Source organism: Larus michahellis, chromosome 8, assembly GCF_964199755.1.
Source record: "Larus michahellis chromosome 8, bLarMic1.1, whole genome shotgun sequence".
In the NCBI taxonomy this organism is placed as follows: domain Eukaryota; kingdom Metazoa; phylum Chordata; class Aves; order Charadriiformes; family Laridae; genus Larus; species Larus michahellis.
Window position 1 is genome coordinate 47,355,499 of NC_133903.1, and position 71,602 is coordinate 47,427,100.

A 71,602-nucleotide genomic window follows, 5' to 3' on the forward strand; every position below is an offset into this window, starting at 1 on the left:
CGAAACATGCCACCGGGTCTAGCTCGACACAACAGGAGCAGATATGAGCAATATCCTAAAAATAATTGAAATCCACGGAGGGCTGTGTTGAATTGCTTTTTTTAAGTGCATCAGGTGAAGCCATAAAGGGATGGGACAACCCTGATTCAGGAAACGGTGCCGATGGATGGGGAGGCGCACACGCATTGAACAGGGGAAGGGAACAAGCCGGAGCCGCTCCCGAAAGTGTGTGTGGACAGGAGCCTGTCCCTGACTGCAGCATTTTGTCCAATCAAGACTGAATTGCAGGTTTTTTGGTGGGACTGTCCTGGGACTGTCTTCAGCAACAAGCTCCCTGCTCAGCCAGGAGCCTGTTAGATGCAGACAAGGGAAGAACAGCCCTGCAAGCCAAAGGAATCGGACTCCACATGATTTACATGGAGCATGAGGGGCACCAGAAGGGCAGCCAGCCCAGAAAATGAGATTAGAAACTATCATCCCCTGTTACACGCTGGGACGTGGCTACAGGGTGGCCCTCTGGCATCACTGGGGGAGGCAGCCGCGGTCTAGTGGTGAAAGCAGAAGGCTTTTGTCTCCTCAGATTGGAAAATCCTCCATCCTGAGGAGTGTCTGAGAATACATTTTGGTTTCTGCTGTCCTTTCTGCAGCCCTTTCCTGACCTGTGTGCAGTGCCTGACACCTTTAGAGACCACACAAACATCCTAACTGGCCACTGACGCATCTTGCTTTCCCCATGGCGTGGTCTGGAGATGTTTGTGAAGTCAATGTGGGAGCGGAAGTCTGGTGGACTGAGGTGGCAGAAGGGAAGAAACCCTTTCTCCAGCTGGCCAGGTCCTACAGAGTGTAGTGCCCGAGGTGGACCCACTCCTGTAATTAAGCTAGCAGCTCTGGGGCTGGTGGCACCTGCAAAGCATCACTCTGAAGTAGTTTTAAACATTGGTTCTTTTTGGAAGAAAGGAGAGGAGAGAAGAACCTGGAATGGGGATACAGAAGCCCTAATGCAGAGGCACCAACCTGCTTAAACTAATTTAGGGTTCAAGCAAGGCCAGTGTTGCATCTGAGCCAAGAAAATGCAAAATAGCCCATCTGCTCACCTAGGCGTGAGACCCGCTGGTAGCGGGTTGGGGTTTTAATGTTCTTCACCTGCACGACATGAACCAGTAGGAGGGGAAAAGAAGAACTAAAAGGAGTCCTCAGAAGAGGCAGAGCCCGGTGTACAATCTGCGCTGGCATGGAGATGGTTAATAAGATAATCTCCGGGCCCTCTAACACAAAGAGAAAGTGAGTTTTCTGATCCATAAAGGATCAGTCTGCAGGAAGCCCCATCAGACTCCTCAGCGTGAAATTACGCCACAGCAGGGGGGTACAGTCCTGCTACTGTACAACATTAAAGAGATGAATTAGGACTTGACATTCATGTGCTTAATATGCCTATTCCTGGCGTTATCCCGCAAGGACCAGTCACCGCCAAGGACTTACGGTCACCGGGTCTAGGAAGGTATTTAGAGTTGCTCATTTGCCTGCTTCCAGAGCCAGACTATCTGGCTTCCCCATCTAATCTCTCAGCATCAGGAGCAGGGGGGAGTGCAGCCCGGCTTTTCTATCTTGCAACAATCTGGTCCGGTGAATAAACACCGGGTGCACCCTTGTTGCTTGAATAAATCACGGCGATGCTCCGGACCGGTGTGTGTCGAACCGGGAAAAAACCACGACGCACAGAAAATGGTGACTCGGTCCTCAAGCGGCTGAGAAAGGAGGAAAGAGCCAACCCTGCAAGTATGTTTCTCGGATAGTTGCTGCTAACAAAAAAAAAAAAATATTTACTGGAAAGGAAAGCCTCAGGAGATCTATATTAGAAATTAATCGAAGGGGGTTAGCCTCCCCAGTGTTAAACTGGTTGGAGGTGTGCCTTGGGCAAACGTGGGCAACTCTGAGCCACTTTACTGAACGGGCTTTGCCAAGGAGCCAGAGCCTTTCCAAGCCCCAGGTCTGGGCTGTGTGAAAAATCCCGCCCGTTTGAACTCCGAGCCAAGGCAGAGTGCTTTTGGTTTGCTTTTTATCCATGAAATATTTTGTGGAGAACAGAATTTTAGAGGGAGGGGGAGAATCTACTCCAAATTCTGGAAGAAATAAAAAGGAAAATGTTGGCTACGAGGCTGAATAGTTCTGTTTTTGAGCTGATCATTTTCCAAGAGAAAATCCAATTTTTTTTTTCTTTTTTTTTTTTTTTTCAGAAAGTAGCTGTCCTGCAGGAAATTCCTGATTTCACGGGTGTGCCGCACTTCTGGCAGGAGCACTTGCGATCAAACTGATTGAAAAGCCATTTAATTGGACCTGTTTTAAGAACGAACTAAAATTTGGCGAGGTTAATGGGGGGAAGCATGGAGAGGCCCAGGAGAAATAAATGAGAAGCAGAGTCCTCCCAGGAGCTGATTTTGCAATGGTCTGGCATGGAGAAAGGGCGAGGGCCTCCCCGGCACGAGGACATCCTTGTGGCTGCGATCACATTGCGCGGCACACGGGCGCTTTGCAGTCCACAAATCCTGCTCCTCCGACTCTCCTCTTCAACCATTTTCCCTAGGAAAAGGGGATTGGGAATACGGCGGGATCCTGGGACTCATTCAGACATGGAAGTGGTGTTCAGCTTGAACACGCTGAGCGTGAACATGCAGAATCAGTCCTGAGCCTGGCCATACGAAAGCATCACTTGTGTTGGACACAGTGGGTGTCCAAATTTGTGATCCATTTCTACAGCACTTGGAATACGGACACATTCTTGCCTGCCTCGCTTGAGAAGGGGTATAGCAGAGAGGTCACTAGGCAAATTCATGGAATAAAAGGTGAATTGCGACTCTCAAACACAAAGCTGCGGTGTCAGTATGGGGACTGTACCACCCTGCCCCTTTTCTAGCTTCTTCTGCTCTCTGTCAAGCTCATGGTAACTCATTGGGGTGGAGATGAAGACTTCTACAGGCTATTTTTTTCCTTAGGCACAGACTTAGTGGGGAATATTTTTCTACTTAAATGTAAATCAGAGCTAACATTGCCATGGGTGAAATCAAATAACAATTTATACCCAGATATTTTTACTCTTTTCCATGTGATGAAAGTTTTGGTGCTGGGCTCATACATCCCGACATCAAGCCAGGCGTGGAGTTGCTTCTGGGACATATAGAGCAGTCTCTGGTGCCACCAGATAAACAACAAATGGAGTCAAGGATTGAGGTGGGTGGATACCCCATCTCTATGGACAGGATGTGGTCTCCCCAGTGGTTTTCTCTGCCAAAAGGTACCGTCTAGGTGAGTGACGTGTGGTCACCACACCATCTCACAAATCTTCAACAAACTAGTCTTCGAGTCCAAATAAACACTTTCAGGGTGAAACAAGAAAGGAGCCTTGGATTCTGAAAACTGCCCAATGTTTTGGCTGTCTGTCCCATTGTCCAGACAAGGCAGACACAAAGTGTTTCCAAACCCATTCCGTTGATTTAAAATAAATCCCAAGAAAAACATCCTTAAGTAAACCAATGTGTGGAGGCTGATGGAGCACTTCACACCTGAATGATAAATCCCCATTCTCCAAGCGAGTGACAATTTTTTAGTGTGCTTGGCTTTTGTCTCCTATGAAATTAGAAGTCTCCTGCTGAGGGTTGGGTTTCATGTCTGGGTCACAGTTTCTTCAGAAAGGAATTTTCATTATGGTCTTGGAAACACTTAAGCCTCCCTGTGCAACTGATCTAGCTGCGCTTTTCATAACCAGCAGGACCATGGATGCCATCAGCAATCAAGGGTGAAATCTCAAGCAACCCGAGAAGGAGGTACGAGCCTTAGGATGAGACAGGATCTCATAGCAAGATTAGCATGGACTGTGAGGGTAATTAACCACAGTAACTGTTTGCTGAGGGTGAGGTGGGGGGTAACTCCTTGTTGGCAGATTTTAGACTGGAGGATGGATTCCCTGTTTCAAGGGGGAGTTAATTCACCAAAGTCCTTTGGCTTGTGATGTGCAGGGTGACGGACTAGATTATGAAGCTGGAACAGAGGTTTGGGGATCAGTCTAGCAATAGCTGAGTCCTCAGGCCACACAAAGTGTGAGAAGTAAGCAACTATTCCCAACGTATCAAATGATGCGGGAGAGAGAGTGTATCCCAAAGAGATATGAGACCTAGGAACTTCTCACAGGGCATAAAACCCCAGATCAGCAAAATTCAAAGAATATGTTTCTAAGCCTGGGGCTTGCCCTGTTTTCTGAGGATGTAGCAAAGGGACTAGTCAACAGCCCTTTATGCAGTTAAAGCAGGCGTGTATCTGAAATTCCCTTTGCTTTTATTTCTCCAGCTTACACAACATCAATAGTCTTAATTTTTCTTTATGGATGCTGTTTTCCAGTTATTCTCATTATTTTGCTCTGGACTCCCTCCAGCTAATACACATCTTTCTTGAAGTGGTGCTCAAAACCAGACATGTTTTTCCTTCTCAGGTCTAACCAGAGATGATTAGAGAGAAGATGCATCCCCACGTCCTGTGGGCTCTATCAGGGTTGTCCATGGTTGTAAAAGTGGGTAAGCTCATGGGTATCGTATGGCTTAAATCAAGCACTTAGACCAAAAATATGTGATAACAATTGTGTAGGCTGAAAAATGGCACACTCTTTTGTGATTTTTCCCTCTTGTTGAATGTGATGAAAACGTGGAATGTGTCTGCTGCCCCCATGCAGCTTTCTTGGCATAGGCGAGATGCCAAAACCACAAAATGAGTTAAAAGAAAGCAAAGTAACTGTTGTAAGGTGGAGCTGTTCATCCTGTGCTATATTCAAAGGTTTTCTGCATTGAATAAAAAAAGTTTTCACATATAATTGCAAGAGAAAAGAGCTGTAAAGACTCTACCATAGCTCATACCCTGCTAACGGGTGATGATCCATTGCATCCAGCTGGGCTCTGGAGGTTTGATGTAAATCTGATGAGCTGTGAATCCAGACCATCAATGAACGTACAAGGATATTCAGCCTCTTTTGACAAACAAGAAAACCAGAACCAAGAATGTGAAGCCTTTTCTCCAAACCACATGTAATGGGGCAGAGGAGGCAACAGCAGCGAGACAGGCATCTTTGACTTGCTCAAGGTCAAGGCTGCCCTGTTTCTTTACTGAAAGTTAATCCTTTAGTGTGGGTGGTGTGAACTCTTTTTTTTAGGTCTCTATTCTTTTATAGCTGATCAGATTTTTACCTCTGGGAAGCTGCTATACAGTCTCACAGTGCTCTTCTTGTAACAGCTTTTTTTTTCAGAATAAAACTGCTTTTTAAATATTTGGCAACTGAGAAGCATGCTTGGGTGGTGCTGGAACATCTCTGGGCTCTTCAGACCCACCTCCTGCCTGGAGCAAGGCTGATGCCATCGCCAGGTCAGGTTGGCCATGGCTGTGTCTTGCCATGCTCTGAAATCCTCCGAGGATGGAGATCGTCCACCTCTGGTGTCCTGCCCTAGGGCTGTACCACCGTCACAGTCAGGAATTCCTGATGTTCAGTCCAAATCTCCCAAGCTGCAAGTGGTGGCTTTTGTCCCTTGTCATGCCATCCTCTTACAGAAGAAGAGTTTGGCTCCGTTGTCTTTGTATCCTTCTTGAAGCAGTTGTCTTCTGCAGCTGCTAGAAGGAAAGTGCTGATGGAGCTAGTGTGAAGGCAACTATAAAGAAGAGGCAGCATGAAAGATGGAGATCCTGGGAGACTTAGTCAGGTGATGCTTTTGCAGTGCTGGGAATAACAGCTTTGTGAATTATCTGCATTCTCTTGAACGACCCAAATTGTCTGTGCCTTGTTGTAAGGCAGTTCCTCTTTAATCACAGTATTTAGACGAATAATTGGGGTTGGAAAGGGTCTTTGGAGGACATCTGGTCCATGCCTCGCCTTGGTCATGCTAGACAGCATCGGAGGCTGGGGTTGGCAGGAGCCTATCCTTTTTCATCAACTCTACAGCAAGCAGAAAGCAAGGCCGTGGTTCCTAGAGGACTGAAGTGAGGCAGGATGGAGAAACCGGCATTGTCCCCAGAGTCCCACCATTTCCTTGGCCCTGGAGGTGTAGCACATGGTGCTGTTTTAATTACAATACAGAGGAGACTCACAGTTGTGGGGTCTGTGTGACAAATATAAATGCTTCTCATATGCTCCGATGGAGGCTCCTTCCATGCAGGATTTGGTAACTTCTGTCGGGAAGCTCTTTGGGGCAAGCAATGGGACTTACATGTCTCTGAATGCTGAAGGCTCCTGTTTCTGATGGGAGCTCCCAAATTATGTTCACTCATTTCATTTCTTCAGCAGACTTCTTACGTGCTGCTGGGCAGGTCCCTCGGTGTCTCCTCGCTTTCTGCTTCCTACCAGGAAAGTGTCCTCTCCTTCTCCCACCTCCAGCGTCTCCATTTAGGTCATGCATCTCTCTGAGGAAAGGGTTGTTTTTCCACACCATGGCTATGTATGTACGGCGCTTTGCAGCACCGGGCTCCCACCCTCCTGAGGAAAAAAAAAAAACAAAAAACCAACCCTCAAGCAGGATAAAAAATAAATGCTAAAAATAGCACGCTGCTGAGCAGGTTTGTGGGGCCGCTCTGCGGAGAGCCAGCCCTAAGGAATGCAGCCAGAAAAAGGACGCGGGGCAAGGGGAGAGAGACGGCCCTTTCCTCCGGCCCCCACCTGCCCCTCTTCCCCCCACTGTGTGAACCTACTGTAGATTTCTTGAATTTCCCTTTGATGTTTATCTCCCCCCAGTAATTCTATTTGGGGGATTTGCTAAAGCGACGGTTAGAAGAATACAGCCTGGAATAGGGCGGCCGAAGGGCGAAAGAATGTTAGAAACAGGATTAAGATCATATTCTACAAGCGGTTGTCAGACGCTGAATAGGGCTAAAGTTTCTTATCGGGCCGGGGTGCCAGAATGCCTTTGGATTCTTCTCCCCTCTTTCCCTCCCCTCCGCACAGGGCTTTCATGGCCCTGAATGGGGAGGTGGGCTCTTGCGAGCTTCGCCCCACGGCGCAGGGGCTGGGAGAGGGGGGTCAGGGGATTGCTGCGGGTGTCATGGGCAAGCCTGCTCGCTTTGGGGAAAATAAATAAAAATAATAATAATAATTATTATTATTATTAATAATTATAAAAAAAAAGGCAACAGTGGTTAATACTGAAGTGACCGGAGGATTTTAAGGTGCAAACCTCCATATCAGGGGGGAGAGTGTTTTCATTTGAAAGTCCCAAGCTCGGTTTCGTGATTTTTTTATGTTATTCTTTCGCGTGGGATTTCATGGCTTTCACCGGGAATTTTGGTTGTTGCATTTTTTTTCTTTTTCTCCTTCTTTTTTTTAGGTGGGATCGGCATCCTGGTGGGAACTTTATTGGAAATATTTGGGGCTCGCTTCTGCATGTTGCAGATGATAGGAAACAGAAGTTCCAGAAAAGCAGAAGAATTTGGAAAGCGGGAGGAAAAAAAAAAAAAAAAAGAAAGTGTATTTTGAAAACCAACAGAGGCGAAAATAATTGTGAAAGAGAAGTTTTGGAAACTCTTGAAGCAAAAATACAAACACATTGAGCTTGCCTGTGCAATGGAATCAAGGAGTATTAAATTCCCCTGTGTGGCCATTTCAGAAAGCTAAGGGCACGTGGGCTTTTGATGCTTCCACTCCTAAGATGCTTTTGTCTTTTTTACAGGTTAGCACCTTATAATAGAGAAGATTTTGAAGGGACAAGTGTCCTCACCCTTCCCAACCTGAGACACAACAGATGGACCCGTGTGAGTCCTCTCTAACGTGTCTGTTCCAGTAGAAAAGAAGTGTTTCTGGTAAGATACTCAGATTCATTTAGGGAAATCTGGGTTTCGTTTGACTAATATATTTAGACTATGCGGGTGTGGAATGTTTTTCACTTGTTCTGCACAAAGCAAACAGAAACCTTGCCATGATTTCTGGTTTGTGTTGGAAATGGAAGTCTTGCAGGTAATATCATTCCTGGGCTGATCGAAACAACTGGGGAAAGGAACAAATTAGCTTTCTGGATCGTGACTGCATCTAGCTATTCTGTAACAAGGCATCGCATTTTTCTGCTTTTGCCTGTTTTAAAGCGTCAAGAAAACTTTCTCAAGAGACCCGTTGACTAACAAATGCTCAGCCAGAGAAACAGAAATCCAGCAAGAGGAACTGTTTCCCCGGAGCGTGCAATATTTGGAGGGTGAGGGGGATGAAAGCCAAAGGTGTTAAACCCCAGCTCCCGGAGCCCTGTGAATACGAAAGCACCTTGGCTTTTAAATGAGCTTCTTCCTTGTGGTTTACAGAAATTTGACAGCTGGATACTGAAGTCAAGGAGTCCTTTATCTACATGACAAAATCCCATTAATTATTTTAGGGACTTGAGAGTAACGTTCTTGATGGTCATGTCTGGCAATACTGCGAAACTTGAGTGAAACAGGGAGTGAACGACATTACCGTGTCCGAAAGCAATGAGGTTCGGGAAAGTTAAATAGCTCACACAAAATCATGTAAAATAAATTAGATTTTTAAAATTCCTCCGTTTTTCATAGTCCTTAACAAATAATTCTTTCAAGTCAAACTACGAGGCTACATTCTGTGGTTCTTATTGATTTCAAATAGAACTTTGCCGAAATAAAATGTGCCCGCTTTTTTTTTGACTCTTTAAATCCATCATTCCTTGCTATTACTCCCAGACTTGGCCACGCCACTCCCTGCTACGATCAGCCCTTGTTGCGTGAGGGCAATCTGCTTGCATGTCATAAGAGCTTCTGCCCCAAGGAGCTGACAAACTGCTGTATTTTCTCACTTAAAACTCACACTTCCAATAATCCTCAGTCACTTAAAGTACTGGAATATGAGAAATCACTCCTTGTGCAAGGTGAATGCAAAGAAGCAGGGTTACGGGAGCAGAAGGGAGCGTTTCAAGGCCTATTTGGGCAAAAGATGCTCCGTAGTCAACGTCCACTTGTATCACTCACATATTCCTTCTCCCTTTCAGCTCCTGGGTCAGTGTTTTTTTATGTAACTCAAGGGTTTATACAAATGAAAACACGATGAATAGATTATGCTGGTTAAAGATGGTGTTAGTAGCTTCCTTTCACATTTGGGGAACTCATAGCGCCTTCAAAGCCATGTCAAGGAATAGCAGTAACTCCCTCAAGGTGAGCTAGGGTATAGGAACCACCTTAATGCTCCTTCCCCAGCAAACTGCTTCCCAAGGACATGCTCGAGACCAGGGACCCTGATCCTTCCCTCCATTTTGCATTCGTCCATGGTCGTACCAGCTTCTCCTGAACGCTCACTGCCAAGTGTAACCAGAGACGTTGGGGGCAGCTCTCCAAGGCATTTTCCAGGAAAGCAACACAAATTTTGGAAGCCAACTGAATGCAAAGCAGGACTAGATCCGGCTCCTTAATACTTGTAATCCCAATGTTGCAGCAATGCCTCCACCTTGTGCAAGGGCAGCTTCATGTCCAGTCCCACCCTGTGACTCAGGCAGACAAAGCGATATCAGGTATTTATTCTATAACATTTTATAATCTGTGTAATCTGGTTGGCCATTTTCATCTCACGTCTCATCAAGGGTGAGGCATCATAAAACAAGGGGCGGTACCTTTGAAAGAGGAGAAACCTTTTCAAGACTTAATGGGAGATGAGGAGTTAGCCCAAACCCATGAAACAGAAGATCAGTGAGAAATTTGCTTCTACCTCATAAATTTAGGATGCAACTGTCTGCCCTTAGCTCCTGGTTGGTTTGGCACTGACCATATAGTGCAAAGCGCTCTTCATCGCATCACTCACAGAAACCTCAAGACTCATCCAAGCAGAAACACAAATATTGAATTTCTTTCCCCGTGACGCTGGCCTGTACCATGGCCATCCTGGCTAAGGCTGATGAGCTCGGCGGTGGCCACCAGCGGCAGCAAACAGCTCGCCGGCCCCGGGTGACAGTCAGGGTGACAGCTGGGAGCCTGCGAGGGGGACAGGCGACTCTAAACACATGCTTAAACACGGCGCTATTTGCCCAATAATCAGTAACATCGAGAGGGTGACATTAAACAAAATAATAAATTGTGTGCTGGGCTTCAAATTGGATCCCTTTTTTATTTGATTTTGCTAGGATTTATTCCATTTGACAAACCATGCTGTTTAGAATACAATAGTGGCATAATCACAGCCCGGGGCCCTCATTCTTCAAGATAATGGGATACTTATTCATCTAAGGCAGGTACAAGTCTGTCCTTGGCTTTCATTTTACAAGATTACTTGTATTTCTGTCTCGTTTGCAATAGGTGATATCCGTCAGAAAGCAATTTTCACCCAATTTGGGGTTCTTAATATTTTGTCTTTAAACTCCTTTGTCGCTGATTTTTCCTTCCCCCCACCGCTTGGCACACATTTGGCAAGCAACCTGCGGACAAGCCGCTTTCTCCCCCCCACCCCCCTTTTAAACAAATAAATAAATAAAAAGCATCCCCGGCCCTGTTTACATAGCTCGACAATTTATTAGTTAAGCGTGACAGCACAGGAATTTTTCAATGTACAAGACATCCTGGCTGGTGTGTGGGTTCCACTTCTTTCTCAAGAAAAAGAGGATTTTTTTCTCGCTTTTGTTCGGCCTGACAGTCTGAAAGTTCAGCAGAGATGGGAGCCCCTCGTCCCCCCAGAGACGTGCCAAAAAGCGGTGTTTTAAAGGCCGACTGGAAGAAGCGAGATGAGGTCCCGATTCAGGTTTTGAGGGCTTAACTTCAACATTTTTTTTCCAGTAAAGGTGAATGAAAAGTGGGTTTGGGGTTGTTTTTTTTTTTCTTTTTGGCAGGAGAGCAGTGATTTTTTCAAGGACTGTTGGGAAATGGAAAGAAAAAAAAAAATTTGTCCACTAGCAAGGTTCTGCGCAGTCCTAAAATGAAACATTTGGGTTTTTTCAGTTAGAAATGAAGTGAAATGAGGAAAACTATGTGACAATCTGTTTGGACCTAAAAAGTGTTTAGGTACAATTCTATCTCTTTGGGATATCAGCCCTTCCAGATTGAGCTCTTCTCCCTGCTTTCCCATTTCTCCTTGCTTACCTCGGCAGCCCCCTGTGCTGCTTTTGGGTACCCCAGGTTAATTTGTCCTTATATTTCGATTCTGAAAATGCAAAAGTTCCATCTCGATTGATGTTCTTCTTTTCTTTCCCCTCTTCCCCCTCGTTGTTTCTCAAAGCCGCGGGAACGGGGGCCGACGTGAAACCTGCTCCCAGCCCCGACTCTCCTGCTGAGACCTGATGGGGACGTGACACATTCCTGCAGGTAACATTGCCCTGCAAAACGTCCTGGGAGGTGGAGGGACTTCAAAACGCAGGTGGAAGCAAAGCAAACAAACAAAATTGGGGAAATGGAGCTGAAATCAAAAGCACATCTCTCGTCTCTCTTTGCTTAAGCCGGTTAGAGGAGCTCCGTGCAAAGAGGAATTACTTTGAAGCAACTCAGACACCTTTCTTTTCTCCGTGGGTGTCTCTGAAGGCAAAACTAATTCACTTCTTCTGCTCCATCAGGTCTCCCCTCCATTGTTCCCCACTAATGTAATTTTTTTTTTGTCTCTTACTTCAGAAACATTCCTGCCTGAGTAATCGTCTCCAGCACGGAGAGCAAGGAGAGGAAATTAAGATGTTATTGAGAGTTTGAGAGATATCTCATGTTTCAGAGTGGATCAGAAGGCCTTTTTTTTTTTTTTCCTTTAAGGTGCCTGTTGTGGGCAGGTGAGTCAAACACAACGGATGGCTCAGCTGCGGGGAGAGGGCTGGGCTGGAGCGGGGCCGGTTTTCAGGAAGCTGTGACGCTTCTCGCTTCTCTTGACACAGCAACAAATATATCCTTAATTCCACACGTGGGTCCGTCTACAGCCCATAATCTCTCGGGGAAGAGTTTCATCTTTGGTGGTCTCCACAGGGCAATCGCGAGAAGTTTTTACTAGATGGTTCCCAATTTTACGTGGAGAAGGGAGAAGGCCAGACTACGGAAGGTGTCTGATGTTTGGGGTTTCTTTTGGTGACCTGAAGCAAAACTGAAGCTGACACATAACTTCTGATTGTGTTTTTTTTGCCTCACCAGCCACAAGCTGAAGGGAGCTGAGCCGCTTCCACCAGGCGAGTGATTTATCTTGTTATAGGAAAGTTCATTTTTTAACTGAAGAACAACAAGACCGTACACATGAAAATCCATCACCAAAGGTTTTTTTCCAGGATAACACAGTGGATTTCAGGTTTTCCCATGTGTTTCCCAGGGCAGCTGTGGAGACCCGCATGGAGATTTTAAGCTGCCTTCAAAACTGCTTTGTTATTCTCTGCTCCTTTTCATGATGTCCTTGGAGAGATGGTCTCCTGTCCACCACGACCACCCTGACCATGGCCACCAAGCAGCTGAGATGGGCCACTTGTGGTGCTCGTGACCTATTAATTGAGTCCTTGAGAAAGAAATAATGGGGAAATTGGCATAAATATTGCACTTGGGATTAAACTGTGCTTGCAGCTTCCTTTGCAGTAAGGGGTGCTGTAAAGTTTACTGTGTGAAAATGATAGCTCCAAAGTCAGTCTGGGAACAGCAGGTGCCTCACCTGAGCCTCCTGCTGGTGGTGTCACCCCATGGGCCACCCCATGGGCATCTTTTCATATGGAAGAGCTCCAGTCAGATCCCATCCCCATGACCAATACCATGTAACATCTAGTTTCCCAATGTCCTGTGGAAAGGACCTCCCTCAGCTAATGACGGATTCTGTAAACGGGACCTCCTTAATTTGCTTTGCATGTGATGGAGTGACCTTGGGTTTGTCCATTCAGCGCTCCAGTTCTCCCCAGCGCAAGAGGAACAACCCCACGGTTTGGGGGGCTTTGCAAACTGCGTGTGAGCTGTGCTGGGAGCTGGACACCCGCAGAGGGTGGAAAACAGACCTGCATAGACAGTGTCACCAACACACAGCACTTTATGTCAGCTTATATCGTTTTATGCTGGCTGCTATAAACCTACCCAGATTTCTCAGTCGTGTCCCAGAGTGGTCCAGTCATTGTGTGATGTGTTTTTCCACTACGATGCCCATAAAAATCGTAAGGAGGAAGTTCGATCTCCAAGGAGATGAAAAATCCCACCAACATCGTCTTTCATTGGACCTTTCACCGTGTTTCTTGAAATAATCTCACACCCCTGTTTATCAGTTCGCCCATGTGTTTTCTCGTGGATACGGTGCAATCCAACACTCTGATAGTTTGCTCTACTAATGCAGAGAGAATGTGTTTGAAAGAAAGCCAAGCCGAAGGAGACCCGTACCTTGCTGGTGGGCTGGATGTGCTTTTTGCCTCTGTCTTGTGAGTGAATCAACTTTGCTTTAGGATCCTGCCTTCCCTGCCCAGCACTTGTTGGGAAGGTGATTTGCAAAACCCTGCGGAGCGGACGCTGCTGAAAGCTGGAAGGTCTGCGGGCACGGCCTCCGTTCTGGTGGTTTAAAAAGCAAAGTTGAGAAATGGACTTGGCTTGTCCCAGTGCTGCCCTGCTCCCAGTGGGAAAACAACGCCGGGGTGCAGGTTTGTGGAAAAGAAGCGGTATTTGGGCTGCAAGGGCGCGATACGGACACCCTGCTCCCAGTCCTGCAACACGGAGGTGAGACTGGGCCTAATCGCAGGTCTCGGCTAAACTGCCCGGGTGAGTCCTTGGTGAATCGGGGCTCGGAGAAAACTATTTCACTGACATCTGTTTGATTTCCGTGGAAGTCAGGCAGCTAAACACCTTCCAGGCCCTGGGTCTAATCTGGAAAGCCTAGTGTAGGTGAGGTGCAGTCCTACCGCTCTGGCGCTTGGGCACTATCCTGCCACTACAGGAATGAAAATATTTGCTTCCATCAACTCCATCAACTGTGAAAGTCAAAGGATTGCCCGCAATCTGACGGTGGGGAGGCTGGGCTTCACCCCACGCTCGCCTGGGGATGCTGGAACCAACCCTACCTGGTGGTGGGAGAGACCAGAGGAACGGAGCCGAAGAATTTCCCTGGCAAAAAGCCAGCCTTCATCAAAAAAAAAGGGGCTACGACTCCTGAAGGCACCAAGTAAAATGTAGGCGAAAGCCTCAAGTGATACATGGGCAAAATAACGCCTAAGTCGCTTAAGCGTTATTAATATTTGCTTTGTCAAAGGCGAGATAGGTTTCTCCGACGTGTGCCTTGCAGCAGGTTAAAATAAAAGACCAGCGTGGTCCCTTCTGGACTTCCAGCTCCTGAAAACAGCCCCAGCCCCAGTGTGTAATAGGATCTTCGCTGCTATTCCGGGGCTTGAATAACATTATGGTGACTTTGCATAGATTTTTGCCCTTAATGCAAATAGGGAAATGATTTTCTAGTCAGGTGAGATAAGGCTGAAACAGGATAGATAGAGTTGGGCTTGTTAATGAAATACAAAGAAGTAGCCTTTAGCTCCGTAAACTATTCTTAAAAATAACGCAACGTTAAAAAAAAAAAAAAAGAAAAGAGTTTATTTGGCTAACAGCGATGTGAGAGAGCCTTGATGCAAATCTTTGTAATGAGTGCATTTCGATGAGCATTTGAAAAATATATACGTATTTATTTGCATTGATATGTTTATATGGCTTTACATATCAACTTAGTCAGGAAAAATTGAATAAAATGTCTCAGGTCTGGGAAATGAGAAGAGATTATGAAAAGCAGATTTAATATAGCACCGTTTTTTGATGTTTGTGGCACATTTCATCATATTGCCAGAGACACCCAATTACACAGCTTGCAGAGTAATCAGCAAATGGGGAATCCAAAGGAGAATATTAGCTGTGGTCTTTTTTTTCCCCTTCCTCCTCCTTCTTCTTTAGCAAATATTATGTTATGCTTTATGGAAATGGATCAAAATGCCACATGTGCAGTTAATACCAAGCTCTGGAGCTCTTTCAAATCTTATTTTTCCCCTCACATTGTATTTTTCTGGAACAAACCTCCCGATAACTTTAGGACATGGTTTTTAAGGCCAAAACATCACCTTGAACTTCCTGCAAGTTTGGGTTCCAGCTTTAGCGGGTGGCTGACTTTACCTCACTGACCTTGCACGGTGGGGCAAAATCAGGTCTTGTTGTTAATTGCAGATAACGACGTGCGAGGACACGATCGTAGCTCATCCGTTCATTTCCCTCTTGGTGGAGGCAGGAATTGACCGAGCTATTTGGTGGCCTTGAAGGTCACAGACTTCTCCTCATCCACAGGGTTTTTAATATTCAAAGCAAACCTGTAACTGCAGTGAAAAAGGAAATCTAGTGATTAATATCCCCCTTGTTGTGGAAAAAAATAGCAATGGTTGCAATCTAGGACAATTGTGGCCGGCTGATATTTTGGGTGCCTGTGACAAAATGGTCCTCGAAGGCACTGGTGGAACCAGATCAAAAAACATTAGAACTAAAAATACTGTAGGCCAGGGGTGTTTCCAGGCTCAGCCCCTATTCCCACTGTTCCTGGCTGTCTGCCTGGTTTAAGAGAAAGTCACTTTGCTTGAGAATGTCAGAAAATTTACTAATCATTGTTACAAATGCACTTGTTTTTCCTTCCCGATGACTTTTTCCCTACTATCTTTTTTCCTCTACAATATTTCCACACCTGGGAAAAGAAACTAAGAATTAAGTCAGATTGGTGGGGGATGACGTCCTCAACTTGAATAATTTGATTTTTTTTCAAGAGCTTTATCATCAGACGACTTCAGGAAAATCTCAATAAATTCAGAATTTATTTTTTTTTTTCCATCAGCTTCCTCAGGCATCAGATTAGGCCTGTAGCCAAGATGGAAAGCCCTTGACATTGTTATCAACTTGTTGCCCAAAACAGAAGTTTCACCATTCAGGTGATGTTCAAACTAACCCTGAAGGAGCAGCAATGTAGAGGTACAAGCTTTGTAAAAGCTTCTCTGCCATCTTCTTGAGCACAGCCCACCTTGGCTAGACCTAGAAAAGGGGACAAGTCTTCCATCAAAAGAACAGAAACACCCCCAAAATTGCACGAAAGCCCAAATTATTCGAGAATGGTCAAAGTTGTCCTGCACCGCTGTCTTCAAAGACAAGCGCTCTGGTCAGGTCTTTCTCATGACCACCTCATCAGGCATGAATTTGTCTCCTGGCCTGTGCTGGAAGATGATGAAAGAGCAGAGGCCTCGTGCTTGACTTGCACGAGGTGCTGGAGCAATTGCTTCAGTGTCTTGCAGCCAAAGGGGGCATTTCACCTGCCACCCCACCTGGAGACAGTGACCCCAACAGCAAGAAGATGATATTCTGCAGCATTTTGTGCAGACCTTTCCGTGTGGTCCCGGCATCCCCTGGCTCACAGGCAGCGGCACTTGCCACCATGGGCAGGGACATGGTGGTGCTGTGAAGCCAGGTGGGGGAGCACGATGTGGACACCGTTACTTGACCCACACTCCATGTCCGTGTCCTCGCAGCCCACCAGCGGCACGACTCAGGTACCAAACAGATCGGCCTGCTTGCATTGGCACCCCTGCTGATCCGCTTGGGTAGCTGTTAATGAAGGAGTCGCAAAATAACTTCTCCTTGATTTTTCTTTTTTTCTTTTTTATTAGCGGAGTATGAAAACAGGCAATAATTTTACAGAAAGCAGGACTGGCACAATCGGTACATAGCATCATGCTGCAGCTCTTCGGAAATGAATATAAACTCTTTTTTTTTTTTCTTCTTTTACCTACCAGAATAAATAAATATGATACACATTTGAGTTCCTCGATAGTGAATTCTAAAGCACAAGGTCTTACACTACAGCTCAATTTTACAGCGATCTGTACAGTATATTACTTTGATTTCCTTTTTGTTCTCCTTTAAAAGCCTTTGTTCCTTTGCAAGATAGGTTTGACACACAAACACGGTTACACTTCGGAGCTAACTGTACGCCTTGGGTCAGAAGCTGGGGAAAAAAAAAAATAAATTGATCGCCTCCTGGCATGAGAAAATAAACCAAAAAGTTATTTTCCATTGCACAGACACATCTAAACTTCTCCGGTATGAGATGGCCCTGCTCGGTTACTAGGGTAGTTAGAAAAGGCTTTGGCCATTTGTAGGGCACCAGGTGCACTATTTAGCTTGCTAGGGGTTTAATCTCTGTCTTTCTCAGACAGCTTTCACCGAGGGCTTTTAGCTTGGAGCCCAGAATATAAAAAAAAAATAATAAATTGTATGTTTCTGTTAGTACATGACAAATCTTATATTCTTTTACTAATTAATTCTGGGGCTAATTCCACTATGGCATCACAGCAGTTCCGAGCAGCGGCTGGGTCTTACTTTATGAGTGTTGGCATTAACGAGAGGCACCCGTAGACAGAAGAGGTGACATTAGCACCTCAGATTTTGCGTCTCTTCCCCGGGCAGGGAAAGCAGGGACCGACATGGGCGCTGCTCTCTGTGCAGCCGGGAACAAAACGTGTCCCCAAAGTCCATGGAAAACAGAGGATGTTGATCATTACCGGGCTGTTTTGTAACACGGTGGGAAAGTTGCGCCCACACGCATCGGAGTGGGGGATTTTCTTGTTTGTTTGTTTGATCTTGCTTTGCTGGGAATTTGATTGTTGGTTGGAGTTTTTTTGTTGTTTGTTTGTTTATTGCACCGACCTTTTCTTATCCCTCCGCTCCAGATTTGGACCGAGAGCGGACCTGCTCAGACAAACAGCTTTTTTTTTTCTTTTTTTGCCACTCGATAGAAAACACAGGAGATGTATTGTGTTGCTCTAGAACAGATCATAAAAAATCAGCAAGGGGCACATGGAGGGGTAAGGAGGGAGGAAAAAGAAAAATCAACACAGCTTGTAAAAAACAGCAGGAAATTCTGTAATTTACTTTTTTTTCAAGCTTAATTGAGTTATGTTTCATAGCTACTGTAATTAAACTAATAGACTATGTTGGATTTGAATATGCATTTCCTTTCTACAGCGGGTTATTTAATCCTTTATGTATGAACTCTTCAGAAGCGTCCTCAAGTTGCTCAAAATTGTCGTGTCAATGGAAGAACCACCCATGGCACGTGGGGACAGAAAGGGCTCCAGTTCCCTCCTCCGTGTCCACCCACTTTGGCGTTTCTTCAGCAAAGATGAGCATCTCTTTGGCTGGCTGCGGTGCCAACAGAAACCTAGAGCTGGTTAAAATTCTTCACATGGTGAAATACCTGAATGAGAGATGGGACGTGGAGGGATCCGCTTGTTGATGGTTATTTTCGTGTTTGGCAGCGGGGTTTTTTTTGTGTTTCCTACACAGCAAATGATGAGTTTTGGTGGAGGAAATGTAGGCAAAACTTCTCCCTCTCTTTATTCCCCTGTTCACCATGAAGGATATTTCCTCTTGTTTGCTAAAAAATAAAAAAAATAAGAAAAAAGGAAAAAAAGAGGTTCCCTTTCTGCCTCCCAGCGTCATTACTGCATCTTTTCTCACCGTTAGTATTTAGCATTTCTCCTGCACTGTCTAAACACCTCCTTTATTTTATTAAAACCTATCAGACTTCTCTTGCTGAGTAGAAGAAATTTAACTGCAAACCCTTACCCTGAATATGGTGACCTGTTTTCTCCTGGTCCCTGATCCTGCAAGGACCGTAGCTAAAACCTTTAAAAATTCGGTAAGCAGGGTTTGGAGCCGTAGCTGGTTCACCAAGGAGCGGCAGCGTAAGCAAAGCCATAGGAAGGGGAAAAGACCAGCGCAGGAGATCTCCAGATATATAACCTGTTTCAAAACAGGAATTGGGGAGATTTTTTTTTTCCAGTCTCTCCATCACTTTTTAAAGGACCGGGCGTATCCTTTTCTCAGCCTTTGTGCCACACTGTGCGTTTATTTGGCATTCCTTTCACGCGTTAAAAAATCAACTTGATCATTTCCATTACGAAACACAAAATGTTGCTTCTCGTATTGCGTTTATCTCCCTGCGGCTGAAACTGCACCAGGGATGCTCTGCCCCGGCACCAGGTTGGTGCAGCATCCAAAGAAGATAGATACATTTCCCTGCCCCCCCCCCCAATAATTTTTCATCTGCCTGACAGGGGAGGATCTCTGGGATACACTCCATGCATTTTGGGCCTGTGGTGGAAGAAACTGTGTTATATCCACCTGCAATGTCTGTTAAAATGCATCAGATCTCTGCCTGGCCAGCGAGTGAGGGGAGGGGAACCTCAGTCCATTTTGTTTCTGAGAGTCCATTAATAACCTCATTTTCCTAAATCGCTGGGGCTGGTGGAAGGAAAGGGAACAAAGAGACCTCGCCGTCTCCATCACAAATCAGCGGGGATCTGCAGGAGTTCTTCCCACCTGAAAAAATGTTCAGGTTTGTAAAGTTCAAAGAGGCACGATGCAGAACCACTCCCTTCGGTTTTCCCACTACATACCCGGGCTTGAATTGGATGGGGAGTTTCTTCCTGTGTTTTTTGAATTCTTTTATTTTCTTTTCGTCAGAAAAAGACCAAAATCCCCGAGGCATTAAAACAATTTGCAGAGTCATTTTTGACAGATAATTCATTATTAAACTTTGGCAAGCCGGGAGCCTAAATTCTTGCTTTTTTGCATTTCCAAAACAATTTTGGCTTTATGTGCTGGCTTACACCCATTGTGGATGTTTAATTTCGACCATAAGAAGATAAAACCCAAACTTGGCATAGAATACTTCAGGGGCTCATCTGTATTTAGGGCAATATTTTTTTTTCCTTTTGTTTATTTTTAAATTTTAGGTATTTTCATCCTGATTCAGAATGGGAGAAGTAATCTCCATGGAATAAACATTCTCATGCCCTGGTCCAGGACCAGCTACACCTCGGTCAGCCGCTGCACCACGCAGAGACAGACAAGGACGGCACTGAACAGAAATCCCTAGGGACTGATGGAGATCCAGACGTCTCCTCTCCCGGTTTGCTTTCTGGGCTGTGCTGGCCTCGTCCCGATGTCCATGGTTTTAACAGCGTGCCAGATGCTCCATCTGGGAAGTTCCCAGTAGCCGCTCCAAGCCTGCTGTGGGGATGTCAGTGATACCACGGGGGGTGAAGGTGGTCAGGCACCAGGGTCGGTTGAGACGCGTAAAAGCGGTGAATATTAAAATGAACTTTTGCACCGAGGCACAGGGAAGAGTTTCCCTCCATGACTCGGTGGGGAAGGTCTCTCCTTCCAGAAGATCACAGCAAATCTAGTGCTGGATCAAGCGAGCTTATCTCCTGCGCTCCCTGTCCCCACCTTGCAGAAGCAGGGCATAAATCCAGGTGTTTTGACTTTCCTGTGGCAGACGCTGTGGCACCCATCATGATCTACGATAAGGCTGTATCTGCCCTCACGGGAGCCGATGTCACGCTTTCCGGCCCCGTGGTACCCAGGCAGAGGAGAGATGCCCGTCTCACCTGGGATGGCACAGGTGTGACTACAACCCTCTATTCACTGCCTGAAACACCCGCCGACATGCGTTGCAGTTTCACGGGCATCTTTTATTACTTAAAGTAGAGCTGAAGTCCAGATCTGATCTCACTGCCGATTACCACCCTTGCTTGCTTCATCAGCTCAGTCTAGACTGGCACCAGGGAACAACATCAGAGGGGGTGTTAATTAAATTTGCAGTTACTCTGCTGTGGCGAAGCAACTCCACAGCCTACAGATGTGCTGAGGTTAGCAGGAGGCAGAAAAAATAAAGGTGAATATAGCTTTTTGAGGAAGGGGGAGGAGAAAAATTAAAGCTTTGTTCTGGTATGCCTGGTTTGGGTGACAAACTACAAAAAAAGAAAGCTGGGACTTTCAAAGGATCTTTTTGGAGACAGTAAATGCACTTTGGTGGTTTTAATTTAATCAGACTCCTTTGAAAGCGGCAGCCAAAAATCTACTTCCTATGAATACATTTGGTTTTGGCAAAGTGGAGAATTCTGCCGGTCACGAGGGCTGATTTGACAAAGTCAGGAAAACTAAAGCAAGAGAGAAAACCCTAGAACTGAAGCGTTTGGCACAAAAAGAATATTTAAGGAAGATGCTGCATTTCCCTTGGAAGCTGGTACAGTTGATGAACTGCCCTCTCCGGAGGTCTGCTCTTGCTACAACTTTATGAGGGATAAAACATCATTTCCCACCAAACTTGGCTGTTCTTCCACTTGAAGGGGTGAGAGGCTTTTTTGAGAGTTGAAAACGCTCTTTCTCCCCTATGTTTGAAGAGGTAATTTGACCCCTGGCTTCTGCCCTGGTGTGAAGCAAGGTGGGAGTGAGAGGGGCCGTAGGCGATGGGTCTACACTTGATGGTGTAGATGGTTACATCTGTATGATGTTACATGTAACCATACAATGATGGTTACATCAAGTATGGACCAGCCGATCATCCGCAGAGAATTAGCACAGCTCTGCCCAGTGACACCCTTGGCATTCAAACCTAGAACCTGCCACAGAATCAGTAGGGATTTTTTGGTCCTAGGCAATATTAGAGACTAGATCTGGATATCACCCCTCCCTAATGCTCAGGACAACGGGGGGTGGGGGGGCGGTTCAAAGGGTTTATTTGGTTTGGCAAAAAAAACTCTGGCAATTTGTGTTGGCAGAAACATTGCTTCTCGACAAGGAAAACCACCCCAGGTTGAATGATGGGCCGTTCCAATGAAACAAGGCTGAAACTGTTCACTGAAATGATTTTGAAGCTGGTGAATTTTGGTTACTTGCAAACACTGCATTTTTGGCAAGTTTATCTACTTCCCCGCAGCTCCAGAGACTATAAAGAGAATATAAAGCCCCTGCTTATCACCTGCTTTGCCTCCAGCATCGCAGCATTTTTCACTTGTTACATTTTCACTTGCTAACCAGTTTCTGAAGCCGCAGGGCTTGAGGGTAGAATTTAGTGATCAGAGCGTTTTTCTAAACACAGTTTACATTAATCAAGTTTTTGTCGAAGAACCATATAATTCATGGTGTATGAACACAGCAGGAGTTCATACAAAGTTTTTATTATTCCCTATTGTCAAAGTCGAACCAAAATGCTCTCCAAAAAGAAACCCCCGGAATTTGTAAATAGAGGAGTTTACACTTCACTGAAGATCAAAGAGGAAACAATCTGGATCGAAAATAATCCTGTGAATTTGGCTTTCATTTTTCTCCCCAGCCAGCAGCATTTGGCCAATATTTTGTCCTCTCGCTTTGAACAAGTGCTATTAACAAGTAAACAAAAAATTCTTGCCTTATAGGAAGTGCTTAAACAGGAAATTCACCTTCACATCATTTCCCGGATGTTATAAAATTGGCTTTAGCAGAGAAGGGAGAAGCGGAGCGGTGAAGTGCACGATCGTTTTTCTTCGTCATAAACACCTGTAGGACGCTGACCCAAGAAGAGCAACTAGCTACGAGGTGAGGTCGGGAGGATGGCTGATTTGTAACTTTGATACTAGCTACTAAAATTGAGAAGGAAAGGGGAATAAAAGCAAAAGAGGTCACAGTTCTGTAACACTGACAGTAACACACGGGTGATGGGTGCTGTCAACATTATAAACTATATACAAGACAAAGCAGGACTTTTCCCAAAGAACGCAACAACAACAAAAAAGGTGTATATAACAGTTGGCACATTGTCGCGGGGGTGAGGAAAGGAGGCTTCTCCTGAACGTTACAGGCTTAACTCATGGCAGTCCAGAGGACAGTTCATCTGTCTAAACACACATCCTCTCCCCCTTCCTCCTTAAATATTTAGCGAAGACCAAGCCAGTAGCAATGTCTGGCGCAATCGCGGTGCTAATAAGACGTTAATAAATGCAAAGTTTTCCCTGAAAGGGAGCACCTTACTCCGGGAAGAGATGAGGGTGGGTGGAGGTTCAAGGAGTGACATGTCTAGTGCCAACCTCTGGCGCATCTTCTCATGGGCAATGGTAGCTCATCTGGCAGTCAGTTGGGTAGGGTGTCAAGCCCAAGGGATGCTGCGTGCTGCTTTGCCCGGAGCCTGAGGTTCTCAATACTCGTCGTTTTACTGTTCAGGCTTGGAAGGGAGCTGGAGGCCTGCAGGATGGGTGAGGACCAGACCTGCTGAGCGTGGGAGAGCGACTGGTAGTACGACTGACAGTGCAGGGAGCTCAGTGGCGCCATGTTGACGTTCATGCCCAAGTAGGGCATGGCAGACGGTGTCCCCATTTCAAAGGAGGAGTAATGGACCAAGTTGTTGGTGGCCGCCATGTGCTGGCGGAATTGCTCCTGCAGGCGGAAGAGGCTCAGGGGCGAGGAGGAGTAGGAGTGAGTCTGAGCCAGGCCACTGCTGGATGAAGGTGTCACAGTTGCGCTGATAGGGGACTCTGCAGCAGGAGACAGAGGGGACAGGGGTTATTTCTACAGGCTAGACGTAGGTACTCATCTGCACCCCAGAAGGGTTCAGACTGCAGCATGGGCTTCTCTCTTGCATCAGGAGGGTGAAAGAGAGGGGTTGTGTTAGCTCAGGAGGGCTAAACACACGTCTGTTCCATACTTAGCATCTTAATTCCTAGAAATGGGGCTGATCTCTTTGCTATGGCTTTCCTGCTGCTGCTGGGCACTGTTCTCCCCAAGCTCTAACCCAAGCAGAAGGTCTTTGCTCTTTCTGTGCTCCTGCTACAATAGACATTGTGTCCTCTGTGGGTCCTGTTTAGTGCTGGGGACAAGAAGACAAGTCTGGGCAGCCTGCCTGCAAGTGCCTGTGCCATTGGGAATAAGGGACTATACCCAACCGCCAACGCCCCCCTTAGTAATCCAGGTCCTGAGACCAACCCCCATCAAGATGTTGCTCCTCACCTGCTTTTGGGCTTGCTCTCTTGCAGTTCAAAGCCTTGCTGTCCACACCAGGGCTCTTGTCCACTTTAGCCTCATCCAAGGTGCTCTTAAACTCCTCCTCTCGGTCAGTCTGGTCCTCAGGTGCAGACTCGCTGGCCGACTGCTCCGACAGGGTTAGGTTGAGATCCGTGCCCACCTCGCTTGGGAGGCTCTGGACCTTCTCGGTGTCCGGGGTGGTGGCCTGGGTCTCCAGCATGGGTGGCTCCGTCTTTCCCTCGCTGTGACTCCCTTCACAGTCCTTCTGCTTCTGCAGCTGCTCCTTCTGCAGGCTACGCTGCTTCTTCCGGAATTTGGCCCTCCGGTTCTTGAACCAAACCTTCAATGCCACAAACAGCAAGGAGGAAAACTGGTGAAAATCCTGCTTAGTGCCAAACTCAGCATCATTCAGCCTGGGATCTTCAGGGGAACCCCAACAAATGAGGTACTGCATGCCCGCTGTGGCCAAATGTCATTGCGCTTTGTTGGATCTTAGAGCTCTACCTGTTTTCAGTGCCTCTACAAATAGCACAACAAATACATTTGTTAAAAATTCCAGCCTTTATGTTGATTCTTTTAGCCACTCCTCCACTTTAGGGTTTGGGAGTTGTTTGGGTTTTTATTTCTAAGTTGGTCAGGTAGTTGCGTCCAAACAAAACGTCTTATATCTGAGTCTGATGACATTACATTGGCCTACAGTACAGTGCTCCGTTAGTTTCTAAAGCCATTTGGTTATAAGTGTACCAAAACTATGGCAGCAACACTCAAAATAAGTCATTACAGGCATAGGCTATTATCCGGGAACTGAGTTTAGGGAAGGAGAGAATCCATATTTTTTTAACAAATCTTGTTACTGTTGTTTCATTAGTTAAACGAGGAAACAAAAATTTTGAGGATCAAAATGTCTTGACATTTCTATAAAAGAACTATTTTTTTTCTACTACTTATCCACTTCACATTGAAGAACTTGTTGTTTAGTCTTTTGAAGCCCAGCAATGCAACAACCTCCCCACCAACAGGCTTATGAAGCACTTTGTGATAGTTGAAACTCAAAACAAACAAACAAAAAAACAAAACAAACCAAAACAAACCCAAAAAACAAAACCAAACCTTGGCCTGAGATGTTACAAATACTGACACTGGTGGAAAAGAGCAGCTGGAATTACTTGGGTTTCTGCTCTTCTAAGAAAGCCAGAAAAGCCTTGCAAATAAATAAGTAAGTAGTCTTCTGTTGACGTTTCTAAAATTTCCCCCAAAGAAATGTGAAAGAACAAATGAAAACCAGTGTACACTTCAGACAATCCTAAATTTAAAAAATGTGCGTGTGGATTAAGAATTTCTTCAGCAGATGTGTGACTTTGGACGATTTTATCTTCCCCTCCGACCCCCGGCCTGTGCCTTTGACAACTTTACTGCCCCAAAATCTTTGGTTACACTGGAAGAATCTTGCAAGGTCAAGGGAGCTGTCAACTCTCTGGGAACCCCGCTATGTTCTTTTAAACATCCCCACTCACAAACCCACAAAATATCAATACCTGGACTCTGGCTTCAGGCAGGTTTGTGCACATAGCCAGCCGCTCTCTCATCACCACATCTGGGTAGTGTGTCTTCTGGAAGGTCTTCTCCAGCGCCTCCAGCTGTTGGGCGGTGAAGGCCGTGCGACTTCGCCTTTGTTTGCGGTGCTGGGATCCATAACGTGCCTCCAAAATGATGTCTTGAAATGTACAGCCGTTGGAAGACAAGAAAAGTGGCCAATTTAATTATTGGAATTTGTATGCTGACAGTTGAATAAAGCCCTTGCTAACACCAGACAAACCTACAAAGCATTTTTTTCGTGGCTCTAGATCTAATAAAACACTTACACACATTTTGCTGGTTAACTGAGGTGTCTGAGGAGATAAAACCTCTGACTAGAAAGCCTGTTCTGGAGAGGGAACCCCTTTCTGTGACAACGGTGGAAAATGTTGAGGCTCCAATACTAAATTTGGTTGAAATAAGCCAACCTGCTCCAACATCGGTGGGGCAGGACCCACAGATGCCCAGACCCTACCGTGGCGTAAGCCTCTTCCATTAAGAAGCACAATTTAAAACAACGTGAGGAGATTCACTGCTGTAACCAGGAGTGGAGCCCGACATTATGTGTCATGTTCTCCTTGAAGCTGGGGGCAGAGATTCCGTAGGCTTCAACACCGCCATGATGCGCTTTGCCAATCGGAGGGAAGGGTCCATGGAGCTCGAACACAGCTGCCTCTAGCTCATTTTGTTGGCTGCAACTGCATTAGAAGACATGCATCTGCCCAGAAACCAGGCTGAGCTGTCTCTTCTTTAGCGTCTCGTATGTAGCTCACCGTAGACTTCAAGGCATGATATTGGAGAGCTGCTCTGGGCTTCAGTTCAGGAAAGCACTTAAGCTCATGTGCTTATGTGTGTTTAGCTTGAAAGCACGTGCTTTACTGAATGTGGACACTCTCCAGCATCTAGGGTGGAAACGCCAGCCAGGAACCGAGCCCAGCCCCACTGATTGCAAGCCCAGAGCTCATGTGCTGAGCTCTGTTCAGTAGAGGAGCTACTCAGATGGTCTGACTTCACAAACTGTGCTTGCAAAATTGATGGCAGAGAAGAAATTCAGACGGGGGAAAAGCTTGGGCTCACAGTAAAGGGCTTAGTATTTTACCAGAGGTGTTATTATTGCACAACAGTTAGTGGGAGCAGAAAGATCTTAAATCAATGAAAATAAGTTACTTTAAAATGAAAAAAAAAAAAAGGAAAGAAAAAAAACCAAAACCCACTCTTTATTATGCAAGTTGGGACATGCTGTGCTACAGAGTTGGAATGAAATAGTCTGGCGAGAGGTTTGCTCTCAAAGAGGAAATGCAGCAAGAGCAGTGTCTGGTATTATTTTTAATTCAGTTAAGAATGTGACTTCCAGTAGAAGGGAGGAATGAACACATGAGAAAACAACCTAACAGGGAGAAAAGTCAGCATTATCAGTGCGCGGAGCCAGATGAAGGCTCTTGCTGCTGTTTATTTGTGCTTTTGTCATGAGCATCGTGGCATGAATCTAAACAATAAAACAAAACCTGCTGTCAGACCAGCCCCAGAACCACACAGCCAGGTTCCAAATATGTCGGCTAACGAGCGTAGCAAATCAGCTTTGCACCACCGAAACATTCCTCTTCCAAACTTCCAGCTGTTTCATTCTGGGTCAGCATTCGCAGCGCCTTTCTGGGCGTTGCCAAAGCCGCGCGGTTTTGGCAACCTGGAAAAGACGTGATCAGGGCTAAAGGTCTTCAGCCAAATACAATATAGTGATGGTTGCGTACAAGAGACCTTTGTATTCAAGGTATCAGAGCTCTTGGGGGACTTAAAACCCTGGCTCCTGCTTTGGAAGCAAAGAGACTGTCCTTGAAGCATTCAGACACAGCTCACAACGCAGCCAGGCAAGGAGAAGGGATGTTCCAGGACAAAAGATTGAAGCTACCCTGAAATGTTTTACAAAGCTAACATTTGTGTTTCAAGTACAAGGAATCAGGAGAAAGGAGACTGGTTAAACACCCTACCTGCAGGCTGGAATATTCCCGAATTTCTAGAGTAGAGGTTAGACCTACCAGCTCCCTGGAGGTGGCAGCTCATGCATTAAGTTTGGCCACTCCGACGAGAGGAAACCAGCAATTATTTTAATGTTTTAACTATGTTTTCAGGCTTTGTGCAAGAAGGAGAATACAAATTGCAGGTGAGGCGTTGCAGTTACAATCAGAAACCTCTGTTTTCTGACTTAAGGTCATTTGCTTTTGTGCTGCTTTATTCTGACTGTCCCTGGAAGGCAAATGAGATCTATAACCCTGCACTGAAAGATATTCAGAAGTAACGGAATGTGAAGCAACTGCAAAGGAACCAGCTCGTAGCTATGTAATGCCTACCCCGCCAATGATAATCAGACAAGGGGACCGTGGGATTTAATTTGGAAAGTCTTCCAGGCGGGTTATTAATTTTAAAGATAAGAGGTCAGAAAACCAATTGAATCTCCCGGTCAAGAATATGAGAATAGCTCTTTTTATTCTATTTTTTTATCTCCCTCTGCTTTTACCCTAGTTAGGGTCAAAGACATTAAGTCCTCCACGATCTACTGTAAAAAATACAGGCTATCACAAAAATCTTTCAAGAGAGCCCTTCATCTAGGAAAGGGGGACCTTGAAACCCAAGGTCTGCAAGGCACATTGTGGGGTTCAGGATCATCTGCTCCCATCTGACCACCTACATGCTGGAAGGATGACGGAAGGAGGGGATGGATGACCAGGACAAGGAAAGTGCTCACCTGCCATCTCTCTACAGCCCGGCAGTAGAGCCAGGATTAGAGTCCAGGTCTCCTCAATCCCACTTTGGTTCCCTTTTGATGAGGACAACTCCGAGCTCTGCCCTACAGCCCCGCAGAGATCCCACAGGCCACAGTGAGTGGTCTGAGGAACCATGTTAAGGAGGTCACTACTAGCAGCTGGATAAGGGAATATTGCTGGCATGAAGATTTGAGAGTCAGATGTGGTTCACCGATCCAAAGAGTCCAAGACCTTTGCCACCATGCCTTCGTGGACTACCTACCTAGGAGGACCATCCTGAAACTTCTGCATCCTTATTTTGGCTTAAGCCTATGACTCAAATTTAGCCCACAAAAGTTGTCTGGGTAGATGATTTTTTCCACCTACTCTAGGCTGGAAGGAGTCACTCTACATTTTTTTTCCTTTAGTATCAGACAACTAGAAAGCTATCTTAAAGCAGATGTGTACTTTTCAGACAGTCCAGGAAGATCGTTCCACTCTGGGAAGGTCTTTAGAATCACATCTACGGTAACCTTTTGCTTTAGCTTCAGTATACTGGTTGTCAGGTCTGCTCTACCACGCTGCATCCAAGCCCTAACCGAAATGGTGATGTTGCAGCTGTTGACCATTTGCGTTGCCTTTGACAATCACCGCCAGATCTGGGTGTTTTGTGGTAGGCTGAAACATAGAGTGGATATATTTGCCCTACAATACCAAATATTCTCAGGTCTCCATCAACGCTTTTTGACAATTTCCCCTACCAAATCATAAAATACTATCTGGACTTTGTACTTCCTTCCAATGAAAGTATCGATGTAGTGCTGTTACACTCATGGCTGAACATAGAAAAACAGATCAGATGCCCTGGAGATGCAGCTCCTGTCCCACTGTCCCACCATCAACAATCTGCGTAAATAACACTCTCTGGGCAAAGTCACATGTGAATTTCTTTAAGTCTAAAAAAGATCTACAAAATACAAAAGCAACAGAGAGGGAGCCAGCAGGACCTGCAAGAAAGCGTCACTCAAGACAAAGTCTAGGATCCCCAGGAAGAAATAGGTCAAGGTGAGACCCAAAGAAGATCCAAATGAAGATTGTTTTTCAGAGAGAAAGAGTGTTTGGTTGGACAAGTAATTGAAAATAGTTGCAAGAAGGGGCACCATGTAAGAACCAGCTGTGGCCTCGGATGGCAGGAGATGGCTGTTAGGGGATGCAAGTCCTGGGCCCCTCAGTGGGGGAATCCAATCTGCTGCATGCTTATATCCATTGTGCTGTTATTTACTAACAAGAAAGTAAAATTTTCTGTAATTTTTTGCTCAACTTGTTCAAACATATTTCAGAGTATTTTTGATTCTCTCTCTTCAATCCCATATAGGGGGGGGGCTGCATCCCTTCTCACCCCCGGGCTCCCCAGTGGTTGGAGGCCAGTCTGCAGCAAGGTGCAGTGGTCCACTGGCGGCGAACACTGGAGGGCATGTGTCACCTGCAAAGCTTGCCCACATTGGCCAGTATCCAGGAGCACACCCTGCCAGTTGGCTTTGTCACACTCCAACTCCCGAAGAGGAGTTTCACTCATCACAAGCAACAACTTTTGGGGTATTTTTCCCAGGGAACGGCAAAAGCCATGAGTTGTTCTTACCAGCCAGTCTCTCTGCCAGGGTGAGGGCATGCACCGAGGGCCTGTAGTCGGGGGCGTGCTGGGCTTGCTGAGCTGCTTGCTGGTGGAGGTTGTACATGGCGCTGAGTGAATTCATGGCGTGGAGGGAGTAACCGTTCACTCCATAGTGCTGCATGGTGACATAAACCTGAAAAACAGCCGCCGGAGGAGAGAGGTGCTTAGGAACTTGCTATTCCAGCATCCCGGGGTCTCAGCTTTGGAAATGCTGAGCTCAAACTTAAACCGCCGCATGCAAGGCTCACTTCCAACCTCCAACAGGTTCTGGGACAGGAATCAAAATACCTCCTGTAGACTTAAAACACCAGCGACACCAGTCTGGCTTCCAAGCTTAGAGACCGGCATCTGGCTATATCCCACTCATGATATGCTGAACAAAAGATGGGAAAGGATTTTTCCTCGTCTAATGGGAGTTGTCCCTGCCCTTGGCAGCGGGGTTGGAACTAGATGATCTTTAAGGTCCCTTCCAACTCTAACCATTCTATGATTCTTACATACCATAATAAAATTGATCATATTAGTGTGACTTTTAATCACCTAGCTCTATCCCAGGACCAGCTGGGGCTTTGTCCCTGTCATTGCCTATGGTGGGCTGTTCTGAAATCCCATTTCTATAATGCCAATGTTTTTATCTGAACCCACTCATGCGTAATTTGTTTCCATTCATTTTTCTTAAGTTTCTTCTTAACAAAACACAAATGATACAGAAAAAAAAGAAAAAAGCATGTGGTGTAAAAGAAAATAAATTTGTAGCATAATAGGAACAAAAATGTTACGGCTAAAGAGGGAATTAAGGTTTCCAATAAATACTGACGTTTCATAGCTCAATAGGAAGGAAATTATTTCAAAAAAACTAATGGCTTTTTTTCTACTGTGGGCTCTGCATGAAACTTCAAGCTGTTTTTCCTTACAGACCATCTGTAAAACTGAGTTAAGATTGATCTCAAAAACTGAGCGATGCTTCGTCCACCCCTGTTATAAATGGCTGGGGGCCTCCAGGATGCCATTGCTGTAGTTTGTAAGACATCGGGAAGGAGGTTGTGAAACATTTGCCACAAAAGAAAATTTGTAAGACACCGTTTACATCAGCAAGTCACCATCTGGAAAGTCAGTGCAATGAATGAACATTCAGAGAAGGAGATCCAGCTGGACTAACTTAAGGAAAGCAGAGAGGTTGTTATCTAGGCAACCTCTTAGAAAACAGTTTGGTCACTGGAGGGAGGTGGTTCAACTCCCATGATTTTAGGAGAAACCTAACGCATTGAACAGCCAAAATTTGGATGAACGGTTATCTGTTGTTTCTTTCTGTACCTTTTTCTGTACTGAAAGACCTTCATTTTTGCCCTTAGAGGATTTATACCATGGAGGACAGACTCTGGGTGAAGAGGGAGGGATGGAAATGAGTTGGTCCCACTGCCCCTCCTGCTCTGAATTCCCATTCTCTCACAAACCACCTTGATGTAGGAAGCACAAACGTGGAGCGACCTTGTTTAAGATCCAGGAGCCAGGCTGTAGTTCCTGGGAAAACCAGCTGCATTTTGTACTCTAGGGTCTGGCAGTCACCTGGGGCACCTTGGGTCTTCACCCTCGCAAGCATCTCTCCATCACGGTGCCCAAGAACGGAGGAGGGAAGCCACGCAGCTGGAGTTTGGTCAAACACTGCCAGCTCAGGGATGGTCCTCATTGCTCTGGGTTTTTTTGACTGAGGGATTTAGTGTCATGTGTGTGAGTGCTGCCTTTGGGATTGACTTCTCAAAGAGGCTGCAGTAATCAGAAACCAATAATTTGGGAATCTATCACTCAGCCTCATTCCTGTTTCCCCGAGTCCCTTCTGGTCTTCCACCACATCATTTCAGTGCCAAGAACACCGGTGGAGGGCGACAGATCCAGGTGTGATTACACCACGGAGATCTGATACACACCCTCATGCCACCTTCATCTGCTTTGTGTTTCCTTCCCTGATCGCCCACTCCCTATTCACTCCCCAATTCTTCAGTCTTAGACTCTAAAAAAGACTGGTGCACCTACACAGAATCATAGTGGGATCCAATCCCCCCCATCTCAAGTGGGAAGGGACCCACATCCCACCTTGCTCTGCACAATGCCAGCCACATCCTTATAGCCCACGAAGGATGCTACTGGTCATATCTTTTCCTACTGCGTCCAGTATAGAATCATAGAACTGCCTAGGTTGGAAGGGACCTTTCAGATCATAAGAGTATAAGAAAAAAACCCCACTACCTCTTACTTCCAAGTACAGAGAGACAATTTTTGTATGACTAGCTGATTTATTGAAAAATGCATTTAAGGGTGCCTGAGACATATTTTGTAGCTAGTTCTGGAAAGCAGGGGAAAACCAGATCTGCTTTGTTTTATGGTATCCAGGCAATTACTTTTGAATTCATTGTCAAAATGCTTTATTTCAAAATTCACTCTAGTGTTTATAAAAGCAAAGACAACCCCAAAACAAAACAATAACCTTCATCTACACCTTATTAGGGTTTTATTCACTCTAACAGGAGAGAAAGCCAACGCTACTCTAAGCTGAACCGCTGTGAAAATGGGTATTTTTGGTTCAGATGCTGACCTAAACACAAGAATGCTATATAGCTCTGCTCTAATCGAGCTTAGGGAAGACATAAGTGATGAAAAAATCATTTGCTGGTTCTCTGATGAGGGTGAGTGACTTCACTTGCCAACAGATTTTTGGCATTTGCATTTTCCCCACGATGGGTTTGCAGCAAAATTCCAGCAGGGATGTTGCTTTGCAGGACCGCACAGCTTTGCTGCTGGTGGCACATGCGAAGGGACAGGAGCGTGTCCCGGTGACGTGTGCCATTGGTGTGGTCGCGGGGGACATCTCCCATCACCTGTGGAGGACCTGCAGGTCCCCAACCCAGACATTACCCTGGACGGTTCTGGCAGCCTCTGTGACGCATCCTCACCCCATCCTTGGCGCGGTTCTTTTCCGAAGAGCGTCATCCCACCCCAGCCTGCGGCACAGCAGCGCTCAGCACGCACCGCGCCGGCTCGGCGGGTGGCAGTGCTCAGCCCGTCCCCACCATCGGTGAGACTGCTGCGGCCGGACGGAGAGCCGTTCGCTGCTTCGCTTTCACAGTCCAAGAGCAGGACTGGCTGTTCTGGCCAACGCAGGCAGCAAAACAGAGGTTTGCAACTTCATTTTGCCTCCTCCCTTCCCACCCCCTAACTTGGGAACCGGCTGGCCGGTTCCACCAGCTTTGGCCAGCAGGGTGGAGGTCTCAAAGCTTATTAAGGTCCTGCGTGTTTTGTGAAACCCATTTGAAGACACAGAACCTATTAACAGCCCTGTGCTGCTGCCAGACCTCCGTCCTTAATAGATGCCGGAGAATCCACATCGGGGCTCAGCCTTGCCAGGAGATATGCGGGAGGCCACGTGTCTTTGACTCCCAACTCACAGAAACGCCTGTTTCTTTTCTGATCCCCCTTGCATGATGTCGGTTGTGCACCGAACTGGCACATTAAGGGAAAAAAGAAGAGGGAGAGGAGGGGAATTTTCCCATGCCATACAGTCTTCCGAGGACACTGCCAATGATGTTGTGTCTGGAGCCCAGCATTTCCACTGAAACACTTGCTCCAGGAAGATTTCAGTTGATTTGATTGTTAAAAGATGCTTTTGTGTGTACACGTGTGCCTGAGCAAACTCTTCCGGGTGGCCTAGAAGAAAGCGCAGCAAATAAAAAAAATAAGGAAAATAAAAAGCAGGGGACTTCATGGTGGACTAAGGACAGTATGTCACTAAGGACATACCCACCACAGCTTCAGTGATAGCTGCCTGGCACGCTGCGGTGCAGACAACAGGCAGAACTTCCTACTCACTTGTGCAGCAAATGTATCATCCCAGATTCAGTATAAAAAAATGAGGGAAAAGGAGGTATCTTGCATTTACTGAGCGAGACTGTTCAGCCTAATAAGCAAAGTTAACTGAGACTGCAAACGGCTCCTGTTTAACTGTCAGCTCCAAGCACACTCCAACCCCGATAAATTAAATATTTAAAAGACATCATGCAGCAATTTTTTTTAATGGAGAAAGCCATTCATCAAGCCACCGCTGTGTTTCACAAGCTGTCGAATAGTGCTTACACTGGTTAAAATAATCTTTATATTTCATTAAGCAACCAAATAAGCTGATCCCTTCCCACTGGCTGTATAGATGGTTTTAATTTTCAAAATCTGCAAATGCATCTTTTATGTCTCTGGGTGGCTGAAGGGCCTCAGGAGCCGCCGCAGCCGGGAGGAGGAGGAGAGCAAAGTTTGAGCTCCTGCTTTGTGTCGATACAGCTGGGAGGGTACCGCAGGGTCCATCCCAAAAGAAAGGGGATGCCTCACCCTCATTTGGTGCATCAGAGATGGTTGAAGAGTTGGGAGTGGTGGAGAAAGGAGCTGGGAGATGAGGAAAGGTGCAGGAAAACAATAGGTGGGAGGAAAATCTCTCTACAGGGTGAGGTGAGCCTGGGTTTGCCCCTGCTGAGAGCTCGTGGGCTGACCCAGCGGCATTTGCTGACGGGGGGATGGATGCCTCCGAGCAGGGCCTGGGGCCAGTGCCTCCTGGGGCAGGTGGTTTCCTTCTTCACGGGCCCTCAGAGCCACATCAGTGACTCTCCCGACACCAAAATACTTGTTCTCTCCCAGCTCCCCATGTTCCGCAGCACCAGGTCTCCATGCCATGCCCTGCGCCGGACCCTTCTGCCTTTGCAATCCCGGCACTACCGCCTCAGTCCCAAAAACTCTCCTATGGCTTTTACCTCTCACTTAAGTTTCCATGGAAGTCTCATGGATGCTGTACCCATTTTTCTTCCCAGGGCTGCAGGGGCTGCGTCCTGCCGGGATCCAGCCTCCCAGAGAAGACCAGGGGTTCCCCTTAGCTTTGACGATGAGAAACCCAGGTTTCTCCATCCTCTGCATTACTTAGAGGCCAGGCAATGTAGGTCTCTGCCCGCCTCGGACTAATCCAGAGAGCAAATCACTCTTTATTCAGTTGCTGCTGTTCAATCCAATGCAAAACAATTTGCACATTTACCAGCCGGGAACAGGAATCCCGTTATCCCGGAGCAGAGCTGCATTTCTCCAGCCGCAACGTGGCTCCCATCTGCCCCTTCCCAACACTGGCCTCGAAACCCTCAGGTTCCCATAAAGTCGTATAACACAAGAGTGGTACAATTTATTGTGCACCACTTAAGAGCGTAGCATAGAGGGGAAATTTGGCCCTGGGCTTAAATATTATCGACCTTGGCTTCTCAACTTTTTTAAAAGGCTTTAAGTTTCCCTATTTAACTGGTAACTAATTTTGTATCCAGGCACATAATTCTGTCCTGAGACAAGATATGAAGAGGAGAGAAACACTCATTTCCTCGCCAGGTGAAAACTCCTGTTCCTAGTGGCTTGTGTTTGTGCATGGGTGGAACTAAAGCAGATCTGGGAACAAAAAAAATGTCATTTAAAAATGAGATATCGAAGTTTTCTGCGAAGTGCCTTGTAACAAAACATCCACATTTTCCCTTCTTTCAAGCAAAAAAAAAAACCAAACAAACCAAAAGCACAAAACCCAGCATAGAGCTGTATTAACTGCACCCAACAATTTGGGATTGTGGACGTTTTCTGCTTGCTCCTCTCCTCATTTCACCCCCTGATTCCCCCCCATCAAAACCTCTTCAGTCTGTATCTGACTTCACCTGCCAGCCACACACAAGGCCTTTAACAAAAACACAGAACTGACAAAACTCATTAAGGGAGAAACATATCGATCCCTGCAAGCCCGCAAACTCCAATGTCACTTGTGCCGGCCACAGAGCTCGTGTCACCGCTGGTGAGCTTGTCCCCGCACAGAGCTGTCCTGAATAAGGACATCCACGGCAGCTCTCCATGCCGACGCTGCTCTGGAGGAAAGGAATTTTAAACCAAGACAGTAGTTTTGCTCAAGTATGTTATTCTGGAGTAACAAATTCCGCTTCCCCCCACCAAATCTCAACTGAGTTGAGATGAAGGATTTTTCTTCAATAGCTTATTCTGGCCTATTTTCCCATGTAAAAGTAAAACGACGCCTTGGACACGACATTTGCCCTTCTCAAGCAAATGCCGTCGGGTGAGGTGAGTTTGAGGCTGGATGTGGGACTTGAAACTTTGCCAGGGCTTTGGACCATTTTCTCTTTTCCCTTCAGCTGGTCCCCCTCCAAATACTGAGTCATCCCAAACCTGACCTAAACAAGATGCTTGGGTACCGTCAAGAAGAATGGGGCAATAAAACCTAGGAGTTAAAAATACTAAATTTTTCCTAGAGAAGTCAAGAAGAGGATACCAGAGCCTGTTTTTGACAGGTGGGCGCTGTGCGGTGTTACGTTATCATTTCATTAAATCTGTGCAGAAATCGGTAGGGTTGGTGATGGGGCAGGGGGGGAGTGTATAAGGCCTTCTTTATGTGGGAAATAAGCTCAAAGTTCCATCTGGACTTTGGCAACTCATTGGCACAAGTGAATTTCAACACCACAGTTCATTAGTGACGCGAGATTCGCCTAGAGATGCATTCGAAGTTTGGAAGAGCTCGGCACCGTCTGGGGTCTGCGCCCCAATGTAAGGCACAGCTTGAATGTGGGAAAAGCATCGGGGAAAAAGAAATCACGAAAGAAAAATCTGGTGCTCGGGGTCCTGCAGGTGACAGAAAAAAAAATAAAAAAAAAAAAATAGGAGCATCCCTATTCAGGTAAAAAGTCCAGCAGTCGTCCTCCAGCCCGAGTGCCTGCTCGGGCGCTACAAATCGCTACTCGTCTTTATGCAAAGCACAGGGACGCGCTGTTCGTCACTAACGGGGAATAACAGCAAACGGTTTGTGCTAACAACCTCCCCCCTTATCGCTGCTGGCAATAAACAGCATCCAAAATAAAACCACGACAAAATATTCCCCCTCCTCCTCACTCCTGGAGTCGTTCTGCTTCCTGATTTTATGCTTGGAGTCCTTGTTCAGAAACTCTTTAAATCAGCAAGATAAATAATGAATCTCTGTCTCTGCTTATCTGACAGTCTAGGAAAACGGGCTCACTCTATACAAAGACATCGGTTTTATATATATTTGGTGCTAAATGAATTACATACCTGGGGGGTTCTGAATAAATGATCCTTGCACGAGGTTTTCTTCAATCTTTTTTTTTTTTTTATATTCCTAAATCTTTAAGATATATAAAGGTCCGAAATCACGTAGAATAATAACCAGCACGTTATAAATCAGTTTTGTTCCTCACGTGAGATTGCTGAATGTCTAAGGAAACAATCTCACCTTTGTAGTGGATGAAATATAAATAATTTGAAACACTGCAATACATCATATTTTCTCATTGAAACGTCAAAGTCCGAGAGCACCATGCGCCATAAAAACAGGCTTCCAAAGGACTTCTCTTATAACTGAAATAAAGGAATGGAGAAGAGCTCTCAAAAAAAAAAAAAAAAAAAAAATCACGATTCCCCATTTCTGATCTTCCTGTGATATTTTTACAGTAATATTTTTACACCTGTGTAAATCCCTGGACCTAAATGCAGTTAATTTTGTAGTGCAGAGTGAGATCTCAATTAGACCTGGTCTAGTTGAAGACTTCGCAACCCACTGAAAGCAAAACCTGACGGATTACACCAATTCTGGCAGCTCACGTTCAGCTACTACTGCTGACCTTGGTATACATGGAAAAAGATCTAGCAGGTTTGCTAGCAGATGAAATTTGGAAATATTTCCAGTTAGGGGCAGCGTCACGGGTTTTTGGGTCGACCTTGTCGAATAATTGCCTCTGTCGGGGCTGTGCTGCTGAAGAGCACAGCAACTGTACTCGTAACGCTCATTTATCTGGAGCAGAAGCACAATGGGATGCGAGAGGGTTTGCGAGTTTTATAAAACGAACCTCGGAGCATCCCCCTGAGACGGGGAAGTTTTATTGTAGGGCTCTACAAACCCAGACACCGAGTAGCGAGCGGCTGAGGGAACAGGCCCTGGCTGACAGAGGTAACTCACATCAGTTGCTGTGATTTTTATTTAAGGCTTTTGTGAAATCATCGTTTCCCCCGCTTCTCCCCGCTTTAAAGCCCCAAATAACAGAACTGAGTGATTGATTAGACAGTTCCCGGCAAAAGACTTTCCGGCACCTCTGTTTGCGGAGGCATGCTTCAAAGGGCAGGGTCGCGAGGTCCGGAATAAAATAAAATAAAATAAAGACACCCTCAAAGCCTCTGCTTTTGAGCCAGGAGTAAGTTTTAAGGCTCGGAGCACAGCGATTTGCAGTGCAGAGCCAGGACTGGGATCACTAAACATCACTGTGGGGCTAAATCTCTTGCTTGCCATAATTTAGAGATGACCATCAGTGCGTACAGATGAAATCAGTATAAATGCACCTCCCTTTTCCCCTTTGGAGCAGCGCACAATCCTCAGTCAAAACTCTTGTAATCTATATAGAAGCAGAAACATTTTCCTGGGTAAATAAGCAAAGCTCCTAAAACGAACATCACTCTCCCTCTACATTCAGGATCTCATTCTGCTTCCAGCTCAGTCAACAGCAAAAAAAAAGAAAAAAAAGAATCACGCATTTTAGATTTCTTATGATTAATATCGCAACGGAAACTGAAGCCTGCAGCCCAGATGGACCATGCAGAGCTTGGGTACCTCCAGCCCCGGCTCTGCCGGCGTTGCTGCCGTATGGTCCCCGTTCCTGGATGCGGAATGCAGCCCCATCCTGCTGCAGCCAGGTGCTCCCGTGCCCGCGCTGCCCGTCTGCTCTCACGTCCCGAGACCATCTCTGCCTCCCGACTGCCCCGACTTCGGGGCTCGGAGTAACCCTGAAAGCGCTGTGCAATCAAACTACTGAATCCACAAATGGCTTAAAGTGTTTAAATTGGATGTTTATATGTACTTTCCCCCCCCTCATCCCTTCCAAAACAAGCATGTTTCTGGCTCGGTTGTATTTCTGCGCGGTTTCTCTGGCCCAGCCCTTCCTCTCACTTTTGCGAAAATGGCTCTGCTTGAGAAGCAACCTTCCGTTTGCCTTAACGCTGGCAAAGGGAAATTTCCAAACTGGACGATGGGAGAGGTCCCAACTTCCCAAACTCTGCCCTTCGGGGCTGCTGGCAGCACGAGGGGCGGCTCACCGCTCGCGCTCTGCCCCCAAACCAGTTTTGCCTCCAGCGTATTTGACTGCGGATCGCTTGCATGAGCAAACTGACCAGCTTGAAGGCAGCTCCTTGGGGCTGCTGCTGGGGGTTGGGGAATTTCCAGTGTCCCTGGAAGATAGAGCAACATCCTGGAGGATTTTACCTGCGACACGGTCTCATTAACAAGACAAGAACCTACAGTTCTATGTAAAAATATGTTTTTAAGCTGAAACATTTAGTATGCAGGACCTCTGTCTGTCCGGAGCACCAGAACCACGACGCTGATCTTATGCCCTCATCCTGAGCCCTAACGAGAGAGATCAGTCACGGCAAGAAGCGCTGGCAGAAGTCGGCCCTGACAGATAAGCTTTGTAAAGATTTGCTGGGGCAGTTAAAGACATTCCCTCCTGCGGTTCCCAGGTGCCCCCAGCCTGGCAGAAGGGAACGTGTCCCTGCTCCGGACACTCCCAGTGCGATGCCTCAGCAGAGGCGTTGGGCTCCAAGGGCAGCAACTGGGATGAGGCATGGAGGGAGGGGAATTCCTCCACCCACCATCGCTATTCATCAAGTAAATGTAAGTTGGAGCCATAAGTTCTGGGTTTTAACCCGGGAGGGGTTAGATACACGCACAAGGAGGAGAGAGCAATGCGGCTTTGTGAGATGCAGGGGTTTGTGCCGCATCGCTGGAGTTTGACCCACTTGGCACAAAGTGACTTTCCTAGGTGCTCTTTCAGCTGACGTGCTGAGAAGCTGCAAGGCTGTGACACCAAGCGCGATTTTGCTTGAAGCTGATGAGATCTAAAGAACAAGTGAATTTTGAAGGAGACAGCAGCTGGGAGCCAGGATGTTTCTGCAAGTACATCCCAGTACTTGTTGCAAGTACAACCCAGGATGTTTCTGCAAGTACAGCTGGACCCGGGGTCTGTCCCTGCAGATGGTGCTTAGAGCACTCAAAAACACATGGTAGCAATTGCTTCTGCCCAGACTAAGCTCAGCTATAAGGTAAAATGACACACAAGTCCTACCTTAGTCAAAAAGACAAAATAAATAAATCCTGAGAAGCAGCTCCAGCAAGCCATGCAATCGTGCGACACTTTGAATAAAAGAATGAGACAGAAGCTCGCGTTTTCTTTCTTTACAAGTGATAACACTAATTTTTTTCCTGACATTAAAAAAAAAAAGGTGTCTGAGTTCAAAGGCTTTTACAGGGAGGGGGTGAGAAGACTTGTGCCACCTTAAGACAGGGCCACGAACTGGAGTTGGCAGCGGAGGCAGCAGGGGCTGGGGAGCACCGCAGGCGCGTGTAATGCTTCCTTTCCCGTAAGCATTTGGATCCATACACTGAATTAAGCGCAGATGCCAAGGTAAGCAATATATTTTGGCCACCAGCAGGTGATCTGAGCTTTAAAGAGCTCTGAGCGCCGTAAAACAGGCAGAGCAGCTGAACGTCCGCTGGGTTTTGCGGGGAGATGTGCAGTCCTGCAGCAGAAGCACGTTTACCCACCTTGGGCTGACACACACCAGGAGCGCGCAGGGATGCTGCCTGCTTTCCCCCAGCGCTCGGCACCATTGGTATCAAGCATATAAAGACATGGAGTTTCTGCAGCTCCCTTGGCAGGAGCATTTTCTACCCCAAGATCCATCAGATCCACCCTCCCCCAGCCCAACTAATTCTCTTTTTTGGAGGATCCTAGAGGAATTCCCAAGCATCACCCCCGCCCCATACTTTAAATTTTAACATCTGGACGGTTTAAAGCAGCATTTCTCATGTATGTTTGCTCTAGCCGCGCAGAGGCTGCAATTGGCCCTAAAAGAGTTGTACCAGCAGCTATCAGGAAGAAATCCCATTTGTATCGTGGCCCACCCAGGACTCCTGCCTGCAAACACCAGTTTGCCACCATTTGGAGAATTGCTGGTCCCTCCCGCTCCCAACCCTGCTCCTAGCCCTCCCTCAGAGCCTCCCTCCTTCCCAGGAGCTATATCTGTACCAGACACGCTTTAGAAATTATGAAGGGCCTGATCCAAAACCTGATGAAGTCAAAAGAAAAACAAAAAAAGAAAAAAAAACTCCATTTCAGTGGCTTTTGAACTAAGACCCAGGGTTTGGCTAACCCCAGTGCATTATTAATTAATTCCGGGATATTGAGCTTCATTTCAGAATTCTCCACCCTCTTGGCAACAAGCATATTTTGATGAACGTTCCCCCAGAGTAGGTTAGTTTATCGGTAGCTGCATAGGATTGCAAAATTTGGGCTTTATTGAATCCACGTTCTTCAGCATTTTCCCTACGTCTATGTTTTTGCCAAACGAAGCAAGGCAGCTGTAAACACCCCTGTTTGGACATGAGTGGTGGAAATCAGCACTGAACCTTTTGAAAGGGTTCAAACCAAACTGACATCTGTCAGTGCCTCAGCAGAAGCATTTACCAACTTGATGAGCTGAATTTTGGAATGCCCCTGAAAAAAAAAAAAAAATCACTTAAAGAATAACTGATGTCTTAGAAAACATGGGCTACTTCTAGCTGAAGGGTTCACCCATAGCTTCAGCAGCAAAACCAGTAGGTAGCCACATCAGAAGAGCTTGGTCCCGGACCTTCTCTGCAGCACCTTTGTTTTGGTAGGGCTGATTGTGATGATGACAGAGGGGAGAGAAACTCTGTTCGCTCTGGCTTCTTTTCATCTGATTCCCCCCTTTCTCAGCAAAGCGTTCAAGGCTAAAAACACCGGGAACAAAACCAGTCACTCGCTCTACGACTATGGTGTGCAAAACTTGCCTGGCCACCCTGCCCTTCTCTCTGACCTGCGGGAACCTCCTCTGGCTCTCTTTCTTTGATGCAGGTAGCGACCCCGGCACGAAGGAGAAGAGAGCTGAAACAGAGCTGCGTCTTCAGAGACGGCAATAATATCACTGCAGGAGCCTGCTGATGTGCGCGAGCACGAGAAAACCATCCCATTTAGACATCGCGATCTCTTTAAATTAATAGGGAAAGCTGGAATGCCAACCTAAACGGGCTTTCTGTGTACTGACAGCAGGATTTTGGATGCATTTTTGCACTGAGTACGTTGGTGTAATTTAATACAACCTCTCATCAGCCATGGGGTAACTCAGAGTTGAAGTCACTGTTACCCTTTCAAGAATTTTCTGCCTTTATGGCTCTTAGTTAGAACGGAAAAACTGAACTTAGAAACACGATCTGAAAGCCAAAGGGTTGTAGGTCCAAGTCTATCCGGCTGGGGCAAACAAGGAACCGGGATTGACTTGTATCAACTTACTCCTGGGTGAAAAGCGAGCGTGGAAGGGAAAAGCTAAACAGTCAACGTGCCAGTTCTGAGATGCGGATACCGAGAGAGAAACACAGAGCGGTGAGAAACTGCAGATGATTGACTCTGTGCCCCCCACTGCATGGGAAGCGTGGGCCAGGGACGGTGTAAAGCCTCTCCTCCTTGGGGTGAGTCCATCCGGCTCTCCCTAGGACAGGGGGACAGTCTCATCTGCGCTGGGGCACCCCTTGGTGCTCAGCCGTTGCCCCCCATCGAGGACACCACTCCACACCCGGTGGGTGGGTGGGTGGGTGAGGAACCCAGCACCCACTGGGGACGTGGGACAACCCCGCTGCTGTCCAACGGCTTGAAAAAATCAGAGAGGGGAGTAAAAAAGCAGCAGGGATTGCTTGAAAAGCTTGGGAAGGGGGATGTTGGAGGTTACCCAGCGGCCCCCTCTGTCCCCGAGACCTGCCGCCCCCGGCGCCGGCCAGGGGACGGTCCCCACCGAGCCAGCCAAGAGCAGATTTCGCTCCTCGTTTGCTTTGTGCAGAGGTGAGAGGAAAAAAAAACCAACCTCAACCCTCCAGCCCTGCCTTTGGGGGAGTGGGAGGCTACTTCAGACAAAACTGTTATCCATTAACATCCAATTATCACTTGGTCCAAGCCATTAATTATAAATCAGTCTCCTAATTGGGATAATTAGCTCTCTGCTACTTAATGTAGTATGACTGATGCGTTTGGAAAGAAGGTAATCACTCCATTTGTTTAGCGTTAGGCGAACAAATCCAACTCTCATGGTTTAATTTCAGCCTTCCCCCCCCCCCCCCCCCCCCGCCCATCAGCATTAAAAGCTCTTTGCAGCTCCATTAATCGTTTGGGAATCGCGGCGGGGACGGGCACACGCAACTCCGCGGGGTTTTCGGGAGGGCAGCCCCCGGGCCGGGGACGCGACCGGGCCCGACGCTTGCCCCACCCCCCCTCTCCCCCCACGCCTCCTCTCGCCCCCCGAGGGGGAATTGCTATGGTTTTGGGGAGGGGGTTAATTAGAGGGGACGGGTTTGAACCCGAGCGCGACCCACAGGTGCGATCGCTGCCGAGGAAGCGGGGGGCTCCGCGCCCCCGTCCCCCCGCACCCCCCGCCACGGCGGCTTCGCTTTTAGAAACCGTTTGGGGGAGAGCGGAAAAACAAAAAAAACAAAAAACTTTACTTCTTCCTTTTTTAATTTTTTGTTTTGTTTTGTTTTTCCTTCTCTCCTTTCCCCCACTTCCCCTGGATGTCTCATTAATGCCGGCTGCTCGGCGAGCCGCCGATAGCTGCGGGACATGATTAGATATTTATTACTGTCATTTACATGGAAAACTTGAGCTAACCGAGTGGAACTGGAGGGGGCCGCCGGAGGGGACGGGATGGGGCAGAGGGGGATGATTTCTTTTTTTCCCCGGCGTTGGAAGCCGAGACGGAGCGCGGGATGCGGCCGGAGAGGCGGGTGCGGGGGTAAAGCCCGCAGAGGGTCCCCCCCGGGATGGGGGTTTTGGGCCGAGCCCTCCCCGGGTCCCAGGCGCTGGTGCCGCTTCGCTCCGCCCGCGTTTCGTTTCGAAAAAAAAAAAAAAACAAAACAAAACAAAAAAATGGATCGGGCAGCGCTCGGTGCGCGCATCCCACCGGGAAACGAAACGGGGGATGTGTCCCCCTCCCTCCTTTCCGCTGCCGGCCTCGCCGAGGCGACCCTCGGGGACACCAAGGACTCGGTCCGGGATGCGCTGACCCCTGCCCTGCCCCCCCCCTCCCGAAAATAAATGATAAAAGCAGCCGGGAAAAGCCGCCGGGCGCGGGGTCCCACAGGGCTCCGGGGAGACGATTCTTGTCCCTCTCTCCTCCCCCCCCCCCCCCCAAAAAAAAAAAAGGGGGGGGCAGATACAGTGGGTCTCGCAGTGAAACCCTTTCTCCTTCCTAGGAGAAACTTCCCCGAGGGCCTTACTTTGGGTTAGAGGAGACCTTGTCCCCCCGCTAAGGCGGGAGCCCCTCCCGGGGAGGTCACTCTCTCCCTCTCCTTGTCCCCTGCAAGGGGGACGGGTCCCGGGTGCCCCGGGCAACCGGCACCGAGCGCGGACACGGACTTTTTGCGCTCAAGTGCTGGCTGCGGCTGACCCCCCCCTACCCCCCCCACCACTTCCCTATCTGTTATCCCATGGCCCGAGGGGCGACTCTGGCGGAGATGTATGAGATCTCTTGCGGTAAAAATATGCATGCTGATCCCCATTTGGTTAGCCCTATAATGGAGGTGTAAATAGGTTTCGACTGCGAAGCCCTTAATTTATCAAGCGAGCCTGACAGCGCAGGTCCGGGATTTATATACCACTTTAAAGAGTGAGAGCGGGGTGGGGGGGGGGGCAGCACAGACCGGCCCCCCAGCTCTGCTCTTCCCCCCACCCCCGTCCGCTTTGCCGTCTAAACTTGCAAAGGGGTGGTGCGTGGGGTGATTTTTCCCTAGAAAGGTTTTCCTTCCGCACTCAACTTCCAGCGGCACCAGAAAAAAGCCACACAAGCCCAGAGCCCCCCCCACCAAGCGGAGGCCGTCCCCCGGCCTCCCCCTCTCCCCCGGCCCCGCTCGGGGTGATTTCTGCCCCCGGCCAGCTCTCACCGGGCTGCGCGGTTTATTAAAACATCATTATGTAAATGCAGGGGGGGGAAAGTTCCGCTCTCCTCCCCCCTCGGAGCCCGGCAGACAGAGGGATGCGCGTCCCCCACCTTCCCCTCAGCCGGGTTTCACCCCCTTTTCCCCCCCCCCCACAAGCTGTTTAAACCCACACCGGAGCGGACCCACGGTCCCAGCCCACGCCACGTTTCGTGTGAACGAGTCCCTAGGTTGGTAGTTTGGATTTTGCCTTTTTTCTTTCTTTCTTTTTCGGAAAGCGTACTATGCTCCAAATAAAGAAAAAAAAGAAAAAAAAAAAAGAGGGACAGGAGGGGATGGGATTTGCGCTGGAGCCCAGCATGGGCTTTCCTTACTCCGCGGTGCGCGCATCCCTGCCGACGGCTCCTCCGCCGGGCGCGGAGTTCCCCGCGCAGAGATTCCCCCTCCTCGCAAACCAGCCCCAAACTCGCCTTATTTCCCCCCCCTCCCCATATCCCCAGCCCACCCAGGTGAGTGGGGGTGTGTGTGCGTGGGGGCATGTTCTTACCTGGGGCGGCGGCGCAGCCTGTCCGCCCGCCGCGGGTGCGGTTGACACGCGTGGGAGCGCGGCGCTGCGCCCCGGCCCGCCCTACTCCATCCGCCCGCGCTGCCTGCGCGCTGCCTCCGCGCCCGGCGGAGCTGCCATCTACCGGGAGCCTGCATTGAAGAAGGATTTTTAAAAGGAGCTTCACAGCGACCCGGGAGCTACCCAGCAAGATTTTCAATGGTCCTCCACCCTGTCAATCAAAATGGGGCTGCTGATACATCCCCCCCCCCCCCCGCCCGCCAAACCCCCCACCCCCCTCCCCAACGCTTCTTACCAGTCATTTACTCCAAGCTGAGGTGTAAACGCCTAATTAAATCCCTAGGAGCGGATGGGATGCCGGTGGAGGGAGGAGGGCTAGACCCAGGGCCGGGGGGGGGATGATGGGGTCCGTAAGGCATAGGGGAGGGAAGCCGTACCTCCCCCTCCCCCCCCCGCGCCCCCTGCTCAGCACCGCGCTGGAGCAGACCCTGAAGTTCCCCTCTCCCCCGATGGCCCTGGTGTGGAGGTGCTGGGGGGGGGATAATCTCCCAGCGTTAATTACAGAGCCGCCGCGGCCCCCCACCCTCCTCCTGGCCCCCTCGCTGTCCCGTCTCAGCCTGCTCTTTACAACGCGGGGGGAGAGCACGGGCACGGCATAAAGAGAGAAAATTAGGAATGATGGAAGGAGCTGGGGGCGGCGGGTCCGCAGCCCGCCCCGTCGGGAAAGCTCCGCTCCGGCAGCCGGGGGCACACGGGCGGCTCTGCCGGTGCAGCGCGGGGGGGACAGGGGCGGCAGAGGGAGGGAAAGCGGGTAAGGAGGGGAGGCCACGGGGCTTCGGCGGAGAGGGAACGACCAGTTAACGCATCCTCTCGCTTTTTAATATATTTTTTTATACCCTCCCCCGAAATATTATTTTTTTCGGGATGTAAAAAGAGGAAAACCAGTTTTTCCCTTTTTTTTTTTTTATTTTTATTTTTTTCTTCTTCTACTTTCTCTGCGGGATTTTCGCAGGTACCTTCCCGTCCAGCGGTCGGGCTGGTTATCTGGCAGAGCTCACTAACTGGAGCGGTGGTTGTGTTTGCTTTTCAGCTTTGCCATGCCTTCGCAGCAGAAAGAGCAGTTTAAAGCCTTTAGAGAGATTGCTAATAGATGCCAGCTCCTTGCCTTTAGATTCTCTCCCAGCCCAGAAGGATTTAGGATGGGATTGGGAGACGAGACGCCATTTCAGGCTCCAAAACACCCTGTTTTAAAATGACTGCGGGTAAGAGGATTAAAACAATAATACCCTTCTCTTCTTGAAGGTTTTTTTTTCCTCTCTCCCTCCTATAGAAAAGATTTCTTCTCCCAGAGCAAAACCGTTTAGACAGGAATTAAGGGAACAAGAAAGAATAAGCGGGGGGGAGAGGACCTTTTAATTTGAGCTTGATATTTTGTACAAATTCTGACCAAAAAAAAAAAAAAAAAAAGAGGGTGTCGGTCTGGCTCAGGACACCAGAAGGCTCCAAGTGTCACTTTCTTGTATTTATTTTTATTGTATACATATTTATTTTTTTCCCCAGAGTTTATGGGGTACTAAGTGATTGTCCCGGGAAAGAGAGGGAGGGGGTGAATCTATTTAAATCTATTCCAATCTATTCCAGCCCTCTCTCCGTCAAAGTCCCTCTTGCTCCCCAGGAAGGAGGGGAGCCCCTCGCACTGCATTTCGCCTGCACCCTCTAATTAATAACCACTCGCCCTTAATAACCGATTGGGCGCAACTCGGTGCTTTGATTGCCGTTATCCGTTTTTCGGGGGCGTTTTTCGGGGTGCCGTGCCCGGGCTGACCTGGGCACCACCCGGCAAAGCCCACGGGGAATCTCCTTGTTTGCTTTTTGGGGGTGATTCTGCAAAGGGACACCCCCCCCTCCCGCCCCGAGTTTACAACCGGCACCTTCCCTACTCCGCTAATCACAACGAGATGAAACGGGGGGCGGCGAGGAGAAGCCAGACGATGCCTCCCAAAATTCAACCACCCCCCTGGAAACCCCCCCTCGCTCCCCAAAGCCTGGCTGGGGGCAGCCCCGCGGACCTGTAGCTCGCAGGAACTGGGGGACAAAACGCAGCCCCGGGGTGCAAAAATCTGTTCAAGTGGCCGGCAAACTTTGCTGGGCCCCTTCGTTTAATTGGGGTGGAGGGTGTCCCCGTGTGCCGGGGGGGTTCTGCCCCTCGGGGTGGGGGCAGCGCGTCTCCTCTCTGGTTTCTGAATTGTCGCATGCAGCCCCGGCACAAAATCCCAACCCCTCGGACCGCGATTTCACCATTGTCTCGCCTTTTCTCCTCGCTGAGCTATTAAGCACGGGGAGATTTTGTGATTGCTTCGATGAAAAATCCTTAGTTTTAATTCTCCCCCCACCCCCCCGCCCTTTTGTCCCTCCAAGAATTAATAAGAGTTTCCCTCTGTCTTCGGAAAATCTTCCCGAGCTCTCCAGCCACGGGATTTCTGCTGTTTAACCAGCTCCCAGAAATAAACAACTGCTTAATTCAGCGCGTCTTTGCAGAAACGAGTAAATAGCGCATTTAGCGCAGCTCGGAAAAGTAACCCCGGTTTGTCCGCAAAACTGATTTATCACATTTCTCCCCCCCTTCCCCACCCCGCCACCCCCCGCGCCCCAAGGTACCGATGTGGGAAATCGGTACGAGTTGTATCCAGATTACAGGGGTTTCGTCTCCAAAACGCGGGGAGCCGAGGGAGGGATGCGGGCTGAGCAGGAGGGGAGGCAGCCCCAGTAAGGGGCGGTTGGCAGCGGGGTGGGGGGGTTCCCCCCCACGATTCCTCCCCCGCTCCCTCCCGAGCCGCCCCGTCCTTCCCGGGGCACCGCAAACTTGCGACCGGCAGCGGGTCCGACACCAAACCTTGGCTTGGCTGGGCGAGAAATGGCTATTTCCACTCCGGCCAATAAAATAATAACAATAATAATAACGTTAGTTTAAAAAAAAAAAAAAAAACCACAAAAAAAAAACGGGGGAGAAGGGGAGCAAAAATCGGGCATTTTTTTTTTTGAGTAAGCCTTGCGTCGCACAACAAAATGAAATATGAAAATACAATAAATCTGCCACCTCGACTTGACACTGCACTACAAGACGGGGGGGGGGGCGGGGTGGAATTTGTTAGTTCACCAAGGAGAAAGGACATTTTAGGTTTCTCCGATGTTAACGGTAATATTTTGGATAAATGGCTGGGTCTATAGATGTACCAAAAAAATCCCCTTCAAAGACCACTTTTTATGTCTTTCCTAAGTGAACCGGGAATTTCAGGTTTCCATGTAGGCTCTAAGCACCCTCACCTGCACCACGGGAAGGACAGCTGGTACTTTTAATTTGAAAACTGCCTTTTTTTTGGGAAAAAAAAAAATTAAAAAAATCAGTGGGCCGATCAGGGCGTAATGCTGGAAGGAAATTGTCCTTTCCTCATTTTATTTAGAAACACGTGTAATTTCCCTATCCTGAGTATTTTAACACCCCCCCCCTCCCCGCATCCCCATACACACCGAATTGTGTGTTTGCATTTGCACAGAAATCGTGGCTGTTTCCTTCAGAACAACTAAAATCAAAGCCCAGCTTGTTATGTTTTAAACAGCTAATGCATTAACTCCCTCCTTCTCTCTCTCCCTTTGTTTTTGTGAAATTTATCACACCTCTCGCCAGGACAGTAAACTGTGCTAGAGATGCAGAGATTTAATTTTAGGTTGAATAAAGAGAAATAAAGCTCCTTCCTCGGAAGAGGGACAAGGAAGAAAACTGCAAACTGACAAACCTCCTTACCCCTGGATCTATGCAGATACAGTGCAAGACGATTTCTACTTGCCTCAAATTATAATGGCAACAAGGTCTTAAAATAGCTACTTAACTAAATCAAGGACACTTTGCTTGGTTGTGTTTTGGGCTCTTCTTTTTTTTTTTTTTTTTTTTTTTTTGGTATGGGGCATCTTTTGGGGGTTTGAAATGTTCCAGACATTGTCCAGTACTTTGTCCCCGACGCCAACCGCATTCGTGTGAGACCGAAAGGGGATTAACTTGTGAACTTTTAAAAATCAGAACTTAAATGAGAGGCAAATCTAGGCCACAGCTCATTGTGGGAACCGTTTCTTAAGCAATTAAAGCGAGAAGAAATTCCTCGCAGCCTTTTTCCTTAAAGCAGCTTTCTGAAGGATTTAAGGAGGACTAGTGTCCGGTCCATCAAGAAAGATTTAAACTGCACAGTGATATAGAAAATCTCCACTTGCTCTTATTTAAAGGGGCACTATCACCATTTCCATAAGACCCTTGACATTGTTTCTTTAATCTTGTTTATAAACTTAAACAGATTTAAAAAGTTTTTTTTTTTTCTCTTCCCTGCCTCCTTTTTTTTTTTTCCATGAATTCATTGAAAATATATTTGATGCAGCATTTGAAAAGAGACCCAAACAGGCTCACTTATAAGGATTTTCTGTTACTAAAAAGTCTCAAGCCACAGCTTGCGACATTTCTCCTTTTGCTCTTGGAGGTTTGGAGGAAAGCGAGATTAGTGGGAAGAGGAATTTATATTTTTTTCCCGTGGGGTCAACTATGCAATAAAAGTTCCTTTCTCCCCAAATTAGGAGGACACAAAGCACCTTTTCCCCCGCAAAATCGACTCAGACTTTCATCCAATGTTTGTGGTTTGACACATTTTCCCTTGGCTGAGAGCAGAATTATACCCTAAGCAGCCTCCTGCAATGTCAGGTTTCTTTCTTTTATTCCCTCCCTTGTCTTTCTTTGCCCCACTATACTTGTGCTTTCTCCTTCAGTCTTGGCTGTTGTGGCTGGTTCCTACCCATATTTAGAGGACAGCCAGTATTTCTTACAGTTTTTCCAATTTGAGCTACTCGGCAAGGTTTTCTGCACAGCATTAAAAAAACCAAAAACCTGCTAACCTTATTCCAGGAAAACCAGTTGTTCCCCCTTAAGTCTTAAAAAGAAGGGGAAAAAAAAGAAAAAGAAAAAAAAAAAGAAAAAGCAAGTGAACACCTTGGAGTCACCAAAGCTTTTGGTGCTTATAGCTAATTAATAGCCCTAATGATATTTTTCCAAGTCCATGAATACATTATGTTTGCAATCCAAAAAGGCGTTAGCCCCATTCAAGGGTACTTCAACATCTGCTCATTTAAGGGCAATTAATCATTTTGATATATGGTTTAAAATTGACTGCTTCCAAGGGACTTTTTTTTTTTGACAAGAATAACAAAGCAATTTGCCAGGAGCCATCTTCTGGACATGTTATTAGCAGAGCCTTCATCTTAAAGAGGGTTTAAAAAAAATCCTCAGATTTAGGTACCTGCTTTAAAGGGAACCCAACACCTTCTCTCTCCCGCTTGCTTGCTTACACCTCCTCCAATTCCTCATCTCGCCTTTCATTCCTCTGACAAGAGTTAGAAATCTCTTCCATCTTCCACCTAAAGTTTGCACCTTGATGGCAGAGGCATGTGGGTTTATAATTTTGCCCCTGGAGGAGAAGGTGAGCTGAATATCACGAAATACGGAGCAAGCTCAGCTCCTCCTCCCGTTTCCGCTCGTCCTTAATTGTGATAATAACTGGTTTTATGTGTTTGCGTAAAAATGCTTCATATTCCCTCATTGACCTCAACCCTTTCCCAAAAGCAGCCGAGGGAATTTTATTCTTTTTTTGCTATTAACTGCAGTTTGTAACTGTAATAAGCCGCTCCTTAGTTTAGCCTATTTAAAAAAAAATACCTGTAAGGAATCAAATCTACCAAGAGTATTAGGTGAAAACAGCCAAAGAGATCAATTTTTTCAGCCTCTGGTTCCTGGTAAAAGTGTTAGCTGGGAGAATGTAAAGGGGAAGTCTCTCCCGTGCAGGGAATTTAAAGTATAGTTATGACGGGCAGATCTACTTAGTTATTTATTCAGTGAATCCCAGCTGTGTTCCGAGCCTCCTGCCAAACCGGGGGCCTTTTCTAGCCCAGGAACTGCAGATGAAGTGAGAAACAGGAGGGCATCCAGGGCAAAAAAAGAGATAAGCGGGTAAGGTTGATAAGAAAAGGCAAATAAATAGAGGAGCGACGTGCCCAGCACCACCTGCGGCGCCGGGGCAGAGCTGGGGAGAGATGCCCCACTCAGTTGTGTCCCTGCCCTCCCGGGAGCGACGGCCTTCGGGGTCCCACGGGGACACCCCGCGCCTGGACTGCTCTGTGGCAAAGGCACAGGTGGTTTTCTTCCTTTCTTTTCGCAGGCGGGCTCGAAAGAATCAGCGAAACAGAAATTTTGCAATAATATATCAGCAATGTTCCTATTTGGTTGAAAATGTTATTAATTTTCTTTCCCGACCTTGTGCGCCAAAAATTCCCTGTGTGTTAACACCCGGGTTGGATTCAGAGCCCTTTATCCGGGGCTCTCCCCGGGTCTGGGACCGTCCAGCGCCCAACCTGCTCCTTGTCCTCATCCAATTTTTATCCACCAGTCTAAGGTCAGGAGAAATGTCATCATTTGCTTAAAAAATTGTTATTTAAATGAATGAGGTTGGTTTAAAAAATGTCTCCCTTACAGAAAATTTTGATTTTGATCAGGAGTTTGAAGCCACTCTCAAAATAACTGAATAGCCTGAAAAAAAAAAAAAAAGGCCAACAAGGGAAGAAATGTGGGTAGTTCTGATTCCCCTCCACTGCTGTGATGTACTGCAGTTGCAGTTTGGGTACGAGACATCTCCTTTCCTCTCTGAGGATGGAGCGCTGTGGGCAGATGACATCTCCCAGGTCACGCAGGAGAGACAGCATGAATGGGAGGTTGGACCATCAACCACCACATGGCCAAAAAGACCTCTGGTAGCTCCTTGGTTTTGAGATCTTCTGAGAAGAACGCTCATCCTCCCCTATGAGGCTTGAGTAAGGACAATCCAGACCCTTTGCCTTCATATTTTGCTGAGAATCTGTTTTCCAGAAAAATACGATGAAACACCTGAAAACATCCCACTGTTCAGTCAGGTCCACTGTTCAGGAGGGCTTGAGCACAGGCTGAAGGTTCAGCCCCTCTTCTGCTGCCAGAGGAGGAACCGGGGAAGACCGATTTGCCCAGTTCCTTTGTGAAGGGTAGAAAATGTGGGTTTGTTTTTTTGCGGCCATCTCTCCCGTGGATTAATTTAGGGGGAAATAATCTCTTGGGGCTTTACAACGGTCATACTGAAACACGGCGTGAACGAATCCACTCACCCGTCTTCACAGACATCCTTTATGGCCTGCGTCCGCCTGTAATTTTAATATTCGCCACGCTTGTTGGACGCATGGTGGGATGCTGCCTCTCCTCTGACAGGCGTTTCTTTGCCAGAAGAGCCTTTCCTCGTTTCTTGGAGAGGTGGGGACCTCTCCATGTAGCTGCTGCGTTACAATTTGTTATTTACACCCTGATGGGACTCATCGAAAGGAACATGGGTTTGGAGGGAGGCTGTGATAGGGATGTTACAGCTCCTGGAGCCTGTTCTCCAGCTCCTGGAGTGCTGGAAATGTTATTCAAGCAGAACAGAAACTCCAGAAAGTTGCTTAAATTCAGGTCTTGCCTATGGGCTTGGCTTGGAGGATCTCCGCTTTTTCTGGCTAGAGCCCCATCCCGCGCGCGTGGCAGAGGAAACTCAGTCTCTGCTTTGCTTGCCTTTGCAGCACCCCGTGATTCAGGCAGCTGCCATCAGCTTTGGGGGTTTGGGCTTATATTTAAGAGGACAAGGTAAATCCATTAGAGGAACTGTTTTATCTGGGAATGACACGATGCACCTCCTGGTGGGGGTACAGGTCATGTAAGAAGTTTGAGGCAATGAAGGTGTTTCTGACCCTGATTTTCCCGAACCCTTAAGCCCCTGTCCCAGCCCTCCGTTTCCTTATCTGAGCCCTAACTCTGTACCGTGGGATGATCCGAATCCAACATCGCCGTCTGCTGTGGTTTTTCCTTCAGAGCACTGATTCTGCTTATCCTTGGGATGGAGATTGGTCTTGCAGCTTGGTTGCATCTAAGTGCGGACCCAATATATATATATGTATCTCAATATACCCAATGTATATTGAGAGGTGGGTTATGCCAACGTCCCCATCACTGGGGAGCTTTGCCATTGGGACTAAAGATTTGGCCCTTACCTAACACATCAGACCCAGAACTGGATCTCACCAACCATCTTTTCAGAAAGAAGTCCCAATATTGGTCTCGTGGACACCATTGCAAGCTCTGCCTGTCCTGGCAGCGAGGCTGGGCGCAGTTCAGCTCTGTTTCGCTGGTGTAAATACAAAGTAATTTATTCAGAAGTGATGATATTTATCTAGATTTACATCATTTAGTACTAAGTTCGGTCCTTCGGTAACGGATGCTCAAATGCATGACTGCATTTATTTTGTACCTACCTCTGAGCAAAATGATAGATATGTTTCCTGGGGGATAAAATCCATCTCCCAGGCACAAAGCCGGGCTAGCCGTGTTTTCCGCAGGAGAAATGTCAAGGACACGAGCGGGTTGGTGGAAACCAACTCTCCCTCCCAGATCAGGAGCGTGGCCTGGTGGCCACCTCCACCAGCATTTGTGCAATAGTGGCTCCAGCCCTTCCCTTGCGTTTCAAGCACCTGGAGGAAGCGTTTCAACCCAATTTCCCTGCACTTGTCCCCGCTGTGGGGACGCGTTGGCTGCAGGCACCAGCCAAGCTGACCCACCACGATGCCATCTCCTGTGCCACCCCACCGCTGCAGTGGGTTTCTCCGAGGGGACAAGAGAGGAGGGGGAAGGGCAAATGAGCCCCGCTTAGTTTTGGGTAACACATGACATGAAATATGTTAGGTAAACACCTTATTAGTAATGATTTGTCACCCCTCTGCCTCTCTCAGCTGCATGTAACTCTATCTCCAGACTATTATAGTATCAAATATATTTTACAAGAGTTTTACCTACAGGTGACTTGCTCTTTATTACTGAATGTAGGCAAAATCAATACTTTAGTAACTAGAAGATCATTTATTTTGCTTTTTGAAACATTTTTCAACAGTGGGAGGGCAGCTAAACCCCGCGAAGCTATGATTAAGAACCGCAAGCTCTACCTTCCTTTCCTTCTCCCTCTCCTAACCCATTTACTGACTTAAATAGGTAATTTCCAAACCCAGAACATCATCCTGAACAGCCACTGCTGGTGTGCTGTTTTCTTTCTTTTTTTTTTTTTTTTCTTCCCTTGCAGACAGATAATTCTTTAAACTTGGGTAATTTCAAGGGGGAATCAACTTAATATAAATGTACCTGTCACTGGTTGAAATAGAGGCAGATTCTGGCCTTTCAATAAGGCCACTTCTGCAGTCCCACACTGGGGAAAAATCAAAAATTGCTGGGAACTGATAATGCATTCCTCCAGCTCCGCAGCCCTGATGGAGTTCAGTCAGGCCAAATACCCCGGCTGCTTTTATGCGTTTATTTTACCTTCTGATTTGTTTTGAAGGTCATATGATGCAAAGATGCTGGAGAGAAAACGCTTGTTGTTTAAGGAGGTTTGTCCCTAAGTCACAGCACTCTGCTGCCGGCGAGTGCCCTGCAAGGAAAGGAAAATGCTACGAGGCTGGCGCAGAGGAGAGAAAGGCTTTTGCCTCTTGTCCCCAACCACAAAGGTTTTGTTATCCTGCAGGTTTACGATTCCTCTCGCAGTAGCTGATAGAGAACTTAATCAATAGCAAAACAATCTCAGGGAGCTGCAATGTCCACGTGTTACGATGCTTCGGAGGATGGACTCATAGGGAGCCAACAAGAGACATTGCTCTAGCTGCAGAGGCGAGGGCTGCTTGGATGAAAACTCAGCCTTCAGATGCGCAAGAAACAGGTGACATCTGTCCTCCACATCAGCCTGGGGTTTTATTCACCCTCCCGTGAGCTGAGGGGAAGGGCATTCCTCCATGCCGCGGTGGGGAGGAGCAGCTGGGTGCTGGCAAGCGCTGGGAGGAAAGACCTTCCTCCAGAGGAGAAGCTCTTCAAGAGTCTTTTGGCTGCCATGAGATGCACTTCCCACCCATCCCACCACCTCTGGACACTCTGCAAACTGCTGGTCTAACGGCACCTTGTAACATGACCACTTTGGGGTCGGCCAGTCCACCCAGGGTCATGTCCCCGTCTCATTCTCCTTTCCAACATCAGGAACAGGACACCAGCTTTAAGGAGCTTCCAAGTGCATAGGGTATTATCTGCATCTCCCAGTTTGTGAGATGCTGCTGAGACTTTGTACCTGTGTTTCATCCCAAAACAAGGAAGGAAAAGCCTTGGCTCTCTTCCCAGCTTGCACATCTGAAGGAAGCGAAAGGAAGCAGAAGGGCTTGCTATGGGAACTGACGGATGATTTTTGTGTCTGACCCCAAATATACCATCCTTTCGGGGGTAAATGTGGACTAAAATATCACCATTGGAAAAAATTAGAAAGAGAGGTGGGTCCGGTTTTTGGGTTGGTCCACTCTGAATTTTAATATTTGGGATTATTTCAGTTGTTGCAAAACGTGTGTTTACAAGTCAAGAAAAAGAAAATTAAATAGCATTTCCCAGCGGAGTATTGCTGTCGGAGAGCTGTATTTCTGCTGTGTGGGCCCACAGCGATGTGGTGTTTATGGGAGACTGCCTCTCTCAGAAGGCATTGTGCCTATATCTACTTGACTTTCTTGACGCATCACGGGAACCTGCATGACTTGCCGTCCAACACTGGAAATGCAGCCCGTCTAGAAAGCAGGAGCTGCAGGAGAAGAGGTAATTTGGGCTGCAAAGCCCTAAACACAACAGAGACACGTGGAAATTCATGTTTCATTTTCCTATGACAGCGCAAAGGAAAAGCCAAAACAGATTTTCAGAGCACTGAAATGTTATTCTTTTCCCCTAAAAAATTTAAATGCCGTGACTTTTTCAAGAGTACTTCTTCCACCCTCCACAACTGCTATTCTACAGGAAACGAAATCTCCAGTTTCTTTAACTCTAATTAGGACTGAAAAAGTGTCAAAACAGATGGATTTCCCTTGCTACAAGGGCTGTGGGTATCGAGGTGCAACCCTGTGTCCCCCAGAATAAATAAAAAGCAAGGGGACATGCATAAATTGCCACAGGATGGAAATAAGTTGTCTGTCAGGAGTTTTGTTGGATTTGAGTTGGGGTTTGGTTTCTTTCCTGCCATTCACTCCTGCTTGTGAAACGATCTTGTCACACAGGAGGGGTTGGCAAGTGCAAAGCCCCTTTGTGTTTTGATTTGGGTAGGGGTAAATCTCTCATACCCAGAAAACCTCAGGGGTTTGGAGGTTCTCCTTCTCCTGCCGAAAAAAACCCAGGCTGTCTCCTAATGCTTGGAAAGCCTGAGGGCAGGGAAATGATGTGCCATCACCACTTTGGTGCTTGATCTTGATTTCTTTCTATTTTATTTGAAGCTGTTTTGCCAGGATATCGTCACATGGGGCTTTTCCACTTTTTCTGTATCGTCTCAGACTCATGGCAGAGCTGGCTGTGGCTGGTGGGGACATCTCATTGGCACATGCCAAGATTTAAGTGTTTCCCAAAGATGGGAAGGCTGAGGGCTGCCAGCCCCTTACATGGTTGGTCGGTGTTTGAATAAATTAGATGCTCTTTATTAAATGGTCTTGATTAGATGCTGGATGCCGGCATGTCTGGAGCAACGCTGTGACTTCTTCTCATAGGGTTTGCCGATGATGGCCCAAGTTTTTCCTGGGAGAAATGCTGCCCAAGCCACACCGAGGTCTTACCTTCCCTTCACCTTTCTCTTGGTCATCCCAGCTAAATTTTGCTCATTCTGGAGAAAAATCACCATCGGGAGGCTGGGAGGTGGCGTTTCAGGCGGTCTCACCCCCTCCGCTCCACCATCCACCGTTCCCACTAGAGGTCTGGCCATCTCGCATTCACAACGTGTCCGGCAAAGTTTGTGTCAGGGGGTTTAAACTTTAGATTTGTGTGACCAAGGAATTCCCAATTCTGTTGCATGTGTTCCCCTGTCTCTCCCTCTCCCCCCCGTCTTTCTCTTGGCTGTGAAACAGCACAAGGAGACTCTTTGTATGCTCCTAATCCTGAAGCAACACAGCTTTAGCAACATCCAGGGATAAAAGCACCATCAAACCACAACTTTATGGGGGCAAATCTCCTCTAATCCCTCGCTTTAGCTAAACAAAGCTTCTTGCCCTAATCCGCTATCGCTTTAAAAAAAAAAAAAGCTCAGATTTTGTTTTTAGTAAGAAGATGATCCAAAGGACTAATTTTAAGAGAGACTAACCAACTCTGACAGCTTTTAAAATAGACGACAAGAAAATAGATGCAAACTTCCCTCTCAATTCAAGGGTTTTCAGGCTATGCAATAAGAGAAATATCCAGGGTTTAACTGCTTTCCTTTAAGCTCACTCTTATTGTATTAAATGCTCTGACCAACTCAGATTCAAATCGCCAGGCCTAAATGCCATTTGATCTTTAAAAAGAGAGTTAAAAAGTGTGCATATTATTCCCAGGAAGGCAGTCCAAGGAAAATCAATTATCATAAACAAGGATTATATTACACACACAGTCAATATGGAAAAACAAACACGATGCTGATAATGGGCTGTTGAAGTGAGTCACATCTGAAGCCACTTTGACTGCATTAATGGTAGTTCTTTATTAATTTAAGGATGGGCGTGTGTAAGTACGGTAGCAAGGAGTAATCGAGCTTTTAAACAGTCAGGCCAAGCTTTCACTCCCAACCCGAACCAAATCTTGACTTTTTCTTCCTTTTTCAAATTTTCTTTCTTGCAGAAGGTAGGAGAAGCGTTACTGCTTGGCTTGGGGGCTTCAGCGTGTGTGTGGCTTAGTGCTGCTTGGCTTCAGATGTGGGAAAACGTCAGGCCTGAGGGAATCACAGGGAACCGCTGCGGTCCCCGGGGAACCCCACTGGTTTGGGTCTCAGCAGTGAGGTGGTCGGTGCCCATCTCACCTCCCCATGGGTGCTGCGGGGAACCCGGGAAACCCATTGATTTCTTCTTCTGGTTTATACCCCTACACTTGGCAGGGTGGGGGTTTTTGGGTTTCTTTCAGCTGTCTAGCCTGGCAGTGATCAATCTGCCTGGAGGGTAAGGGGGATGAAGAGTGGGGTTGTTACCGCGTCATGGTTTCATCCTTACTCATGCTTTGCTCTGTAGGAGCAGGAGAAATCTGCACCCACATTTTTCCATCACGTGTTATGCAGCCTGAACACCTTGCTGATGCGAGGGGGGGAACATTACCACGGCTTTGACCCCTCGGTGCACCTGGGCAGGGAGGGAGGGAGGGATGGACAGGGTTGTCCACTGGCCCGCTCCCATGCTGTGACCCTGAGCAAGGATGGGACCTTTTCTCATCACTGATCCTTCCTTCAAGCTGGCTGGGGAGCAGCAAAAAAACCAAACCAGTATTTCTGTCCCCAGGGGAATTCCAGCACTTTGAAATGTGGTTTGGTGCAAATCTCACTGGGAAATCAAAATTATCTGCGGATAATTTGGGTGTCGTGACGTCAAAGGACGTGAGTAAATACCGAGTACGGCACGAACATGGTGTTAAATAAAAACGAAGCTGCGGGAATATCTTGACATGGCATAAAAGTAGAAGTTAAATAAAGTGAGGAAACTCCCCCCCACGTGGAAACTTGCTGAAATGAAGCACTTTTGATGCTCAGCGCGCTGAGAGAGTCTGGGCAGATTCTTTGGATGTTTTCCCATTACGGAAGGTTGTCGAGCGCGACATGTTTTCGCCACGTGTTGGCTGATCACAGTCAGATGGGGAGCGGTTCTGCCTGAGATGTTCGGAGCATCCCCCATGGACCCAGCTCAGGAGGGATGTCCCAAACCCCTCCTTGCTGCTGCTCATCCCACCCTGCACCGACAGCCACAGACCCCATTTCACCTTTGAGGAAACCCACTGATGACCCCCAAGATGCTCTACCTGGTGGTACCTTGTGCTGGCATCGCACCCCACCGGGCACACCTGACCCACTGTGCATCTGTGAGAAGGACATGTTCCCCCGCGGCCCCTGGCTGCCCGGCTGCGGGAGCTTTGTCCTCAACCAGGGAGACGTGTATAATCTTTGGCTAAGCTCCCCCGAGACCCCCAGCTTCCCTTGCTCAGCCACACTGAAAGGGCCCTTTTGAAGTCTGCCCGGCGTTGCGGGGTGTGTTTGCCCGCGGAGGGTGCATGAAGCCGGTAAACACCATTTCTGGATGAAAATCTCCGAAGTCCATATCCTTTCAGCCTCAAAGTTTCCCTTTCTCATTGACCTGTGCCCAGAAGTGACTCCTGATTTGAATAGCAAATAGTAGCTGTCTTTCCCTCCGCAGCTAAGCTGTTTTCTTTTCTTCCTCCCAAAGCGAGGTGGGATCTTTTCATTACACCCTTCAGAGTGGCCGTGCTGCTGCGGAGGGGAAGGGAAGGCAGCAGAGACGGCCAGTGCCGAGTGGAGACCCTCTCTTGGCTCGTGCAAGGAGCCTTTGGTGGACCCGTTTTTTCCTCTGCAGGCCCAGGCAACGGTGGTTTTCCACCAGGTAATGATGACCCTGCAGAAGTGTCGTGGCTCAGGGCTGGGATTTTTTTGGAAGCAGCCTTTGGTTTGGCCAGCACGGCATCGGACCGCTCAGCAACGGGTTGATTTTACAGCATCTCTCTCGTGTCACCCGCTGATTTTGTTGTATATTCAGCACCGGACATGGAACAGGGAAACCCCAGTGGAGGAGGAGGATGATCAGTGGGAAGCTTTATTACTTTGAATCCCAGAGCATCCCCAGAGCAAACACACACCGTCCCCAGCCCACGCTTCAGGACAGGGATGAACCAGTGGGTTGGGGCTAGCAGCCCATGATCAGGTCCAGGAGATCAAGCGTCAGGTGGGACGAAGCTTTTGAAAGGCGAGAACTGGATATTTCTTTTCCAATATGCGTCTCCTCCCTGTTGGCCTTTGGGAAAGCTGTGATTGTCACACGCCCCGGGGGAGGGGGGGGGACAGCCCTGAGGCTGGGGGCTCTGCCTTTCCCAAAAATGCCACGGGAAGTTAGCAGGTAAAAGGGGCTCGCGAGAGCTCGGCTGAGAGTCGTGGAGGTGATGGGATGTTTTCTGTCCCCCTGATGGAGCAGCCTGGGAGAGTTTCCACAGGTCACTGGTGCTTTGCCTTTTCAGTGCTCTTCCACTGGAGCAGGACAATAGGGAAAGCGCCTTCATTTGCTTTTGTGCTAATGAAGTCAAACAAGCATCAGGGAATTTGCGCTGGGGCTCTGTCTTAGGGGTTTGATCTGTGTTAAAAAAAAAAAAAAAAAAGACATTTCTTTGGGTAAAGCTTATCCCAAAAAGCATTTGGTGGGCTGAGGGCATCTCCTTTGTTTTCAGAAGTTGTGTAGTGACTGAGAGTGGAGGATTTTTGTCCCTAGGTTTAGGTTTGAAACCGTATTTTTACCCTGTTCAGGGAGAAGTGGTGGGATATGGGAATACCTGGTTTGAGCTCATTGCTGGTAATCAATCTGTTCGCTGAAAAATAAATTGCAAAACCCTACAGCCTGGCCGGCAATCCCATTTGTCCTCCACCCTTAAATCTCTAGGTCCAGAACTCATATGATGGTGCTAGACTCTCCTCTTTGACTTTTAATCGAGCTGCAGAAAGGGAGATATGTATAATTTTAGAAGTCTGAAAACCAGCAAGGAAATGTGTGATATTTTGCTTTATTTTTCTTTCTTATATCTTGACTGAAAAGCCCAAGCTAAGGACAAAGGCACTGAACAACCTGGTGGGAACATTTTGAGGTTTAATGCAATTATTCAGCATGCTGAGATATTTTGTAAGACTGTAAAATCCATTCCTTTGTTGTCTATATGAACCTGGCTGAAATCTATGGAGTTCACTGTATCACTACTACTGCGATATCACTTCCATTTTTTACCCTAACGAAGCGACTGGGAGCAGAATTTCAGCCCCAGGTTCTGAGTCTGGAGCCCAGAGCATCCAGCTCTCTTCTTCAGTCTTTTCTACTCTCTATTGCTTTTCTTAACATTTGATGTGAATAGCTCATAAAAAACCCAGCAAAAAGCAAGCAAGCAGCAAACCCAAACATGTCCCCATTGCAGCAAATGCTGGAAGAAATAAATTTAGCTGAAAAATCCCTGTCTTGGTTTTTTGTTATATTTCTTTCTCTTGGATAAGGCAGAAGAAGGGGGAAAAATTAAAATCCCTTGGTTGCAAAAATGCCTTCAGTCAAGTTCTCTCTCTTACTGACAGCTCAGTTCCAGCTACAGGAGTCTTAATGATATTTTGGCCATAATGCCAAGAGAAGCAAGAAAGCCCCTTCAGACACCGGGAGCTTTCACCCGACTGGAGCAGTAAGTAGACAGCTGAAACGTATCTTTGAACTCAGGCAGGAAAAAATAGTTTGTGGTGGTGTCCCTCCTCCTCCACGCATGCATCTCGCTGCACCGGCACAGCGGGTGCTGGTGGCACGTGTGCCCAGTGGCTCGGGGCTGTCCCCCCAAGGAGCAGTTTAGAAGGGAGGATGCAGGCTTGGTGCTAGCAGGTTCTCCTCTCACCAGGGTGTCTCCGTCACCTGGCCTGGAGGTGTGTTGGTAGGACACAGCAGGGGGTGCCTTTGGCCTTTTTAATTGTATGGGTTGTGCAGGTGTCCCCATGGCTGCAAACCTCACTCTGGTCACCAGCAACATGCATTTACAAAGGTTCTCATGGGAGGAAAGAGGCTGGATTTCCTCTGGTCAGCAACCAGTGTCACTGGTGCCTGTCCCAGCAGGCTGTGACACCTTATGGTGTTAAACATTAGAGGTTTGTATTAAATTAAGATTGACCTGGGGGAGCGGGATCTGCTAGACACTCTTAAGTGTGAGTCTTCCAGGGCCTCCAGCTCCCCACTGGTCCAGGTGGACTTGTCTCCTGCCCTACAGCTTGGGTCAACCTCGCTAAGTTCTCAGCAGACTCAGATTTGTGTCTGGCCAATGTGACTGATCTCGTATCCCAGATTTTGGAGTCAGGGACTTATACTCCTTTTTACTGATGCTGACACTAAACCTCCAGGCCGTTTCTGATGGCAGCCCTAAGGCAATACAGGATTGTCCTCGCAGATGTCCAGTCTTGTGGGGACAAAGGTAAAGGGCATCGCTGTGGAGACTGTGTGGTCCCCACTGCACCTCTGCCCTAAGAGGATCTGAGAGACATCCACTCCTCTGCCCACCCCTCCCTTGTGTCCTTCTCGGGGTTGAAGGCAACCCCAAGCAGCCTGGGAAAGATGCTTAGAAGTGATATCCTGGTGCTTCCTGATGCTGCCCTGCGGCTGCAGGGCGCTGTCTCACCCGTGCTGGGTTTGGCAGCGGACTGGGATGCTCAGTTAATAGCCCATCCATAGAGGTGAAGCCCCAGTCCAAAGAAGAGAATATTGTACTCCCAAGGCTTTGGGTGGGCAGTGAAAGTAATTTTCGAAAATGATCTTTTACCCCTTAATCAAAGTCTTTATCCATATGTTTTAGTTGCCTTTAAACCCCAGCTGGAACCCTTTGCAGCTCGCTCTCGGCTATTGGCTGATCCTAAGTAATAAGCACTAATGTTTGAGCTTCAAAATCACTTGCAAAGTTGCAGCCTGGTAAAACCATCTGGTTGAAATCTGTCAGTATTTATTATCCACTGGAAGTTTCTCTCTGGGCAGCTCTCATGCTGTCTTTCGTTATCATGGAGAGCTGATCATACTAAACTAATTACAGGGAATAGCTGCCGACAAGTTCCTCTTTAATCTGAGATCTTTTTTTTTTTTTTTTTTTTTTTGAATAAGAATTAGGTAATTCTCTAAGGCCTCCATTTTGGAAACTCCCTGGCAGCAGTTGTTAGCTAGGTTAAAATATTTACAAATCCGTATATCTTCTGTTGCTCCCGTTAGGAATGAATAAGCAGGGATTTGTGAGTTGGGTCAAATTCACCATTGTTTTAGAGGCCCTGCGTATTGTTCCCATGTACTGCTTACACCACGTGGGGTGGATAAGAGGGGTTTTCACACATTCAAGCTTGCCAAGTCAATTTTTCTTAGTCAGTGTTAGGTGGCCTTTAAATCAACATGATTTGTTTCCCATCCCTGGACTTGGACACACCAAGAGAGTGCCAGTCCGGTTTGTAGGAGCGATGAGACAAGGCTTTCCAAGCTGCTAATGCTTTTTTGGTGCCAGGTGGTGAACTGAAAACAGACTGGGCAAACTGGTCCCTGCCCGCATCCTTAAAGGCACCTGCGGGTGGGGCAGCCTGCAGGGCCAAGGTCGGGCAGCTCGGGGGAACCTCCTCATCGGGAGGTTCATGCCCCTGTGGTAAACGGCAAATGGACTGGAAGGAGTTCACGAGACCTGGGGACAGATGGCTTCGGCTCTGCCTCCCTGTTTCTCTTGCTTCAGTTGCCCTGGAGCTACGGGCAGTCCCTTACGGGGAGATAGGAGGGAAAATTCGGTGTCTGGAGGGTTGGAGTCCTTTTGCTTTGGATGACACTTTTTTTGCATTGTTACCTGGCTACATCCAAAGTTTGGAGGATGCAGGCCCATCCTTTTCCATTGCTTTCAACAGTCTAATGTTACATCTTCTGTCCGCATTCTGCTGTGAGACCTGGATAGCAGCTTCTCTGCCGTGACAGGTTAACTTCTCACTTGGATTTTCCCTCCCATGTGGATTTACAGGAGATGAAGAGTTTGCTTCTTAATGTTTATAAAGCCTGGCGAGGTCATTGCTTTCCAATTACCCCCATACTTTAAACATTATTTTCCTGTAATGTGATGTAATTTATAGCTTGAGCTTACTGCCAGGTCCCTAGGATGTAACTTGGTATGACTGCCTCCATCCACTCAAACAGGAGCAACTGGAGTCCTTCCCTTAGGGCTTACTCAAATACACTATATTTAATAAGAGTTAATCCCTTTAACACAGTTGCTGGCCTTGCCTCTTAAAATTGGATTAAGACTGGTGCACTATAGAGAGTTTTTAATGCCAATGAACTCAACCTGTTCTAGAAAATGGAAGTTGTAAACACGGTATGGATGCTAAGATCAGCCTAACCCTAGGAATTGGCCTGGGGAAGAGCTGCACAATGGCCTTTGTCACACCTTTAACTCGGCAGGACCAGAAGGCAAATCTGCAGACAGAAGCGTGAGGCTATGAGGAGTTGGGCTGATTCTCTGCCGCTCTCTCAGAGGCACGGTTAAATGGCAGCTGGGCAGAGAAAACACTTCCAGTGCAAGCGTCCTGAAGAGGAAAAGCACCGGCACCGAAGAAGTCAAGCCCTAGAAGCGCTCTTAGGACTGAATAAAACTGCTGCAGATCTGAATTATTACAGGAAAGGAAAAACGAAGCAAATGCATCGCGTGTGTGGTGACTGACAAAAGGTCGTGGGACCCGTGGGTTAAAAAGATCAGCACAAGGAATAAAGGAATAGCTCTCATTCTCCTAGAAATGGCTTTGAGAAAAAAATCCTAAGCTCCATCCTTTTGTGTTAATTTTCTAAAAAGTTTAGACATTATTTTATCCTACCTACGGGGATAAAATGTTTAACCTGTAAATTTTAAATGTAAGTATGTATTCAGGCTTGCGCTTGAAGGGATAAACGAAGCTTTAGCCCTTACTTTTCACTCAGCCTGGGTTCCTGAACTCTGATTTACTCCCCTCCGCAGCGCTCAAGTTTTCCACCTGACCTCTTCCTCAAAGCAACGAAGAAAAAGAACTAAATGATTGTATACGTGCCCGGATCTCAGATGCAAATGCAAACAACGGGGCAGGAGGGAGGCTGTCCCATGGACAACACCCAGACTCCATGACACAGCTGGGACTCGTGCACGGGGCTGGGCTCCCGGTACCCTGAGCAAGCCTGTACCGATGGGCAGCTGGGACTTGGCCTGATTTATTTCCTCCATACCTTTCATGCTATTTCTAACGTCCTTTACTTTCCAAAGCAGTAAGAGGAGAGAGGTGTTTGCTTAGCCTCCTCCGTTTGCCCCATCATTTGTAATATCAAGCCGAAAAATTAAACCCAGGATATCTCTAGCCTACTGATAGGCATTGGCAATCTCGGATTCCTTCCCCCTAAATGGAAGGGGCAGTTCATTGATACGAGCAATCGCTGGACTGCAGTGGCATTTGGATGGGGGGATGGGGAGGGAAAAGGAGTAAACAGACCCGGGGAACTCCAGCTTGACATAAAAAACAACATGATGGATAGTCCACAGTGACCATTGGCTCCAGTGGCTGGAGGACAAGAGAGGAGAACAAAAAAAGCAAGCAAGAAAAAAAAAAAAAACGAGGACAAGCAATCTGCAACCAGCCTAGGAAGATTACTGCCATAAAAGCAATGCTGGAAGGGGCTAGTTATCAAGTGGAAAACAAGAAAGTACAACTAGCTCCCCAGTCACCAGATTTAGGGGACTCTGGTTGGAAGGTTCATACTCTGGTGGGCCATTAGAGCAGAAACAGAAATGGATGCAGTAATCCAGAACATATTGAGTCTCTAGGTTACCATGAAATATAATGCAGGGAGAAATGAATTATTTTCCAAGGGAAGCTGTAGAAAGCACATATATAGACTTTTTTTTATTGGAACTGTGTTATCAACAGTCTCTCTTAATAGTCGAAAACAGCTTCTTATGTTTTTTATAGAGTTTTAAAGATCCCTCTGGACATGTCTGGAGGGGCTGGACGGGGGGAGCTGCAGGCAGAGGAGGGAGCGGGGAAGAGGAGAAGGGAGGTAAGTGCCGTCAGAGTGAGCACGGCGCTGATTTCCTTGGGCTGGCTCAGCATTTGGATCCAGTGCTGCATTATTTTAATTTTGCTTCATTTCTTACACAGAAGCATATAGTCTCGGTTATATGTGGAGCCTACCTGGCCTGGGTGCTTTCCTTTGCAAGAGAGTGAACCAGCATGTCTTCAAAAAATAGATGGAGATCAAAAAATGTGCCTTAATACTGTTTCTACCCAGCCCGGAGTACCCACAGGGGATGGTAGAAAAGCAGCTGGAGGAGCCCATGGAGAGCTAAGCTCCTCCTGATTTTGGAGGTTCAGGTGCATCTCCTTGTTCTCCTAAGCTCACATTTAAAGACTGAAACAATCTCATGAAATCACTCTCATGGCATTGATGGGACTTAAATGTTTGGGAGTGAAAATATTAAGGCAGATCTAGGAGGTTTTGATGGGTTTTTCCATGCACAAAGAGCAGTTTTATACCTTAACGTCTGTATCAGTTTCTAATATTAACACCTCGTGCAAAGAGCTGCTGCTGATGACACGAAGTTGTCGTAAAATGAAATCTTGAGATTATAAAAATATTGTGTAGTTAGGTTTCCTTTGCCTTGCCATCCGACTTCTGAGGCTCTGCCCTGTGTGTGTGCCGTGTTTGCAAGGTGTTTTGGCAACCATGGGTAAAACAAAGAGGAAAGGGATGGAGAAGGAGAAGGAGAAGGAGAAGGAGAAGGAGAAGGAGAAGGAGAAGGAGAAGGAGAAGGAGAAGGAGAAGGAAGGGGTAGACCTCAAGGAAGCTGAACTCCCTGGCTTGTAGAAGCTGAGGTTTGAAGAGATCAGAGACAGGGATTCAAATTGTGAGAGCTCACAGCAGAGATTTTTAGTCACACCAGAGTCCTTCTAAGAAAAAATAAAGTGCTGAATTCCCATGATGGAGAGAACACACAAGAGCATGAGCATCACTTTGCTTTGCAACAGCCTGCCTGTGTCCGGAACTGGGCAGCAGCCTCTAGAAGCAGCCTCTGAAATGTAAAGACTGCTGCATGCAGGAACTAATCCACTGGCCAACAGTGCAGGGATATTGTCTTCAAAACACAAAGTTGGACTATTTGGAGTAGAAGAGAAAAAAAAGAAGAATCAGTCTAAACCTCAGAGATTCCTTGAAAAAAATGAATTATCTCAGTCAGAAAACATGCGTGATATCCTCTGCCCACCTAACGTCACTGTGTTGTCTTCTCCCTGTTGCTCCACAAAGTTGTTCAGCAGAAGAGCTCATAGCTGCAGTTTTTACTCTGCTTCAATATTTTTTTAAAAAAAGTACCTATCTTAGATTTCTTAAGGTCCAGCTGATGCTATACCCAATATATAGAATAGAATAGAATAGCATAGAATAGCATAGAATAGCATAGCATAGCATAGCATAGAATAGCATAGCATAGCATAGCATAGCATAGCATAGCATAGAATAGAATAGAATAGAATAGAATAGAATAGAATAGAATAGAATAGAATAGAATAGAATAGAATAGAATAGAATAGAATATGCCAGGGCTGCAAATAGATTCTCACTTCAGCCCTCTATGGAGAGATGCTAATGGCAGGATGGGCTAATATATACAAAGTGAATTTTACACTAAATACAGAACAAAGTAATTTCAGAGACCCAGGCACTGATCTGGCATACCTTGCAGTTTAAATTACCATTTATTTTTTTTAATAGCCAAACAGAGAGTTGCTTATCATTCCCCTCTTGGGTCATTCTCCTACCGACACACAGCCCTCTACACCAGCTCCTGCCCTGAGAACCTGCCTGCCGCCCTGCTGATGGATGGGGGCCCTGGCAAAAGCCCATTAGGAAGCTGTGGGACACGGATGCCACAGCGTGGTGGGCTGAATGGGTGGGCGGGTGGCTGCGCTGTCTTCCCCGAGGGAAGGGGGCTTCTCCAGCTGCCGGGTATCCAGAGGAACAGAGATCCCAGCGTGGCACGTGCTGGAATTTCTTTCTTCCTGTGCCAGTTTCCAGGTCTTGTGGGAGCATTTGGGGTGGTGGTAGGGGCAGATTGGCACAGATTTATATGCCAGGCTTGTCTCTAGCTCTGATTCTGCTGTTCCGCCTGGGCTTCCTTCATTTAGAGTCCTTTGTTACAAAATGTAATGGATATCGCCCTAGGAGCCGTTTTCAATTGCTCGTGACGACGTAAGAAACAATTAGGCAAAGCATATTTTTGTTTATATCCTCACTGCCTCCTTTCCTCGGAGAGATTTAGAGATCCCTGGCTGGTCGGGTTATTAAAATGTTGCTCTTGGAGGCAGGATCTGAATGAATCTCACAGGGTGGATTGGGGTCGCGGCTCCCCCCGGGCTGGGTAGGGTTTGGAGAAGAAAGGTAAAGGGGGAAACCGGAATTGAAAATAACAAAAGAAATGGCAATCCGAAGAATTTAATTTTTTTTCTTTGCTTCAAAAAGGTTTCCAAAGCCACCCTAAGGGCAGTTTGTAGACTGGTATTGTTTTACTTACAAAACCTGCATTGGGCACTTCAAACTGTGCCAGGCTTTGACCTGGGACTGAAATCCATATCTCAGTGCTTGTTGCTGCTCAGCCAGAGCCGTTTGGCAGACGATCCAGGCAAGGGTGGGAAAAGTGATGGCGTGGGAGAAAGGGGAGGCAATGCTGGTCCCCAAGCTGCTGGCTGGCGATGCTCAGGGAAGCTCCTGGCTTGGGTTGTCCCTCCCAAGCTGGGCTGAAGGCTGACTGCAGTGGGATGTGCCTGGACATGGGATCCTGAGCAAGTCTGGTGTGTGTTGTGGAGATACAGAAAGGGATTGAGAGAGAGGAGGCATCCTTCTGCCTCTCTTGGTCCCTCAAGAAATGCTGATGGTAAATGTGGGCTGCCTTGTGTCCTGTGTTGTTTGGTCTGGGATGAAAAAGGACGCTTTCAGCTCAGATACCCAGCAGGAAAGGTTATCAGCCAGGTCCTGAACCCAGTGGGAACCCAAAAGGGAGAACCCAAAAGGGAGAGGTGCTGTTGAATGGGAGGAAGAAAGGGGAGAAAGCCCCACAAGCTACTTGGGAGAGAAGTGACAGAAGGTGACAAACGCCTGTGACAGCATCGAGACACGAGTCTGTGTCCGAGTGCAAGGATGGGGCTGATGCTGGGGCCTCTGAGCATGTGATCGCATGAGCTGCTCCATGCTGGGGCTTTCCAGAGAGAAGCCAAGATGCAAAGATCGCTGTCAAGTGGGCTGTGAGGACACCAAGCTTGAACTGACCAGGCAGATCACTCCATCCTATTCCCGACACGGGATTGATCTGCACTGGATGTTACTGTATGGCCTGTCTCCTCCAAAACGGGTTCAAAATAATGGGGTTGCTGTGGTCATCCTTTGGGAAGAGGGCTCTCCATCTATTAGATGTGTTGCTGTGTTTTCCTGGGAATGGACCCTGCTTATAAACACAAAACCAGCTGAAAGCAGCCGATGCCAGCGGTGAAATACTCTTGCTATCTGCAGGCAGACACGATGCGGCCCCATGCCCCCATTAGGGAGGGCAGGCCCCTTCGTCAGCTTAACGAGCCCAGCGATCTGCATGCAAACAAGGGCGGGCGGGTGGTGGGGGGTTGGGGGGGAGCATTCATCACTGCAGAATAGGGCTTGGAGATGCTCACAACACATGGCTTGTCCTTGGGAAATTGTAGCCCGAGGATAACATAGTATTCGGACCTTCATCTGGCACAGGGAATAAACTGGAAGCTGCCTTCCTCAGTCATTTCAAATAAATCTCAGTTACTGATACAAAAGGCTCTCAGGGGGTCATTGATAAACCTCAGTGTGAAACCCAAACAGCACAGCTACCTCCTGGTGAGGAAGGAGCAGGTTTAGAATGGGTTAATTAGAAAGATAATGAGCTAACAAGGCTTCATTTCTGTTCAGTGGCTCAATGAGGAATTCATTAGAAAGGCTTAATCTAACTGAACAATCCCGGGGCTTAGAGAGATTGCCCATTGATTGCCAGCCCAAACTGTTTATTTACAGGTTTTTGCTGGCTGAAAGGTCTCATTCCTTTATTTCTAAGGCCATTCGGATGTGCCATAAGGAGACGTGTGTCCCCAGCAAAAAGCAGTGGCAATAAAAATCTGGCAGTAAAGCCAGATGGGAAGCAAAAAGGGATCGATGTTCCCAGTAATGCCAACCATCTCATTCCCAGCTGAGGATGGGGCCAGGGGAGTTTATATGTAGGGTTTGAGTGCTACTGGAAAGCGAGGAGAAATGAGATATCAGGAGAGAAAAAAAAATGGAGCACAAATGCCATGTAAGTGGGGAGAGGGGCTGGAGCTGATCCCTCCAGGCTTTTCTCCGTTTCTCACTTCATAGCATAAAATGGATGTCATTTTGAAAGTCTTCCAGGGGCTTTCAAACACCCTGGGGAACTTTCCCATCTTGGGAGTGTGAGGTGCCTCCACAGGGTCAGGGAGAAGCCAGGGATGTGCCGCTGGAAGAAATCTTGGAATTAAATCTCTGCAGACACATCCCCTTTCCTCTTAGCCCTCTAGCAGCTCCGCTTCTCTCCCTTCACCAGCATTTAAGGCAGAAGGTGGGACTTTGCGCTGGAACGGCTGAGGGATGGACACCTTTCCCACCACAGGACATGAGTCTCCAGCACATCTGGCATCGGTGAGATCCACTTCAGCCCTTTGTGTGTCCCCATGGTCTGGTTTTCATGTTTTTACAAACTGAATCAATGCTGGGCTGGGTTGCACGGAAGTCCCAGGAGGATTTCCTTGTTGAGATCAGCCTCTGGTAGTACCTGTCTCCTGAGAACTGACAGTTTGGTAATATTTCAAGTCAAAACCTCTGTTGATGCACCCTTTTGGTGATCTGGCCCTGTTTCAGAGGGGTTTCCTTCATGATTATGCTGGGCTGCTGTTTGTTTTTTTTTCATAGGGAAGCAAAGCTGTGCGATCTGCTCCTGGAGACTAATGTGGTTCGCGTCCAGGAAACTTGAAACAGAACTTCCATCAAAATGCAATTGTGAAGTCATGAGTTTCTTCATGACCTCACCCACCCAGAGAATCATAGAAGCATAGAATGGTTACAGTTGGAAGGGACCTTAAGATCACCTAGTTCCAACCCCCCTGCCGTGGGCAGGGACACCTCCCACTAGACTTAGACACTTCCACCACCATCTAATGGTGCTTTTTAGCGACATGTGACGGGACTATATTTAGTGGGAAAATTACTGTCCTGGACAAGGGGGCAGGCTTTCTAAGGAGAGACAGCACCTTTGATAAGGCCATCTGCTATCGTCAGAAAAATGGTCAGGATGATGAGCGCAGACACGAGTGAGGGTGAGGGCTGGAGGCTTTCAAAGATCCCTTGGGCATCTTCCAGTGGTGTAAAAGTGAAAAAAACCCAGAGTGCCTTTAAATAAAATGGAGACTGATAGCTGATCTGCCGTGAGTCTTTGTAACCTCTCTGTGGTCGGTGAACAC

At 47.4% G+C, this 71,602-nt stretch overlaps 1 protein-coding gene across 1 annotated transcript; it reads right to left on the reverse strand.

Annotated features, from left to right (window-relative positions):
• Positions 1–22,741: 22,741 nt before the first annotated feature.
• Positions 22,742–45,578, reverse strand: DMBX1 (diencephalon/mesencephalon homeobox 1). The gene is given in 6 exon segments (XM_074597847.1): positions 22,742–23,282; positions 23,755–24,109; positions 25,305–25,483; positions 29,722–29,887; positions 45,363–45,418; positions 45,421–45,578. Coding segments are annotated over 6 exon segments (1,254 nt in total). The 5' UTR covers positions 45,518–45,578; the 3' UTR covers positions 22,742–22,881.
• Positions 45,579–71,602: the final 26,024 nt, after the last annotated feature.